The following is a 67441-nucleotide window of genomic DNA, read 5'->3' as shown; positions in this document are numbered from 1 at the left end:
CTGTCTTGAACTAGAACATCGGCTCTGCAAGGGCAAAGACTTTTCTTGTTCACTGTTGAATCTCCAGCATCTAGGTCAGAACCTGGAATATGGTTGGTGCTCAGTACCTATTTGACTAATGAATCAAGGGATGAACTGATAAGATAAATTATAGTACATACATAAAATGGAAAATTACCCAGCTAAAAAATGGTATACAAGGGCTTCCCTGGTGGTACAGTGGTTAAGAATCCTCCTGCCAATGCAGGGGACACAGGTTCGAGCCCTGGTCTGGGAAGATCCCACATGCTGTGGAGCAACTAAACCCGTGCACCACAGCTACTGAGCCTGTACTCTAGAGCCTGCGAGCCACAACTACTGAAGCCCTTGTGCCTAGAGCCCGTGCTCCGCAACAAGAGAAGCCACTGCAATGAGAAGCCTGCGCACCGCAATGAAGAGGAGCCCCTGCTCACTACAACTAGAGAGAAAGCCCGCGTGCAGCAGCGAAAACCCAACACAGCCAAAAATAAATAAATAAAATAAATAAATTTAGTTTAAAAATGGTATACAAGCCTATGTGAATCAAAACAGGAACATACATGTGATACAATGTCAAGGCAAAAAGCAGGTTTCCAAATGGTAGGTGACCAGGAATACCATCTTTGTAAAGAAAGTAAAGACATGCACATAACCACCAAAAAAACGGCTGGAGGGACATGACCCAAGGTGACAGTGGGTTAGGTTCTTTTTTATCTTTGTACCACTGTGTAAAAATTCTCAGTGTTGCTGTTCACTTAATACTTAGGTACTAAGTCCTGGTGGGAGCTTTGACATGCTTGCTGCCCCCAAACACACTCTCCCATCCCCTTGACTGTGACTCCCACACCTGAGCAATCTCTCAGCATCTTTCTCTCCTGGTACCACTGCCCTATGATTTTTCTGGCCAGAGGCTGAATGAACATCGATACTTTTTCCCCGACTCTTCAGACCTACAGAGACCCCTGCAAACTCCCGGGGAGGTGGGGTGGGTAGTCCAAGCTCCTCCGTGAACCCTCCAGCCTGTTCCTCCCCCTAACTTGCCCCAGCCTGGACTTGCATCCCTCTGCCCCATCACTACACTGACCTGCCCCCATCTCCCTGGACCTGCTGAATGCGGTGGGAGGGCGGGTGGTGTCACACAGCTCCCTCTTGTTGGAACACTCCCCTGACCAATCTGGTCTGCTCAGATAACCTTTGCATCTGTCTGTCCTCACTCGCCTTCTCCAGAAGCCCCGCCAGACCACCCCCACTGCCATGAACCCTAGCTCCCTTCCTTGTGCCCACTTCTGTTATTACACTGTCTTCACTCTACTGTCATTTATTCCTTTACAAGCCTGCCTGCCCAGTGCCTAGCAATGACATACCAATGACAGTGCATACCAACTGGGTCTTATTCTGTTCCTGCAGTGCCATGGGTTAGGAACTATCATCATTGCTGTTTTAAAGAGGAGGAAACAGGCACGGAGAGGCAAAGTGACTTGACTGAGACATCTAGGTAGTAAATGATATAACTGGGTTTTGAACCCAGGCAGTCTGACTCCAAAGCCCATGGCCTGGAATTTCAGGAAGAAGTTAGGAATTTAGAAAAGAAAGGAATGAAGTTAGTGGGAAGGAAGTTAGGATTAAATGGGTTAGTTAGGAAGGAAGAAAATTAGGCAGCTGAGAAGGCAGAGAATTAGTTGAGAGGGAAGGAAGGAAAGGAGCAAAGAAGGGATGGAGGGGGACTTCCCCGGTGGTCCAGTGGTTAAGACTCCACGCTTCCACTGCAGGGGGTTTGGGTTCGATCTCTGGTCGGGGAACTAAAGATCCCACAAAAAAAAAAAATAAGAAAAAAGAAAAAAGAAGAAGGAAGGGAGGAGGGAAATGATAGAAAAAATGAAGGAAGGGAGTTAGCAAGGAGGGTGTTAGGAAGGAAAGGAAGTCAATAGGGTAGTTAGAAAGGAAATTAGCTAGGTAACTAGTTCCCCAGTTTGGTAGACCAACAGGCCGGCCGGCAGGTGCCCTGCTCACGGCTGAGCCGCTCACCTGAGAACGCTGGATCCCAGCTCAGGTCCTGGGCAGCAGCCCCGTGCCCAGCTCTGCCTTCCGGCCTCTCTGCATGGTCCCTCTGATCTGAAACCCAACCCTGACTTGCCGAATAACCTTCCTGGTCAGGAGCGACCTGTCACCCACTCGCTCAGGCTCCCAAACCAGCTGAAGTTCAACCTCCCAGCCCTGCTGGCTGGGAACCTGCTGCAGGGCTTTCCGGTTACTAATTAACCGCTGGACCTGAATCACGACGCTGGCTGCTCCCACTGGCTCCTCCACGGGGCCCTGCCCTGGGGACCCTTTTGAAAAAGGTACAGCACAGCTTAAGTTGTGTGACCTTGGGAAAGCGACTCCAGCTCCCTGAGCCTCATGTGAATTGGTGATGACGGTGTGTGTTCTGCCTTACAGGGAGGAGCTCTGAAGTCCCTTTAACACTGTCACATTTCACTCTCTGAAATCTTCCCTCCGCCCCCCTCCACTGATCCCCGCCTCCAATTCCAGCTCAAATGCTGACTCTCCCACATAGCCTTCCCTGATTCCATCAGTGGAGTCACTTTCCCTTTCTCTTAGAGCCTGGAGAACTGACCATGGAAAGGGCTTGTCTTGCACAGCTCTCCCTGATGGGGACCACCCGCCTCTGGGATTAGCCCAATCGTGGATCCATCCAGGGAGGGGCAGCTCATTCCCTCCGGAGCCAGCCTCATCACCTGATACCTCTGGCACTCTCTTGTGTTGAGCCAAAGCCGGGGCACAGAGCTCACCTGGTCTTGCACTGCCTGGGCACCGTCCTGGGAGGAGAACCATGGCTGAGCTGAGACCCATGCCCCGCTCTGCCTTTTGGAGAACTGAGGCTCAGGTACCAGGGCTCAGCTCGCCCCAGGCTTTCTCCTGCTTGATCTGAAGCTGCCCAGACCAAGGGTTCTAACTCAGGGCAGGGGTAGGGCCTGGCCTGCTGGACAGGTGAGAAAACCTCCGTCCAGTGCCCCCTTCTTAGCAGGCAACTCAAGAGTCTGAATTCCATGCTGCCTCCTTCGCTGCCTTTTTATTAAAATGTCAATAACTTCCCAGTCATCCTAGTGCCTTAGAAACTGGTTGCTCTAATGTGCTCTGGAGGAACCCTGCACACCTCATTCCTGGCCTCCGCCAACACACAGTGGCAGGTGTCTGGTTCCTGCCCCGACAGAAGTGGCGGCTGGCCAAGGGCACCAAGCAAACCAGGGCAGAGCCCCGGGTCCTGCCCATTTCCGGACAGAGCTGCCCCTGCTCTGCCAAGCTCCTCCTCCCCTACATCCCTCCTTCCACACACTCGCAAAGCCAGTTTAAAAAAAAAAACAAAAAACCCACATAATGGTGTTGCATAAACTGTAGGGAAGAATTCCAACATACGGAAGACCTTGAAATAAACAGTGAAAGCTTCTCCTCCAACCCACCTTCAGTCTCATTGCCAGGGGTAACTGCTGTTAACGAAACGGTGATTCTCCTTCCAGACTTTTGTCTGCGCCCTCATCTACATATCACATCCATTTCCCCCCCAGAAAAATGGGCCGTACTATACATATTGTTCACCAACTCACTTTTTTTCCCTCACACACAGCTTTCCATGTCAACACATACAACATTTTAAAAAACATCTGTATCACATTGTATACTGTGGGATTAGTTTCCCATTCCTATTTCCTATTCACTGTTCCTTTGCTGATGGACATTCAAACTGTTACCAAAATCACAGTAATTCTAAGCGAGGCCGCAGAGAACATCTTCGTGTTAATATCCTGTGACTTTGGGCAAGTGTTTCTGTCTGATAAACTCCTGCAAGTGGGAGTGCTGGGTTAATTTTGACCTATCTACTAAATTACTGTAACGAGCTGTACCAACTGACATGGCTATCGGCAGTGCTTAAACTTGCCCTTTCCCCTCAAAATGCTGCAGAAAATAGCCAAGGCCACCCCTGCCCTGATGCCACTGCAGTAATGCAATCCCTCCCCATCTTCATCTTCCTTCTTCTTTCCCCTTCCAATCTCCCTGTCTCTTCTCTCTCAGCTGGCTGGATTCTGTAGTTTGGGTGTGAAGGTCAAAGATTTGTTCTCAGGGATGAGAAGGGGAAACGAGAGCCTGAACCAATAGGAACCCACCTCTGTGAATATTCCCTCCACCTTGACATTCCTCAGCCCACTTTTCTGTGCTTTATCTGGCCCCCTGTCCCTACTCCCACCAATACCCCCACTTGCACACACCCTCTCACACCTGCAGATTCATCCATAGGCAGAGGGAATAACAGGCATTGGACTGAAAAACCGGTTACCCACGTGGGCTGGGCGCAGGACGCTTGGGCCAACATTGTTCACACACAGGCCAGAGATGAGCCCCCCAGTTTTCTCTTAGGAAAAAAGATTTTTAGAAAGTGATAAATGTACAAAATTTAAAAAATCGAGCTGGACTATGAGGTGGATAATGAAAAACTTCAGTTCCTTGTCTCATTCCTCATCGACAAGGAACGCACTTTAGCTGCTTCCTTTGGTAATTACCTCCACGTGTCTAAATAGCATGATTATACTGCGATTCCTCCATCTGTCATTTTTAGAAATTCTCAAGTGGCTTCCTTCTTTTTCTTTTTCTTTTTTTAACACCTTTATTGGAGTATAATTGCTTTACAATGCTGTGTTAGTTTCTGCTGTATAACATAGTGAATCAGCTATACATTTACATATATCCCCAGATCTCCTCCCTCTTGCGTCTCCCTCCCACCCTCCCTATCCCACCCCTCTAGGTGGTCACAAAGCACTGAGCTGATTTCCCTGTGCTATGCAGCTGCTTCCCACTAGCTATCTATTTTACATTTGGTAGTGTATATATGTCCATGCCACTCTCTCACTTCCTTCTTACAATATTTAGATCTTGCTCATCCAAATACACACTTCTGCTTTTCCTAAAGTTAATTAGTAACTGCCTCATTCGATGGCTTGAAATACTGAACATATACCTCTGTATACATACACACACGTATATAATTCTCTCTCAAACTCTCTGATAGAGTTGAAAATAGCCTCCTAATACAATAATATATCGATTTCAGTTTGTTTGGTTGTTTTACTCTCATCCTTCCTGGAGACTTTCATCCTTCTGTTCTCATCTGGGCAGCTGCTCAGTTGTCAACTTGGCCCTTCCTTTCCCATCACTCTAGAAATTCCCTTCGTCCCTCTCCTTTTTTTTTTAAATTAAATTAAATTAAAATTTTTTGGCCATGCCACGTGGCATGCAGGATCTTAGTTCCCCGACCAGGGATCGAACCTGCGCCCCCTGCAGTGGAAGCACAGTCTTAACCACTGGACCGCCAGGGAAGTCCCCTTTTTGTCCCTCTCCTTGTTGGAGGTCCTATTTCCTGGATCCTATGTTGTCCTCTTTTTTTTTTTAACATCTTTATTGGAGTATAATTGCTTTACAATGGTGTGTTAGTTTCTGCTTTATAACAAAGTGAATCAGCTATACGTATACATATATCCCCATATCTCCTCCCTCTTGTATCTCCCTCCCACCCGCCCTATCCCGCCCCTCCAGGTGGTCACAAAGCACCGAGCTGATCTCCTTGTGCTATGCGGCTGCTTCCCACTAGCTAGCTATTTTACATTTGGTAGTATATATAAGTCCATGCCAGTCTGTCACTTCGTCCCAGCTTACCCTTCCCCCTCCCCGTGTCCTCAAGTCCACTCTCTACATCTGCGTCTTTATTCCTGTCCTGTCCCTAGGTTCTTCAGAACCTTTTTTTTTTTTTTAGATCCCATATATATGTGTTAGCATATGGTATTTATTTTTCTCTCTCTGTGTCCTCTTTTTTTTTTTAATCTTTAAAATTGTGGTCAAATCTATATAAATAAAATTTACCATTTTAACCATTATGAAGTGGACAATTCAGTACCATTAAGTCCTTTCACAGTGTTGTACAACCACCATCATTATCTATTTCCAAAACTTTTTCATCACCCCAAAGAGAAACTCTGTAGCTACTAAGCAGTAACTCCCAATTCCCCCTTCACCACAGCCCCTGGTAACCTCTAATCTACTTTCTGTCTCTATTGCCTATTCTAGATACTTCATATAAGTGGAATCATACAATATTTGTCCTTTTGTACCTGGCTTATATCACTTAGCAAAATGTTCATCCATGTTGCTTAGTCCATTTTATGGTTGAATAATATTCCATTGTATGGATGGATATACCACTTTTTGTCTACCTATTCATCTATATTTTGTCTACCTATTCATCTATCAGTGGACACTTGGGTTGTTTCTACCTTTTGGCCATTGTGAATAATGCTTCAATGAACACTGGCATACAAATAATCTGTTTTCAAATCTTTTAGGTGTATACTTAGGAGTGAAATTGCTGGGTAATATGGTAATTCTATACTTAGCTTTTTGAGGAACCAAACTTCTCCTTGAAGAGCCAAAGTTTTCATGGTGGCTGCACCATTTTACATTCCAACCAGAAGTTTCTCCGCATCCTTGCCAACAATTATTATTTTCCTTTTTTTTTTTCCATTAAGGCATCCTAGTGAATGTGACATGGTATCTCATTGTGGTTTTGATTTGCATTTTTCCAATGACTAATGATGTTGAACATCTTCTCATGTGTTTATTAGCCATTTGTGTCAATGTATCTTCTTTGGAGAAATGTCTAGTCAAGTCCTCTGCCACTTTTTATTTGGGTTGCTTGTCTTTTTGTTGTTTAGTTTTAGGAATTCTTTATATATTCTGGATATTAAACTCTTGTCAGATATAAAATTTGCACCTATTCTCTCCCTACAGGTTTTCTTCTCACTTTTTTGATAATGTCCTTTGATAGACAAAAGTTTTTAATTTTTAAAAATAAATTTATTTATTTATATATTTTTGGCTGTGTTGGGTCTTCGTTGCTGTGCACGGGCTTCCTCTAGTTGCGGCGAGCGGGAGCTACTCTTTGTTGTGCTGTGCGGGCTTATTGCGGTGGCTTCTTTTGTTGTGGAGCATGGGCTCTAGGCACGCGGGCTTCAGTAGTTGTGGCTCGTGGGCTCTGGAGCACAGGCTCAGTAGTTGTGGTACACAGGCTTAGTTGCTCTGCGGCATGTGGAATCTTCCCGGATCGGGGCTCGAACCTGCCTCCTGCATTGGCAGGCAGATTCTTAACCACTGCGCCACCAGGGAAGTCCCAAAAGTTTTTAATTTTGATGAAGTTCAACTTATCTATTTTTTTTCTTTTGTTGCTTGTGCTTTTGGTGTCACATCTAGAATCCATTGTCAATTCCAAGGTCATAAAGATTTACCTTTATGTTTTCTTCTAAGGGTTTTATGGTTTTAGCTCTTACATTTGGGTCATCGATCCATTTTGAGTTCATTTTTTATATAGTGTAAGGTAGGCATCCAACTTCACTTTTTTCACATGTGGAAATCCTATTGTCCTGTTCTTATCCCTACTGAATGGACCTGACACTCTTATCAAAAATCAATTGGCTGGGGGACTTCCCTGGTGGCGCAGTGGTTAAGAATCCGCCTGCCAATGCAGGGGATATGGGTTCGAGCCTTGGTCCGGGAAGATGTCACATGCCGCGAAGCAACTAAGCCTGTGCACCACAAATACAGAGCCTGAACTCTAGAACCCGCGAGCCACAACTACTGAGCCCACGTGCCACAACTACTGAAGCCCACGCGCCTAGAGCCCGTGCTCCACAACAAGAGAAGCCACCACAATGAGAAGCCCACACACCGCAGTGAAGAGTATCCCCCACTCACTGCAACTAGAGAAAGCCTGCACCCAGCAACAAAGACCCAATGCAGCCAAAAAAAAAAAAAAAAAATTGGCTGGGGCTTCCGTGGTGGCGCAGTGGTTAAGAATCCGCCTGCCAATGCAGGGGACATGGGTTTGAGCCCTGGTCTGGGAAGATCCCACATACTGCAGAGGAACTAAGCCCGTGTGCCACAACTACTGAGCCTGTGTGCCTAGAGCCCATGCTCCGCAATGAGAAGCCACTGCAATGAGAAGCCCGTGCACTGCAACGAAGAGTAGCTCCCGCGTGCCGCAAGTAGAGAAAGCCTGCACGCTGCAACTAGAGAAAGCCCGCATGCAGCAACGAAGACCCAACACAGCCCAAAATAAAAATAAATAAATTAATTAAAAAAATCAATTGGCCATAAATGTATGGGTTTATTTCGGGACTCACAGTTCTATTCAATTGGTCTTTAGTTCTGCCCTATGTCAGTATCATACATTTTGATTACATTATCTTTGCAGTCAGTTTTGAAATCACGAAATCTGAGTCTTCCAACTTTGTTCATTTTCAAGATTGTTTTGGCTTTTGGGAGCCCCTTGCAATTCCATACAAACATGAGAATCAGATTTTACATTCCTGCAAAAAAGGCCATTGGAATTTTGATAGGGTTTGCACCGACCCTATAGATCACTTTGGGTAGTATTGACGTCTTAATATTGTCTTCCTACCCATGAATATTAATTCTTTCCATTTGTCATGTTGAGGAAGTTCCCTTCTATTCCTAGTTTTCTGACAGTTTTTATTGTGAAAAGGTGCTGGATTTTTGTCAGATGCCTTTTCTGCATCAATTGAGATGATCATGTTTTCTCCCTTCATTCTAGTAACGTGGCATATCATATAGATTGGTTTTCTTATGTTGAAAAGACATATCCTTGCATTCCTGGGATCTTCCTCCTTTTTTATATACTCTCTCATTTTGATGGAACACACCCTCCAGTGGCTTCCTGAGGAAAGGTGCATAGGAGGTAAAAGTTTGAAACCTTGTATGTTTGAAAATGTTCTGCTTTCATATTTGACCGATAGCTTGGCTGGGTACAGAATTCTAGGGTAGAAATAATTCTCCTTTGGAATTGTGAAGACATTACTCCTTTCTCTTGCTTCCAGCATAGCTATTGAGATGTTCAGTGCTACTGTAATTCATTTTCCTTTGGATGTGACCTGTCTTATTCCCTCTGGAAGCTTTTAGATCTTCTCTTTGTTCTCATTATTCTGACATCTCACCGTAATGAGGCTTGGTGTCATTCCTTTTACATCCATTGTGCTGGGCATTCAGTGTGATTTTTTAATTTGTCTCTCTGTGAAATTTCCTTTTTTTTTTTTTTAAGTTTGTTTTTGTTTTATATAATTTGTTTTCTCTGTTCTCTCTTAACGGCATTCCTGTTAGTTGTATATTGGACTTCTAGTTAGTCCTCTAATTTTCTTATTCTTTCCCATTTTCATCTTTTTTTATTCCACTTTTGTGGCAATATCAACTTTATCTTTCAACCCGTGTATTGAATTATCTCTGCAATCATATTTGAAATTTCCAAAAGTCCTTACTTGTCACTCAATGTTTCTTTTCCTTTTATAGCAGCCATGGTTGGTAGACGATTAACTTTGGACAAATGGAAGGATCAGTTATTCCACTATGATAGTAGGAAAGAAGGAAGGATGGATGTAGGTAGGAGGAGACTGGAAGATGAGGTGGCTGGAAGGTGGGGTACTCCTTCTGGTGACCCCCATTTTCTCTATGACATAGATGGTGAGGACATCTATTGAGACAACTAGGAAGGTGATGGGGTAGGAGGTTTGAGGAGCATGAAAATGGAAGTCAAACCTAAGCCACCACCCGCCCCCCAAATTCCAGCTGCTTCCTGGGCAGCCTTAAGGGTTTACATTGAAGCCAGAGATCATCAGTCAACCATGGCAACAATCTACTCGGTAAGATAAGTTCCTGGTTAAGGTGTGGAGCAGATGGGCTCTTGGACAGCTCCATGGTTGGTATTCTAGCCAAGTAGTCTGGCTACAGCAGTGGGGCAAAGGAATTAAGGATGTTGACAGAAAGGGGTTGATGTGATTGAATATTTCTGCCACTTTCCCATCAGCTCATACTATCTCTGGGAACCTTAACAAATTCTAACTGTTCAGCTTGACATTTCCCCACCCCAAAATTTGAGGTTATTTTAAAAACCAGAGGCTTTATTGAATTTTCTGCCCTTGACCATTTATAAACTGTCAAGGCTCAGGCCATTTTCATGCTGTTTTCAGGGGGTTCCCATTGTTTACATTTCTCAGTGTTGACAAGTATCCCCATTTATCTTTATCCTTTGTTTTTTATCTTTAAAATAGAATAAAAATCAGGTTCTTTAGGACCCCTAACAGCAAACAGAATGCTTTATTCTCTTCAGTAATGGCACAATATTCATTTTGTGTTCTCTGGATGTTGGATCATGAAAAGAGAAACAGACTCTGATAGCAAATCATCCCGTTCTTCAGGTTTATTTATGTTGTTTCAATACACTGACAAAATACACCACATTTTGTTTGCTACTTTTTCTCTCTCAAGAGTCAAGAGTGACTTTATCTTTAACCAGCGGATTCTCTTAAAGAACACGCACATGTGCGTGCACCCACAAACACGCGCAGACACACACACACTCTCAGGAGGCAAGTACAAAAAACATTAACTCCACCAAAGTGCATGTGAATGAAAGTGCAAACAGGCTTCATTTTTGAACTCTGGGATCATTCTCCTGCTTCATATATTAAACAGAAAGCGTCTCACTGCCCTAGGCCAGGGCTGGGCAAGGGCTGGGAGAGGCTGCTGGGGGCCAAAGGGTATGTGGTTCCTGCTGCTGGAGAGCAGGGCGGAGGGCACAGGGCAGCGGTGCCAACTCCCTCCCCTCACCCCTCACCGCACGCGCCCAGGTCAAGGTGCAATGATCTCATTTGGGGAAGGGATAGGGGTGAAGGGGCAGCGGGGTGGACAGAAGGCAGATTTCTTTCCCCCTTTTTTATGATTTGGTTTCTTTCCAGAGTTTGATGTTGGCGCAGACAGTGCTGAGGTCTCCAAGTTCGGAGGCCTGGGGGCCCTTTTCTCCAAGGCCCTTGGTCCACCCTGTCTCTCCTGTAGACAAGCGTTAGGATGGTGGTGGACAGACCCACATGGCACAGCTGTCCCAGCTACGCTCCTTAGAAGCGGAGAGGCCCCACAGCACAGCTGTGTGTACTTGCTGTCTTCTCCTCACACCAGAGTCAACGGGCATCTCTCCCCAGTTTCACAAGGAGCAGACGAGGCCACGGAGCTGGTGGGTTTTACTGCCACCCAAGCAACCAAGAGAGAGAGGCTCAGCTCGCTCCTCCTTACTCCTGGCCAAGGGGGCCCCAGTGCAGCCTCTGTAAACCCAACCCCCAGCCCGAGGCAGGGCCTGGCCGAGCCCTTCCAGGAAGGTAGGGCCTCTGAGGACCATCTGCAGCCCTGCGGCAGCTCAGCTGGGGGAGCTGAATGGCTGCCCTGGCCAAGCTGCCTCTGTGAGAGAAGGTCCCCTCCTGGACTGGGGCAGGAACTCAACAGAGCTTTGGGTTTCCCAAAGATAAAGCTTCATATTTTAACAATAATAGCCCTTGACATTTTCCCAGCACCGGGCCTCACACCTGCACCCCGTCGAACACTTCCAAGAGTGCCCTACACGCGCCCGCACATACACATCACGTGATGGACAGCAGGGGTCTGGGGAAGGCCCCTGGCTCCACAGGAGCTTGGCGGTGGCGCCTCACCTCCACGTGTGGGGCTGGCTCTTGCCGTGGCCTCTGCCCCCGCCCCTGTAGGCTGGGAGGCGGGCTTGGCAGTGGCTCAGTGGAGGCTAGGCCCCCTCTTGGACAGAAAGGTCAAAGTCCCAGAGCCCTGGCAGGCACCCGGCTGGCAGTGCAAGACAGATGGAGAGTGGTAAGAGAGGCTTAAGGGACATGGAGACTTTGAAGATAGAATTCACCTTCTTCCCAACTCCCAACTTCAAGGGGTGTTTGTAAGACTCCCCAAGAGCAAGACATTTAAGGGACAGGTTGAATGTGATGCCATGGGGTGTATGTGCCAGGCAGAGTGCTACATCCCCACGGCGGGAGGCCTGGCAGGCATAGGGCCCTTAAACCCCGGGCAACACGTTGGCTGAGACCCATGGCTGCGGAGAAGGATGCTATACCCAGCTTTGAAAGCCACCATGCCTGCCGGACTGCCCTGCTGGCCCAAGGCCCGAGGTTATCTCATGTACCCTGGGGCTGGCGTCAGCCACCTAGCCAGCCAGGGTGCCTCCTCTTTATACTTGATACAGAAGGGGTGTAGGGGGGACATCGTGGAACCTTAACCTCTGCTACAGAAGTTAAACAGGTTCTAACCACCCACTCTACTGGAAACAGGACGGGGCATGGGACACTAAAATACCAAGTGGTCCAGAACTGGGCGTGTTGAAGAAGGCATCCTGGCTCAGAATCCCCCACTTCCAGGCAAAAAAGAGAAAGGCAGCCAAAGCCTCCCAATGGATCCTATGAAGACATATCTCTGGGGCTCACCCATCTAAGGGGGAAGAGCCAGCGGGGTCTGGCTGGGCCGTGCCCAGGAAACCAGGCAGCAGAATGTGGGCAGCAAAACCAGCAGACAGAAAGAGGGGAGGTGTCTTTTTGAATAAATACATTTTTGGCAGGGTCGCTTCCTGATAGGAGGAAAGGGAACAAGGAAGCAAGAGCGCAGAGAGATCCAAAGAGAAAAGGGCCTCAGACTGGAGGACTCCTGTTCTACCAGACTGTTCTTAACGGCTGAGAGAAAGACCCTTTGGTGATGAAACAAGTCGCTGGAGATGCGGGGCCGCCATGGGTGGGGCACCTTCAAACTTCTCCATCAGTGGTGCTCCCCCTGCCCAGTCTCACCCTGACCGGTGTGCCCGCTGGCAGATGAGCTCTAGGACTCGGGGGCCAGGACTCCATCCTCCCCAGGGCTCCTCTGCTTCCCTGTACCTTGTACAAGGCAGGCCTGGAGAGAAGGACCACCCCTGATAAGGGATAGAGGGTGGCAGGGGCACGGATCGGGTGTGAGGAACTCAAGCAGGGAAGGAAGCAGCAGCTGCAGAGGGAGATATTTAAGAGACCAGCCCTGAGCCAGTCACTTTAAGGTGTCGTCGGCGTTTTTGAACATGAGAATGGCGTTATAGATCTTCAAGGCTGGGCCCAGCTTGACACTCATGATCTTCACAATGTCCGCCTGTGTCAGCAAAAGGAAGGCCTCGCCGTCAATCATCTGAGGAGTTGCGGGAGGGAGGTGGAAAGCGGAGAAGGTGGAGAGGGTCACGGGGAAGGAGGGTGTGTGCGTGGGGAGTGGAGAGGGAGAAAGAAAATAGGAGTAAAGGACAGATGGGGGAAAGGGAAACAGGAGGGAGGGGGAGAGGGAGGAGAAAGGACAAGGGAGGGAGGAAGGAAAAAAGGAAGACAGCAATGGGGAGAGAGAAGGAAAGAAAGATATCCACTGGTTTCCCCACGTCCACACACACACACATGCACACGCACGCACACACGCGCTCTCTCTCTCTCTTTCTGCTGGCTGGTCTGGATTTCAGTATGTGTTTACATAATGTCCTCTGAGTCCTCACTGACAGCCGCTTCAAAATACCTGCTGTTGCTGTCCCCACATAAGGATCAATCTTGGCACTGCGAATAGTAAATAAGCAGACACCGAGGGCATTCCCACGTGCTGCAGGCTGAGCGCTACCATGTTACCTATGAGCTATTCTTGAGAAGGAAGTGGGGGGTGGGGAAGGAAGAGAGGAAGAGAGAAAAAAAGAGATTAAATCTGAATCTAACCAACCTCTGCACCTGACGTCCAGTTTATAAGAAACACAGGGGAGAGTGGACCTAGTTAAACAACACCACGAAGAAGCAGTGAGACAGATCCAGAAGTTCACATTCACCAAGACTGTTTCCAATGTCGCAAAAAAATTAAAAAAATAAAGAAATAAAAAAAAGAGAGGAAACTATTCTAGAATAGAAGATATTTAAGAGACATACAACCCAAGCCAACTGTGTGGACCTTGCTTGGGTCCTGGCTCAAAAACACCAAATGCAAAAGATACTCTGGGCACAAGCAGGGAAATTTGAATACAGGCTGGGTATTAGGTGATATAAAGGAGCTACTGTCCGCTTGTTCAGTGGGGTAACAAGGCTGTGGTGATGCGGAGAAAGACTTTAGTTTTTAGAGATGCGTGCTGAAGTACTCAGGGGTGAAATGTCATGATGGCCATTACCTACTTAAAACTACTTCATCTGGGACTTCCCTGGTGGCGCAGTGGTTAAGAATCCACCTGCCAATGCAGGGGACATGGCTTCGAGCCCTGGTCCGGGAGGATCCCACGTGCTGCGGAGCAACTAAGCCCACGAGCCACAACTACTGAAGCCCGTGAGCCTAGAGCCCGTGCTCCACAACAAGAGAAGCCACCGCGATGAGAAGCCCACGCACCGCAACGAAGAGCAGCCCCCGCTCGCCCCAACTAGAGAAAGCCTGCGCACAGCAACAAAGACCCAATGCAGCCATAAATAAATAAATTAAATAAATTACCTTTCTTAAAAAAAAAAGCACAAAAACTGCTTCATCTAAAAATAGGTGAAGCAAATAATTGTTAATTCTCTGGGATAGGGAGATGGGTAGGGAAAGGGAGGGGAGAAGCGCGTTGTGGAGGAGGGAAAGAGATGCAGAGAGCCAGGGAGGGAGATGGGGCTAGGGGTGGGGTATGGTGAGCACAAGGGCCTTTTCTCTCAGCAGGTGGGCCTGGCTGGGCTGTGGAGCCTCTGGGCAGGAGGGCCATGTGGCTCCTGGTCCCACCATTTGGCTTGAAGAATCCCCTCCTCTGGGTACTGGGACCCCTTTTTTGAAAAGGTATCATCCCTCCTATGCTCCCTCCTTAAGAATCATGGCAAACAAAACACTTCTTGGTGTTTCTTATGTGGCCAACACTGTTCTTAAACACTTTTCGTATATTAACTGATTTAATAATTCTCACAACACCCCTCTGAAGCAGTACCAGTATTAATTACCCCCATTTTACAGGTGAGGAAACTGAGGCAGAAAGACTAAGGAATTTGCCCTCATCACATGATGCTGGGCCAGGCACACAGCAGACTTCAGTAATTATTTGCCGAGTAAATTAAACAAATACATGAGAGCTACAATAAAGGTGACAAAGGGAGGAATGGGCAGACTTTTCTTAGGTGCACCAGTGCCAACCACCAGACTGAACAGACTATCCCTAAGACCATCTATCCGATATGCTCTAATTTCTCACTCATGAAGCATCCCTCTAATGAATGGTCTGTGTCCTGGCTGGAAAGAATCCTGACTCATGTCCCTGAAAGCATCAGTTCAGCCAGAGAAAGCCCATTCCTTGGAGCATGGTCCTCCCTGGGGAAATGGATGACATGGACCAGATCCCGGAGAAGGTAATCCTCAGACCCTGTAAAGGTCCTCCTCTACCCTGAGACTCTATTTGATGCCGGTGGGCCACCAGCACACCTTCCCCACTTTTGCCATTGTTTTTTTGTTTCACAGATCATGCTGAACTGAGTTACACAGCAAATGTTCCTGGGAGAGATGGATCTTTTCCTAAAAGGGGGAGAATGCCCAAGGATCAAACTCTGGGGTGATTCCACAGCTGGCTAAACCACTGCACTCAAAGAGTGTTGATTTGTGACCTGTTGTCACCTACAGGAAGATCTCTAATGGGTGTCACATGCTTCTGCTCTGTCTCATTAAACACGTGCGGTGAAGACTTGGTGGAAGACACAGAAAGCTTCGTTTTCAAATGTACAAGTTGTATGAGGCTGGAAAGCCCTATGAATATCAGAGATGACAGAATCAAGATTTAAAACAATGAGACTATGAAACCAACGAGAGAACATTTAATAGGGATAAATGTAAAGTTTTACATTAGGCTAAAAAAAAAAAACCAAAAAAAACCCCAGTGGTACAAGTAACACACTGGAAAATTTGGTTAGACTATAATAGATAATTGACAGAAAAGGCACTTGGGGGACTTTTTGATGAACTCCAAACTGGTGTGGTGTGGCTGTAATAAAGCTAATGCAAACTTAAGTTTTGCCAACAAAAACAGAGGGTTCAAATCTGGAGAAGGAGAAAACAATGCAAATGCCCACTAACAGAACTGTGGGATTTTCTTAAAACAGAGCACTGCTCAGAAATAAAAAGGAGCTAATGACTGGTGTACACTCTAACATGGATGAACCTCCAAAACATTACACTGAAAAGAGACAGACGCAAAAGAGTACGTGCTGTATGATTCCACCTATATGAAGTTCAAGAACAGGTAAAACTAATTTATGGTGCTAGAAATTAGAACAGTGGTTGCCTATGAGAGCTGACGAAAGGGGCCAGGAAAGAACTTTCTGGTATGATGGAAATGTTTTATATCTTGATTGACATATTGGGTTCAGGGTGCATACATTTCATAAAACTTGTAGAATTGTACTTTTAAGATGTGTGCATTTCACTCCATGCATATTTTACCTCCATTAAGAAAACAAAACGTCTAGGTGTCAGCTCATAGGTTGTAACAAAGGTCCCACTCTGGTGGGGGTGCTGATAATGGGGGAGGCTGTGCATGTGTAGGGGGCAGGGGGTACGTGGGAACTCTCTGTACCTTCCTCTCAATTTTCCTTGAACCTAAAACTGCTCTAAAAAAAATTAAGTCTTTTTAAAAACAAAAGCATCAGACATACAGGGGAGCAGCAGCCCAGTGTGTTCTGTGTTGGTCAGACGGCATCTGAAACTCGGGGCATAGACACGTTCCGATAAGAAGATCATCAACCCAGAAGGCAAGCACCCAGAGTGGGGAGGAGTTTGGGAGCGCCACCACCCAAGGGTCAATGAAGAAACTGGCTGTGTTGGGCCTGGATAAAGAGATTCTTCCAGGGAAAGAGGAATATACTTCTTTCTCCTGGGCACCTGACCTGGAGGTGGCATCTATGGGGAGCTGAAACTACGCTCTCTTGGGTTAAGGGGGGTATGTGTATTCTTTGGAAGGAAGACCTAAACAAACTGAAAGGTCCTTTCCAATTTCAAACTCTATGAATTAGGAGAGTCATGATAAAGCTCTTTATTTAAGGACAACTACACATTGAAAGCCAGAAACACCATGGATTGAGCTCTCCCTGTAACAGGCATGTGGCTATAGTGATGTGATTTGTATATTACCCTACAGCATTGGTATATAATAATATAGATGCTGATGATATAGTTACACTAGACATTCTGGTACAGTGATCCACTCATCATTTCCAGTGCTCACATGGCCCTGCAAGATAGGCATCATTATACCCATTTTATCTCTATTTTTTTGGCCATGCTGCATGGCTTATGGGATCTCAGTTCTCCAACCAGGGATTGATCCTGGGCCATGACAGAAAAAGCGCCGAATCCTAACCACTAGACCACCAGGGAACTCCCCATCTCTATCTCATGGATGAGAAGATGCAGGCTCAAAAGAGCTCCAACCAGCAGAACTAGGATTCAAATCCACCTGTCCACAAAACTAGTGGTCTTTCACCTACAGCTCACTGCTTCTCAACTTTGGTAAGCTTTTGGGTCTTAATTTTAAGTGTGCGTTAGGATCCTTGCAGTAAATGGCAATAGCTGTGCCCGTCAAAATACACTTTAATTGACTGCCATTGAGGAAGCTAAGTTTGGAAAACAAAAGTTCGAGCAGAGAGCACAACTTTTGTTGTGAATGGAATCCTGTTTCCAGGATGGTTTCCCTTCCTGAGGACGGTCTGAACAGAGGGTTTGGTTCCCAAGCTGGGCCATGGTGCGTACCAGATTTTTCCCAAAGACTTGGGTCACTATGACTGGTCCCCCCAGGTGGGACGACAGAGGGCCCTCTCTAGCTGTGGGCAGTGCTGGGGAGGGTTCCTGCATCCTGCCATCTCAACGATGGTGACCCTCTCTGTCCCCACCCTGCGCTTTGCACCTTACCTCATCTTTGAAGAGCCGTGCTTGGTCCTCACAACCTGTCAGGGTCTGAACAAAGCCGAAGACCTTGGAAACCAAAGAAGACATGTTGCCAAGGGGACGGAGCTCAGGAGAGGAGGGAGGAGGCGGGCCTACCCGGCCTTGGTGCCTCCTGGGCTCTAACAGTGTTGCTTTTTCTTGTCAGCCTAAGAGGATCTTGCATCTCCGTGCTGCTGGGTGAGCGAGGTGAGGCACCTTGCTCCCGAGGTCCAGGCCTGAGCCTGTCTCTCCTGCTGGACCAGCAGCATGCCCTCCTCCCCATCCACCAGGATGGGCCTATCAAACAGTCCCTCAGTGCCCCCCACCTCACCCCGAGCCGCCCCACCTGCCCCCACTGAGCAGCTGGGAGGGACTGTGGACCGCAGGAGGTTGAGTCAGGAGCGGTGTGGGGCTCTGCCTGACAGGGGCCTTTCCTGAGCCCTCCTGCCAGGGTGCGGTGAGGGCAAAGTAGAGGAGGCGGAAGACGGAGGGGCCCTCACCTCATTGATGGTCCACTTGGCGACTGTCGAGGCCGAGATGCCCGCCACTCCCGGCAGGAGCCTGCAGTGCTGCTCCCAGCACGCTGACAGCGACCGGTCGGGGTGGGCCGACAGGGCCGACATGAAGAGGGACTGGTGCATGACGTCAGTGGTCAGTGCTGGAAGGCAGAGGCAGAGGCTGGCGGCCAAGGCCGAAGGCTAACCTGGTCCCCGAAGCCCGCTCATCCCCAGGCCACCTGAGAGACTGGCTGGCAGAGTGGGCAGGACCACGGCCCCTTTCGGGCAGCCCTGCAGAGCCAAGAGGGTGATCCAGATCTCCTGACTCCTCATCCAGTGCTCGCCCCTTGGGGTAAAGTGGGTTCCTCACGTTACAGACTGTGTAGAATGAGCCCACCCCCATCCTTCTGAGGCTGCATCACCCTGGGTCCTTCGAGGATGCTCTTCCCTCCTGGATCCGCTGCAGCATCCCAGAAACACCACTCTCTAGACACCTTGCATCAAAACGGCCCCCAACATCCAAGCAACCTCAGCCCGGACATCAAAAGTCCATCCTGCTTGCCCTCCTTTTCCTAAGTCCTTTTGGGCCCCCATTCTTGCAACCTCAGGGGGATCCTGTTTGAGAATCAGGATCAGCCTGCCCAGTCTGACACGCACCCCCTAACGGCTGCCTCTGTCTCAAGCTCCACTCCTCCCCACTACGTCCCCAGCCGGGTCTAGTTCATTCTCTGCATACCAGACTCCGGTCTACTCAGGCACATCTGGGGTGACCCCTGACCCACTTGCCATGCTGCCTGTCCCTCTGCTTCCTGATCTGTTCCTGGAACCCCTGGCTCCCGACTCCAGCCTCCAAGCGGCTCTTCGATTTGGTGAGTGACCCTGTTCTACCTGGCTTCCTCTTTGGCCAGGCTTGGTGGCTGTCTGCTTGGACTTCATCTACTTCTGGCCACTCTGGCAAACCTGGCCCCTACCCACCTTACCTGCCTTGGATGGACCACATGGCCACTGTCCCATGGGGCTTGCCCTGCCTCTGCCCAGAATCCAAGACAGCCGGCTCTATCCTGTTCAGGTGCTAATTCTAGACTCTCATGAACGCGGTCCCCCACTGCCCTCCCCTTGCAGGCCCTCCCTGCTCATCACATTGTCCTTGCATCCCTCCTCTTCGCTTCAGCCTTTCACCCTGACTCCTTGCGCCTCACAATCATCCTCAGAGCCTCTGGGATCCCGTTTCCAGCCCCACTGACTGTTCTTCTGTAACTCGGCCCGCCTGCTGCCTCTCTGCTCATCAGCCCAAGCCCAGGCACCTGCCCACACCCTGAAGCGCACCACCCTTCAGCACCACCAGGGAGCCTGCAACTGCTGCACAGCCCAGCCAGCTCTCTCAGGACCCGTTTGGGGTGCACCCCGGATCTCCCGTGACAGCTACTGCCACCAGCGCTTCATCTACCTGCCCTCGGGTCTGGCCTCCCGTCCACCCAGGTGCCCCTCTTTGAAGCCCTGTGTCTGGTGCTCCATGTACGCTGGCAAGGAATCTGGGAGCTGTGCTGCTCCCTATCTTTCTTCCCCAGAGCACAGGACAGGAGCTTTTGCAGGCACCCGTGATATCTTATCTAACTGCAAAACATCCAGCCTCAGGTCAGAAACAGCTCCTCTTGTTCTTTTTTTGGCTTAAAAGCAACAGAAATGTATTCCTCACAGTACTACAGGCTGGAAGTCCCAGATCAAGGCACCAGCAGATTCGATATCTGGTGAAGGTCTGCTTCCTGACCCACAGGCTGCCATCTTCTCACTGTGTCTTCACAGGGCAGAAGGGGCAAGGGGTCTCTTATAAGGGCACTAATCCCATTCTCAAGGGCTCCATCCTCATGACGTAATCACCTCCCAAAGGCCCCACCCCAAATACCATGACACTGGGGATTAGGTTTCAACATATGAATTTGGGGGGGATACAAACGTTCAGTCTATAGCACTATTATTATTGGAGGTTAATAACGGTGTGCTGAATAGGCACTGCGGAAAGGCAGGGGAACCATGGTGGGGGGGGAGCAGTGGGGGTAATGCAGTATAATAGAAAACACAAACTGGACTCAGAATCAGGAAATGGGGTTAGTTCCTTACTAACTTGCTCTTTAGTCCTGGGCAGGTCATTTAACATGGGCCTCAGTTTCCCCATCTGTAAATAAAGTTGTTGGGTAAGGAAATCACTGCGGTTTCCTCATTCTTTCCAACAGCTGACACTCATGGGGCGTGAATGGCCCTGCGAACAGAGTGAGCACAGCTGAGGCCTGTCCTCTCCAGGCAGCCTCCCCCAGGGAGCTGTTTCCCAGCAAACCCGCAGGGAGGAGGTCTACCCACGGATGCGTGAGAAGTCTCCTCCGGAACGAAATCCAGAGTGACAAGTGTCCCCTCTGGGAGAGCCAGATGGTGGAATGGGGAGCCCTGCCCAGAGGTCAGAGGCCTGGGCTCTGTCCCCTACCCTGTCCCTGAAGTGCCTCAGGCCTTGGGTGAGTCCTTCCCGGTCCAATCTGGGCCACAGCCTCAGTCTGTGGAAAGAGTTCTCAGGATAATTCTGGAATGAACACAGTAGGCAAGAGCCCTCTGGCAGTCAGAACATGCAAGCCGACAAGGTGTACCAGGACGGGATAGAAGAGGTGCCCACGGCAGTCCCATCTCTGAAAGTCCCCACTCTGAGGGCCGGGAGGCAGGCCAAGACCCGCCTCACTCAGGCCTGGGCTGCGGGAATTGCCTTCTGCTTCTACCAAGAGGAAACAGTATGGAACAGCAGCAAGAGGGAGTCAGGCAAGACATCAGGACTAATAATTCCTGCAGGTTATCAAGCACTTCCCATGGACCACCTCATTTAAGCCTCTCACCACCTTTTAAGATTGGCACTATTATTATTAGCGTTTTACAGATGAGGAAGCTGAGGCTCAGAGAGGTGGCTTCACCTGCTCAAGATCTCACAGCATGTAAAAGGCAGTCTGCCTTGAGGTTGTGCTTTAAATCTCTGGGCTAATACTGACCGGGTTACAGAGACTGTTCCTGAAGAACTTGAATAGCCTGGGTCCTGCCCAGAAATTGTGCATTGATCCAGGTGATTTCTCAAGGTCTCTCCTTGCCTTAAAGTGATGTGCATTCAGGGAATTCCTGGGCTGTCCAGTGGTTAGGACTCTGTGCTTCCACTGCAAGGGGCCCAGGTTCGATCCCTGGTCGGGGAACTAAGATCCCGCGTGCCCCCAGGCGTGGCCAAAAAAATTATCTATCTGACAAAAAAAATGATGTGCATTCAACTCAACTGAAACAAGATCCCCAGCATCCCTGCTGTGTATCAGGACCTGTGCCAGCGGCTGAAGATACAGATGAATTCATCATGCAGTGGAGGGCTCGGGTCACCTTGTCCCTCCCCTTGGAGCCATGGGCTGAGCTGTGTCCCATGCCCCTTAAAATTGATATGTTAAAGCTCTAATCTCCAGTATCTCAGAATGTGACTGTATTTGGAAAAAGGGCCTTTAAAGAGGTGATTAAGTTAAAATGAGGCTGATAAGGTGGACCTTAATCCAATCTGTCTGGTATCCTTATAAGAAAAGGAATTTTGGAGACATGGAGAGACCCTGGGGGCACACAGGCATAGAGCAAAGACCATGTGGGACACAAGCAGGAAGGTGGCTGTCTGTACGCCAAGGAGAGAGGCCTCAGAAGAAACCAAACCTGTTGATCCTTTGAGCTTGGACCTCCAGCCTCCAGAAGTGTGAGAAAGTACACTTCTGTTGAAGCCACCCCGTCTGTGGTACTTGGCTGTTGCAGCCAATCTAAGACAAAGGAGGTGGAAAAGTGAACTGACGTGTGGGTCAGATAGTTTACATCTGTTGTACCAGCAGCGATAGCAGGAGTCAGACCCGAGTTTGAAGCCCAGCTCAGCCCCTTAAGAGGCGAGTGACCTTGGGCAAATGACCTCACTCTACCAACCTCCCACTCCTCTTCTCTCAGGAGAGAACGACATCTACGTTACAGACCACTTGTGAGAGTCAGCAACGGTATAGGTAAAGCATCTGAAACGGTGCTGGGCCCATAGTAGGTGCTCAATAAACAGCAAAGTAGCCACTATTATTTCAGGTAATTGACACCGGAAATGCAGCTATTATTCATGTTTTCAAATGAGGAAACTGAAGCTCAGAGATGTTAATTAAGTTGCTCAAGGCCACACAGCTAGAAAGTGACAGCCATGGCCTCCCTCCCTGGAAGCCTAGATTGAGAAAAGCAGAGCTGGAGGCATCATCCCACCTCACAGTGAACCAGAAGTCCAGAGAGGCTCTGCACCTTTCCCGCCAACTCAAAGCAAAACCAGGGATGAAAAGGGGCTGGAATCTGAGGTCGCTCAAGGCCCCACCCTGTGGTCTTGCCACTGCTCTGTATCCCCAAGTATCTCGAATGCAGAGGTGGCCTGCCTGCCAGCTTCTCCGGCTCTGGGCACCCCTGGTGACTCCTCCCACCAATTACTAAGTACTCATTGTGAATGTGGTGGAGGACACAGGAATAAATGACCCAGGACTCACTCGGGAAATCTTCCTGTGGGATCTTCTGATACTTTGGAGGGCGTCCGATCCTGGAGAGAGAGGGACCAGGTCCGTGGCAGGGAATGAGGGCCTGGCCTGGCCCAGGAGGACTCGAGGCCCTGCACCCTTGCCCTCCGCACCGGCTGTGATGGCGAGGCTTCTTCCTTAGGCAGAAGCCCGAGAGGTTCCTCTTACGGGCCAAGGCCTCCGTGTCGGACAGCTCTGCCTTCAGCCGGCTCTGGTTCCTCTCGGCCAGTGGGCAGCCCGAGAGGCAGTGGTGGGCTGTGAACTTGCCTGTGACGTGGCCAGAGCCATCACAACCAGGAGTGGGGCACTTTCTGGAGAAGAAGAAGGCTTAAGATGGGCTGAATCTGATTGTTCCCACTTAGCTCTTCCCAACCCTGGCCCCATTAGGAGAGCGGCTGGGTGGACCCTGGTCGGCCACCCCTAGTGGGTATAAAACAGACCCTCTCAGGCTTCCCTGGTGGCGCAGTGGTTAAGAATCTGCCTGCCAATGCAGAGGACACGGGTTCGAGCCCTGGTCTGGGAAGATCTCACATGCCGCGGAGCAACTAAGCCCGTGAGCCACAACTACTGAGCCTGTGCGTGTAGAGCCTGTGCTCCACAACAAGAGAGGCCACGACAATGAGAAGCCCGTGCACCACGATGAAGAGTAGCCCCCGCTCGCCGCAACTAGAGAAAGCCCGCGCACAGAAACGAAGACCCAACACAGCCAAAAATAAATAAATAAAATAAATGAATTAAACAAACAAACAAACAAACAAAAAACAGACCCTCTCTGAGCAACAGTGCCCGAGGGTCTCTTAGCAGGAGCCCTTCACTCACCGGTGGTGAAAGCTGTACTTGGAGGTCCTGGTCTGTGGCAGGCTTCGACAGCTGAGAGGGGGACAGCCCCCAGGGGAGGCAGAGCTGGGCTCTCTGGGTCCTGGAGGGGCAGGAAGAAAAGGGTCAGCACAGGGCCCTGGGGGTGGGCGAGGGGCTGGGAGAGGAGTCATGCAGGGCAGGGAGGTCAGCACTAGGAACCAGTTCCCCAGGTACAAGGGGCCCTGAACCAGGCTGGGACACCGCTTCCTGGATGGATATGGATGTCAGCCCCTCTTGGGGGAATGAGGGCTTGGCTCTCATATACTTTGTGGAAACCTGCAGGCCATACTCTCTGAAAGGAGGAGAACCCTTGGGGAGATCAACTCAGAGCCGGTGTGGGCACAGCTGCCCCCGGAAGCCACATCAGGCAGATTTGCATGTTATTCTTGTTTCTCAGTTTTACCCCCAAGACTTTGGTGACGTTTTTTAGGCTCTGCCCGTGTGCAGAGAACAATCAAGAAGAATCAACACCACACGTGAAACAGATGTGGGTGACCTCTAACCCCTGCCTGCTTAGGGGAACAGGATTTGACTTAGGGAGCCACAGTGCCTTAGCAAACACAGCGCATGCTCTGTGTGGCTCTGCTACTCGCTGAGAGAACTCCCCAGGGGTACAACTACCTCCTAAGCATATGCTCCCAAGTGAGCTTGGCCCTTCACACCTCTGGCCCCAAACCCAGCGAAACTGGGGAGGCCAGAAGCACTGCTATGTGTAGCAGAGACCCCCGGGGTGGGGAGGATGAGGGACCCCAGAGCTCACTGTGGGCATGCTATGGAAGGCGGAGGGGTGCCAGAGCTCGGGGGCAGGGCCGGACATCAGGAGGAGAGGGTCAGAGTGCCCTGGGGGTACACACGGAGGGGAGGCTGCAGGGGATGCCCTGTCTTGGAGCACCAGCCCGCGGGGTGGAGGTCAGGGTGGTCGGCATCAATCCAGAAGTCATAGGCGTGACTCCAGCCGTCAAAGTGGAGCTGGGGAGGAAAGGCCCTTGGAGGTCAGGTGTTCCTCGTGGAGCCCAGCTCAGCCGGGAGGTCCTCCAGGCTCCAGGAGGCTCTCCCCATCCCTGGGGCCTGTCAGAAGCAAGATCCTGGATTGGAAGAACCAAGGGGCCAACCCCACAGTAATCTGTCTTGGCCACCACACTTCCCAAGGGTTTCACCCTTTAAGTTACCGGCATCTCCCATCAATCCTTGGATAGGACAAGGATTATTAGGCCCATTTTATAGGCTCAGAGAGGGGACGTGACTTACCCAGACTCACAAAAGTAAGTCCCAGATGAGGCCAGACTGAGACCCAAGATCTTCGGCCTCAAGTTTAGAGCTCTCTTCCCTGCAATGCACAGCCTCCCTCAAGTCTGGCTCATGCCATGCCCTTGACCTCAACTCAGCCTACAGAAGTCCTGCCCAATTGGCCTGTCCACTCTCCCAGCCCGAGGGGCCCAGAGCCACCTTTATCCGATGGTCCTCCACATCCTCCACGCTGGCCACACGAATTAGGGCTGGGTTCCTGCGGTCCACGGCCTCCAGTTTCATGTTGACCAGGAAGCTGTGCGGGGGTCGCTGCAGGGGGACAGCAGCCTTCAGGCCAAGGCCCAGCTCAGCAGAGCTGAATCCCCAAGAGGGGAGCCCAGGTGCTGTGCCTGGGGAAACCACAGCCAAAGGGGGAGGCCAGGGCCCCATCCTGGCTGGCCGAGGGCTCCTCGCCTTCCCGAGCTCAGCTCGGGGTGGGGAGAGATGACTCACCACCTTGAAGGCCCAGGCGGGCACGGCAGAGGCCCCAGTTTCTTCCAGATATTTCTCCCAACAGAAGCTGTCAGGGTCTGGGTAGTCTGGAGGAGAGGATGAGTGCAATGTCTAGGCACCCAGGTGTACTGGGGGAGCTCTCCCCTCCAAGCAGGACCAGGGGCATGGAAAGGACAAAGGCCCGTGGAGAGAAGTCCCCTGGCATCACCACAGCCTGCTCCTTGCAGGGGGCTCCTGAGGCAGAGGGGTGCCAAGCAGAAGCAAGCACACCACCTCACAGTTCACAGGGCTTTCTGGGAACCCTGGCCCCTAGCCCCCTCCTCAGCTATGTTGCTCCAGCCCCGGTCCCATCTGAACCCCTACGGCATGTGGGCCAGCGTAACACCCCGACAGGGAAGGATACACTTTCTTTGCTCTGGACTCCTGCTCCCTTGCTGAGGTGGGGGGTCATCTAACTTTCTTCCCTTCAACCTTAACAGAGTCAGGGTTTGACAGGCCTCTCCTAAGATCAGAGGGTTCTCAACTCCCAGGCAAAGAATCTAAGGCTCCAGGCCACATTTGTCCCCTCACCCTGCCCCCTAAAGACCCAGCTAATGAGATACTGGTAAGGGACCAGGGAGAGGGGGGTTGGCTCAGGCTGCAGGGTCACCTTGTGGAGGGGTGAGGGGCTTTCCTTGCTTCTGGCACCAGCCCACCGGGTGGATGTAGGGGCTGCTGGGATCACACCTGAAACGCAAGAATTATTCACCGTCCCAAGAATCAATCTTGTGAAAATGACTCTACTACCCAAAGCAATCTACAGATTCAATGCAATCCCTATCAAATTACCAATGGCATTTTTTACAGAACTAGAACAAAAAATCTTAAAATTTGTATGGAGACACAAAAGACCCCAAATAGCCAAAGTGGTCTTGAGGGAAAAAAATGGAGCTGGAGGAATCAGACTCCCTGACTTCGGACTATGCTACAAAGCTACAGTAATCAAGAAAATATGGTACTGGCACAAAAACAGAAACATAGATCAATGGAAGAAGATAGAAAGCCTAGAGATAAACCCACACACCTATGGTCAACTAATCTATGACAAAGGAGGCAAGGATATACAATGGAGAAAAGACAGTCTCTTCAATAAGTGGTGCTGGGAAAACTCGACAGCTACATGTAAAAGAATGAAATTAGAACACTCCCTAACACCATACACAAAAATAAACTCAAAATGGATTCGAGACCTAAATGTAAGACTGGACACTATAAAACTCTTAGAGGAAAACATAGGAAGAACACTCTTTGACATAAATCACAGCAAGATCTTTTGATCCACCTCCTAGAGTAATGGAAATAAAAACAAAAATAAACAAATGGGACCAATGAAACTTAAAAACTTTTGCAAAGCAAAGGAAACTACAAACAAGACAAAAAGACAACCCTCAGAATGGGAGAAAATATTTGCAAACGAATCAATGGAGAAAGGATTAATCTCCAAAAGATATAAACAGCTCATGCAGCTCAATATTAAAAAAACAAACAACCCAATCCAAAAATGGGCAGAAGACCTATATAGACATTTCTCCAAAGAAGACACACAGATGGTCAAGAAGCACGTGAAAAGTTGCTCAGCATCACTAATTATTAGAGAAATGAAAATCAAAACTACAATGAGGTATCACCTCACACCAGTTAGAATGGGCATCATCAGAAAATCTACAAACAACAAATGCTGGAGAGGGTGTGGAGAAAAGGGAACCCTCTTGCACTCTTGGTGGGAATGTAAATTGATACAGCCACTATGGAGAACAGTAAGGAGGTTCCTTAAAAAACTAAAAATAGAATTACCATATGACCCAGCAATCCCACTGCTGGGCATATACCCAGAGAAAACCATAATTCAAAAAGACACATGCACCCCAATGTTCATTGCAGCACTACAATAGCCAGGTCGTGGAAGCAACCTAAATGCCCATCGATAGACGAATGGATAAAGAAGATGTGGTACATATATACAATGGAATATTACTCAGCCATAAAAAGGAATGAAATTGGATCATTTGTAGAGACGTGGATGGATCTAGAGACTGTCAAACAGAGTGAAGTAAGTCAGAAAGAGAAAAACAAATATCATATATTAACACATATATGTGGAACCTAGAAAAACGGTACAGAGGAACCGGTTTGCAGGGCAGAAATAGAGACACAGATGTAGAGAACAAACGTACGGACACCAAGGGGGGAAAGCGTCGGGGTGGGGGTGGTGGTGGGATGAATTGGGAGATTGGGATTGACATGCATACACTAATATGTATAAAATGGAAAACTAATAAGAACCTGCTGTATTAAAAAATAAATAAAATAAAATTGAAAAAAAAAAGAATTATTCACTGTCCCAGATGAAACTTCGAGGTCCTAAATCTGCTGTCCTATGAGATCATGGCGACAGGGCACACCCTCATGTTACTTCTGGGTGAGAGTGAGACAGATGAGGTGAGAGAGTCAGAAAATTCCAACAGTAACTAAAAACTCTAACAGCACCTTAATATCTCAGTGACAATCATGGGTCACAGGGGTTTGCTCGTCTTAACCTTGGTACTTTTAGATGAAATATTTAATTGCCATCATAATTAATAAATGATGTAGATCAAATCCACAGGGCAGTCAATTGTCCCCCGAGCAATACGTCAGGGCTGGGCTGGGTCTACGTGAAGCCTCCCGCCCCCGCCATCCCCTCCCCACCCCCGTCCCCACCCCCCAGGGCCAAGTCTGGGTCCTCCCACTACCAGTAGTCGTAAGTGTCATCCCAGTTGTCAAAGTGCACCAGGAAGCGGCTGTCCACCACGTCGGTCACACTGGCCACACAGATGAGGGATGGGTTCATGCGGTCCACGGCCTCCAGCTTCATGCCCACCTGGAAGCCCAGGGGTGGGGGACTCTGGGGGCAAGAAGAGGGGCTGTCACGGCCAGGCCCAGGCTGGCTTGTGCTGGCCCAGGACCCGCCGGCAAAGGAAGAGGAGTAGGTTCCCTGGGGGTCGTGCCTGGCGGGTGGGCAGGGAGGAGGGCGGGAGAAAGAGGCTGAGAAAGAGGGTCCCTCCAGGGAAGAATCATAAACCCCAGCCCTGAGCCACTCAGGAATTTCTGGCCTCCAAGGGACTCTCAGAGGAAGCCTCACTGTGGCAGAAGATGAGTGACTAACACGAGGCTACACCCTCACCCAAAGAGTCTGCCAGGCTGAGCACAAGCCTCCCCTCCCCAGACAAGCCTGGCCCAGCCTGAGCTGAGGCAGGTGGGTCCACAGCGGGGTGGCGGAGAAAGAGGAGCTCACAGGTGAGGCAGGGAGCAGGGAGGGAGGGCAGGGAGGCACCTGCCACGTGTCGGGCATAAACTTCAAAAGCCATCACCTCCCTCAATCTTTACCACAGCCCTAGGGAGATGGGTATTATCACCCCCATTTTATAAATTAAGTGACTTGCCCAGGACCACAAAGCTGGTCAATGGTGGGGACAGGACCTAAACAGTTTGATTTAAAAATCTGCATCCCCCGTCACAATAGCTGGTAGAAGCCCACCGGTCACATGGGAACCTGTAAGTATGATCTCTGGGGCTGGACTGGGCCTGGGGGTACCTGCCCGTTCCTGGACAGCATGGTACAGCCCCTGGCCCATGGGGACCCTGGACTTTCCATATGGTAACAGTTGTACTGGGAGTTCCCTATATATCTCTCAAACCTTTTGCTTGGGATTAGGAGATATTTTAGCTGCAGGATAAAGTTGCCGGCTGCCTTGAACAGAGAGAAAGACAAGGGGTGAGTGTTGGAACCAAATGGGAAAGCCTCAATGTTGGTCAAAAGGTAGGAAAAAGCCACTACCAGAATAGAGGCTTGGACCTGACACCAAGAACTGCAGAGAAACCCAAGCCAAAAAGAAGAATGACACCTCAGTGCCCAGGCTCGGAGGGGGATGTGCGGAGGAGAGGATTTCAGCAGTAGGGAGGAGGGAGGGAACTGGGGGAACCCCGTAATCGGCTTCCTCCTCTGGCCCTGGGCCTGCCCAGTGGGCCCCTCCCATCTGGTGAGGACCAGAGCCCAGCTGGGGGCACCAGTAGATGAGTGCTTGTCTGCTGAGTCAGAGAGCCTGGCCGGCTGCAGTGACTCTATCCTGGGAGGCACATGTCTGCTCGCTCAGGGGCACTCACGTGGCTCTGGCTCACAAACAGGTGCTTGGGGGCAGCCTGGGTTCTTGTGCTGCGCAGGTAATGGCTCCAGCTGAACTCCTCCTCCTTGTAACCTAGGCCCCTCGGGGGGGAAGAACAGAGCACCGTGCAGACAGAGGCTGGGCCATGGCGTGCGCACCCCACACTGAAGCAGCAGAATCAGGCAGGCCTGAGGACTCCACAGGCCTCGAGAACCTGCCCAGGGAACCCCTGACGAAGCAGGACACAACCTAGGTGGGCGTCCGCTCAAAGGGCAAGGGCAAAGCAGAAGCCCTGGGGCCGAGGCATAGCAGGATGAGATGCAGAGAGGCTGACTGTGCAATGGGAACAGGGAAGGAGGTACCACCAGCAAGGGGTGGGGGCAGGTCTGGGAGGCTCACTGCCTCACTGGCACCAACCCAGCTAGGCCTTACCTTTGGGGGGCTGCAGCTTGTGCCCTGTCTTCTCAAACCAGCCAGCGGGATGAATGTCAGGGGAACTGGCATTGATCCAGAAGTCGTGGCACTCGGAATACCCATCGAAGTGCAGACGTAGGCGGTAGCCACACACCTGGCCCCATGAGGGGGAAGCACAGGGACGCCGATGCCAGCAGTTGTTGCACTCCCCTTCCCTCACCTCTCCTGGCCCGGCCTGGCGTCTCAGGGGCTCTGGTGCTAGCAGGTTCCCCACTCCACCCCTCCTCACCCCCAGGTTTCCCTGCATTCTGCACTTTGCCCCACACCCTCCCATCCTGCAATGAGGATGGTTCACATACTCATGAGCCCTGAGCTCTGGGCACAAGACAGGTAGATTCTAAGGTACTCTCTGGCCCCTTTGAACACTGGATAGACTCCCAAGGGCAGTGACCAAGGCTCAGGCCTGCTCAGGGCCCCCGGGGACCTTTCCTTCTGCTACTTTCTCTCACTGCTCAGACCTCAGCAAGCTGATGGCGGCTCCTTGAGCATGGCGCCCTTGAACGTGGCATTCCACGCCCCAGAGCTTCCGCTCGCTTTGCCTCTTGTGCCCGGAACATCCTATTCATTCACAGCTCATCTCTCGAGACTCAGCAACGGAGGCCCTTCCCCTCTGAAGCCGCTCCTGTTCCCTCAGTGCCCCCCTGGTCACATCTGTCATCACCCCTGCGGCTGTTGCTCTTTATCTGGCTGATTCCCACACAACTGTGAGCTCCTAAGAGGACAAGGACCTTGCTGGACTCGTGCCACCATCCCCGCCCTCAGGAGCGCTCCTCCTCAGTAACACCACCACCCCGACCCTTCGCCTGCTTTTTGTCTGTTTTTTAGCTTTCTGCGCGTTCCCCTCCCCTTTCCGAGGGCAGTGCAGTGCCCCCATCATCTGAGTCCAGGCCCTCCGTGCCCCCGGCTGGCTCCTTCAAGCCATCCTGAGAGGCGTCACCAGGATGGGGGTACCAGCCTCAGCTCACCTCAGCCACGGTGAGGATGAAGTACATGCTTGGGTGCTGAGGGTCAATGCCTTCCAACTTCATGCCCGGTTTGAAGCCATTCTTGTTATGGGTGACCGCCTGGTACTGTCAACGCACAGATGGAAAAAGGCCCAGCTTCCCTCCAGCCTTACCCTTGCTGAGTGGGCTTGGGGCAAAGGAACTGCCTTTGGGCTCCACCTGCCCAGTACTACCAAAGGGGTAACTTATTTGGGGATCTTTAGTGCAGGGATCCAAAGCAGGACAGACTAGCTCCTAGGTCCCTCGAAAAATGGATGTCAGGGCTCTCTCTTACCCAAGTCATGGAAAGATCAGAATTGATTAGAAAGCACCAGAATTCAAAAGTCTGCAGGCCCAGTGATGGGTGAGCCTGGGTCCCACTCCCCTATTTCTTCCCACCGAGGAAGCCCCTTTCGGTGAGCCCTTTTCTACTCTGGGCCCCTAACGAGTCTTTCCACCTTCCGTTCTGCAAGTCCTTTGATGGATGTCAGATGCAGAAAACACCAGAAGGCCTGAGTTTGGTGGTGAGTCCCTGGGCTGGGAAGACAAGCTCTTCCTAGGAGGAAAGTATGTGACTCACGTCCTGGAAGAGGCTGACGGGGGCAGTGATGGCCTCCTGCTCCTCAAGGTAGGATTCCCACGACCAGCCTTCCTTCTTCTCCCCTGAGGCTGTGGGCAGGAGACAGACAGGCTGACCCCTGGGCTGCTCCTCAAATACTATCTTCCAACCCCACTCTACCTGAACCTCCAAAACAAACTTGTGTCTGTGATTGCGTGCTGCCCTCTGGTCCCACTCAGCCATGAGGTGCCGCACACAGCGGGCTGTACCGAATTCTGTCCGTCCCGCCCCACCCCCCGGCCCACTGTCAGCAAAAGCACTTCGGATTAGGGAGTGACTAACAGAGGTTACAGAGTCTCAACCACAGAGGGACAAAGCTGCATGACAAATCCTGAGCCAGAGGACTTAATCACAGCACCACCTAAGCTCACCGGGAGAGAAGAGGAAAAAGAGAGATGGGAGGAAAACATGCAATGAGGAAGAAACAGAAGAGACTACACAGAAAGAAGAAACCCCCTTTTCCCGCTTCTTCTTCCTCTGAGCACTGACAGAGTCACGTAGAGACAAAATGTATGTACATGTGCTTGGCGTGCCCACAGAGTAGAGACTGATTCCGCACACACACCCCAGACATACACACAGAGTGCACACAAACACGCGCTCACACACACATACTTTGGTCAGAGCCTACAGCCCTCGGAGTCTCCAGGTCCTGGGGAGGGGGGAGCTGAATCCCCCTGTGGGACCTTCAATTTAGCCTGAGACGGAGTCCTGGCCTCCAACACAGAGGCGAAACATCCTTTAAAGACGGGAAAAGCTGGCAACATGTAAGGTAAGCTCCCAACGTCAGCCTGAAAAAATCTGCCACAATCAATTCATATCGCTCGGGTGAATAGCTCCAGCTTCTTCTAGAAACTTCCGTGCCTCAATTTTGTCATCTGTCAAATGCAGATCACTTTGTCTATCAGAGAGGGTCATCAGGAAGAGTAAGTGAGATGCTGTGAGTAAAAGAGCCTTTTGAAATACTGGATCCTTCCTAGGTCTCCACTAAGTCTGTCTGATCTGGATTCTCGCTCTGCCTAGCTCTGGCTCGCTTGGCTATTGCTCTGGGTCATTCTGCTGTGGAGTGGTTTGTCACTCAGGAAGAAGCTTTTTCCTTAATTGGAAACTACATGGCTCCTAGGAGCTGCCTAAGTTCACCAGTCACTCCACTGAAGCTTGAGATCCCAACCATCTAACCCAGATGGGCCAAAGCAGGTATTTTCTTCACCAACAGATCAACTAAGCCAGGAAACTCCGAGACTTCCACCGACACAGCAGCCTAGAGCACTGCTCTGCCAACTCCCCTTTGTCCTGAGTGAAACCTGGGTCACCCCTTAGAATAGCGGTCCCCACCTTTTAGGCACCAGGGACCGGGTTTCGTGGAAGACAATTTTTCCATGGAGGGGGGCGGGGGCGATGGTTCAGGTGGTAATGCGAGCGATGGCGGGGGGTAAGGGGAGTGGCAGATGAAGCTTCACTCGCTTGCCTGCCATTCACCTCCTGCTCTGCAGCCCAGTTCCTAGCAGGCCGAAGACCAGACCAGTACCGATCCACGGCCCGGGGGTTGGGGACCCCTGCCTTAGAACACATCACCCACTATGGTCCCTCAAGAAACTCTCACTGTTCCCACTCGGTCCTCATCTGGACTTACGGTGTAGGGGGAGGGGCAGGGAGGAGGCTTCAGGATGCCAGGCTTAGCATCACCTTGCTGTTTCTGGCCACTGGCATTCCACATCATCCTGCATAATACCTGTTTTTTCAAATCACCAGTACTATTTACCAATCCCTTTACAGCACCCAGTTCTCTGTGGATGACATCTTTCTTTTTGTCTCACTCTTCCCAAACTATAACACAAGCCAAGGAGCTGATGAGCTGTCAGATTTCTCATCTCAGGCACCTCGGCTCCGCCTTGGCTCTTTAATTCCAAGTTCATTTCTCTTTAGCCATACTCCAACATAGCCAAGCTCTAAGCCCCCCATGCCATAGTGGAGACCTCTGACGTCTTCACCTGCCATCCCTCACCCTCCCTTCCTTACCCTCCCATCCTCCCCGCCACTTCCCTCCCTGGGCCTTTATTACCTGGATTCTCTCATAGTCATAACACATAGCAAACACACAGTCTTTACAGCTTACCATCGCCCACCACTTCCTTCTACCTTAACCATTCCTTTTACCATGTAGGGGTACCTCCCATGCACCATGTCTGGTGCCAGAAACTGGGGGTACAGGGATGGTTCAGAGACTTCATATACATGGTCCCCTTTAATCCTAACATTGTCTGGACATGATAGGCAGGGCTGGTGGTAATCCTTCTCATAGATGAGAAAAGAGATTAAATGTAATCCACTAGAGAGAGGCCTGACCACTAAACCTTTTAGTAATGACTAGACTCCCTCCCTGACCAAGCCCCCAGCCTCCTCCAGTTTCCTGCATCCTTTTTCCATGGTGAACAACTGGCTGAAACTTTAGGTACATCCCCAAGCTCAAATGAGTCCCAAAGCTCCTGTGCATGTTTGTATAGTTTGTGTACCATACATAGGTGTCCAGCCAAGAGGGTGAATGGGGGCTGAAATCTAGCCTGGCTCCTTGCCAGGCCACGTGGCTTAGTCTGCTATGAAGACAGGTTGCCTTTTTCTAATTGGTCTGTTCCGGAGGGACACCTTTTTATAATGTGCACAAAGGCACCATATAGGCTGGCTGTAGCACCGATCCTCTCTTGATTTCCAGAAATGCTCTTTTGCTTATTTCTGCTCCCTTAGACTAGACGCCCCTGGCTAGCACTTTCTTAGCAGGGTCAGGCTGTCCAAAACCAAACTCGCAACTTCTCTGCCAAAGCTTCTGCCCCTCTCAGTATTCTCTATCCTAGTCAACAGCACCACACCATTCATCCAGTCATGCAAGCTGGAAGCTTGGAAGGGATCCTTTACGTTTCTTTTTTTACTCCCCAGGATTCTTTAGTGCCTGAGTCCTACTGATTCCAACTCCTAGCTATCTCTTGACTATATCTCCACGTCTCCATGTTCTCTGTCCTTCTTGTTTTGAACCTAGTCCTAGAGCCTCTTAATTTACTGTGCCTAAAACTCAATCTATTGCCAGGATATCTCTAAAATAAAAACTGGTTTGTTATGTTTTTGCTTTGAGGTCTTCAATGGCTTTGGATTTCCAATCAAAACCCAAAAATCCAAATACCTTTCCACACATACAAACCCCCTAGTGAACTAGCCTCATCCTGCATTTCCATGCCTCTGTGCCTTTGCACATACTGATCCCTCTGCCTCAGAGATTCTGTCCCCACCCTGTCCCATCCTCCTATCTTTTTCTCATCCTTCAAGACCCAGCCATATCTCTGGCACCTAGCACAGGGTTTTTACACAGAATAGATGCTCACCAAATGTTTGCTAAATGAATGACTAGAAGGATGGATGGATGCATGGATAAGTGGATTGAATTCACCAACCTACCCCGTAGAGCCTTCCTCGATTACATGAGGAGGTGTTTCTTCTTTGAAGGTCCTTTGTATCTACATACCTCTATTACAAAATAGCTCTCTCTGCAGCTAGACTGTGAGCTCTTTAAGGGCTGGTATTGTGTTTTGCTTACTCTGAACTCTTAGCATCTAGCCCAGTGCCTGATACATGGTAGGCACTTAGTGTTTGTTAAACAAAAGCACAATAATGGAAATACTACATATCAAAAACTGTGTGGGGATGTAATGTACAGCACAGTGACTATAGTTAATAACACTGTATTGTAGGGACTTCCCTGGTGGTCCAGTGGTAAAGAACTTGCCTTCCAATGCAGGGGGCCTGGGTTTGATCCCTGGTCGGGGAATTAAGATCCCACATGCCACGGGGCAACTAAGCCTGCCCGCCTCAACAAGAGACCCCACGTGCCACAAACTACACAGCCCACACGCCCTGGAGCCCGCGCGCCACAACTAGAAAGAGAAAACCCGCAAGCCACAACTAGAGAGAAGCCCCATGCCTCAACGAAGAGCCTGCGCCACCGTGAAACATCCCACATGCCTCAACTAAGACCCGACGCAGCCAAAAAAAATAAAGAAAAAAATCAAAACACTGTACTGTATATTTGAAAGTTGCTAAGAGAGTAGATCTCAAAAGCTCTCATTACAAGAAAAAGAATTCTAACTATGTGTGGTGATGGGTGTTAACTAGACTTATTGTGGTCATCATTTCACAATATATACAAATATCGAATCATTAGGTTGTACATCTGAAACTAATATCTCAATTAAAAAAAAAAAAAAACCTCTGTGAAATGCAGCCAAAGGAGTATTTAGAGGGAAATGACAGCCATAAATGAACATATTAAAAAGAAAGAAGGCTGAAATTAATTAAATCTGAAAATTAAAATTAATCTGTCTCATGAAGTTAGAAAAAGAAAAGTAAAATAAGCCCAAAGAAAATCAAAGAAAGGAAATAAAAAAGAAAAGACAAATAAAATTAATAAGGCTCTGGCCAGACTGATTAAGAATCTTTGGGAAAAAAAAAAAAGAATCTTTGGAAGGGGGTAAGGGGAAAGGGGAGATGTTGGTCAAAGGATACAAACTTTCAGTTATAAGATTAATAAATTCTGGGGACCTAATGTATAGCATAGTGATTAGAGTTAATAATGCTGTATTATATACTTGAAAGTGGCTAAGAGAGTAGATCTCAAATGTTCTCACCATAAAAAAGAAATGGTAATTATGTAATGTGAACAGGTAATGCTATGGTGGTGATCATTTTGCAATATATGAATATATCAAATCAACATGTTGTACACCTTAAACTTACACAATGTTGCAAGACAATTATATCTCAATAAAGCTGGGGAAAAAAAGAAACAAAGAGAGAAGGCACACATAATAATAGGAGAAATTTTAAAAGGGATAACACTACATATCCTGCAGACTTCAAAAAGATAAAAGGGATATTATGAAGAACTTTAACATTCTTTTGACGAATTCCCTTCTTAATCACCCAGTCTTAAGCCTACTTCTACACATTAATGAAATTGCTCTCTTGAGTCACCAGGGCCACAATCCAATGATCTTGTCTTATTACTCAACTCTCTTGATCTCCATGTGCTACCAGCCACCTGTTCCATCTCAGCCTTTCCTTCTTGCTCTACTTTCTTGGCTGTATCTTCCACCTCTTCTACTTCCATTACCGGTTTTTCTTTCTCCCACCCTAACCCTGCTCATTAATGGTGGATCCCTAGGAATCAATATAGTACTTCCCTCCCATCTTCTCTCTGGAAGCTTCTTCAGCATGGCTTCAGTTTTTTCAGTAGAGATAATTCCCAAATTAATGGTTCTAGCCAGACCTTCCACTGGAAGGTCAACAGGAAAGACAAAAAAATGTAAAGAGAAGAACAGAACACCATGGTTCAAGAACAACCGATGACAAGCAGTCATCAGGATGCCACCACTGGCTGGGTCTTTTCATTTCAAATTGCTACAGATACATCTCTGTATTTATCTACTTCTTATAGAGCATGGTTTGCCAATTCTTAATCAGTTCATTTTAAGACAGAATGCTTAATGAAGAGCCCGTTACTTGTGTTCCAAAAGTATAAGGGATCTGTGCCTGGACCAAACTCAAGAGGCTGGGCTCCATAACGCTGTGCTCTACTGTTTATCCAGCCCTCAGTTTCTACGGAGTATAAATGGACTCTTTTCAAAATCTAATGAAAGCCATGGACCACCTCCCCAGGAAAATGAGCAATTCACAGAATTTTGCATGTAAATTTAAGAGGGCACTGCTGCAAGAGGCATACTGATCAATGTCTTGTACTGAATCACACACTTAATATTCACAACTTGTTCCCCAACTCTGCATGGCACTCCTTGTATTTTGATAGGAAATGTGTTTCTTATAGCCAATTTGAAAACGGCAAGGATCTGAATAAATATTTCTCCAAAGAGAATATATAAATGGCCAACAAGCATAAGAAAAGATGTTCAACATCATTAGCCATCAGGGAAATGCAAATCAAAACCACAAGGAGAGGAACTTCCCTGGTGGTGCAGTGGTTAAGAATCTGCCTGCCAAAGCAGGGGACATGGGTTCAAGCCCTGGTCTGGGAAGATCCCACATACCGTGGAGCAACTAAGCCCGTGCACCGCAACTATTGAGCCTGTGCTCTAGAGCCTGTGAGCCACAACTACTGAGACCACGTGCCACAACTACTGAAGCCCACGCACCTAGAGCCCGTGCTTCGCAACAAGAGAAGCCACCACAATGAGAAGCCCACGCACCACAACAAAGAGTAGCCCCTGCTCGCCGCAACTAGAGAAAGCCTGCAGGCAGCAACAAAGACCCAACGCAGCCAAAAAATAAATAAATAAATAAATAAATAAATTTAAAAAAAGAAAATGATGCTTCACACAAAACAATTGAAAAGGTGAAGGAAATATATGGGAGAGAAGGCTGAGTGTGTGTACATGAGTTACATGGTTCTAACTCTTAAACTATTGGAACATTACATCAGGACTAGATACGTCAGGTCTTTAGAACATGAATCCAATAGGGTAGCCATCAAACTGCCAAACAGAATGTAGATAAAATACAGATTATCCACACACACAGGACATGCAAGCAGCCCTGCCACCTCCACCCCTACCCCCAGATTCTTCTCCCAAAAGATCCCATAAATGAGTGGAAAAAGATTTTAGCCATAAATGCAAACTTCTGTCTACTGATAAAGTTTCTTCCCTTGAAAAAAGGCAGAAGGGAGAAAATATCCAGAAACCAATGCCACACTAATGTTCACAGTTGAGATGGTGAAATGTATGAATCAAAAGATAACTTTAGACTGGCCAACAGGACCCAGCTAAAAAAATGCTGGTTTAAGAATGTATTTCTGGGGAGGGAATTCCCTGGAGACCCAGTGGTTAGGACTCCGTGCTCTCACTGCCGATGGCCCAGCTTCGATCCCTGGTCGGGCAACTAAGATCCCACAAGCCAAGCGGTGCGGCCCCAAGAAACAAAAAAAGAATGTATTTCCTTAAGAAAGATAGAGCAGTTGAGCCAACAGTAGTTAGACACTAACTCCTTCCTCTATTTAAGACTTGAGATGCCATAAACCAATGACAGCTAAGACTTTGGCTTCTGATGTGACAGCCTCGGGTGAGAGAGAGAGCGGTGGAAATCTGGTTTGGCTATGATGGGCAAAATACGGAATAGGCCCTATAGAGTTCAGAGCCCTGAACACAGATTGCGCTCCTCTGTACGGCACTGGATCCATCAAGGCAGAATGATGCCCTAGAACTGACCTCGCTCTCTGGTTCTCTCTGGGACAGGAAAGACACTGACTCATGCAACCGAGCCATGGTCCAAGAGGAAGCACCAACATACAACTCCTCCATTCATCCACTGAACAAACATTTATTGAGAGTGTACTCCACACCAGCCTCTGGACTAAGGACCAGGGATACAAATGCTTAGTAGAAGAGATTCGGTTTTGAGGGAGGAAGACAGACATTGCTACCCAGTATCTAGGTGATTATAAGTGTGACAAATGTTACTTGGCTCCAGTTGGCTGTTGTCACATGGCAATGTGGAGATGGTAATGGAGAAGACCTGAGGGCCAGAGCTAACTATGAATGACCTTTGTTCCATTTTTCTTAGAACTGAAGGGTCAGAATGGGGGCCCAGATAGCAAGGTCAGACCAATGACCAGTACGGACTTGCTCACACCACCAAAGGGAAGCAATACCACACGGTGCCATTAAAGGCTGCTCAAGTCTTTGGATTTTTGCTCAAGTCTTTGGATATTGTGAGGCCTACTCACAACTGGATAAAAGAGGATAAACAAACACACGATATAACCCCCAAGAACACACATATACTGATGCACAAACCAAAAACACTGTCTCTCTCTCTCTCTCTCTCATTCTCTCTGTCACACACATGCTAACTTATGGTCATCTGTATATGTACAACACACCATCACAATGGTAACCCACACTCCCAGCCTCACACTTCCAAAGGTGTATACACACATGAATAGAATATATACACAGGCCATCATACCAGGCTGGCTGCTGTTCCACTCCTCACTTTCTGGGGTGCTAGTGGTGGGTTGTCCCTCTGGATCCTTTCCTTCTTCTTGCTTCTCCTGTGGAAGGCAAGCCAGATCCCAGCTTCCTGTCCTCATGGATGGGCGTGAAGCCTCAGCCTCTATTCCTGGCCCCTGCCTAGCTCTCTGGTCACATGGTGTTCTTCCCCAAACAGATGGATATTCTTCTAGGCTACCAGCAGGAACACAGCTCTGGCAGACAGTCCCTTACCACATGGGCACAGACTCACATTAGCACACCCCCCCCTAGTTACACAGACTGACTGCAATTCTCCTCATTCCCAGGTGGGGAAACTGAGGACACAAATACTTGCCCTGTGCCAATTTTGCCTGCCCAGTGGAACTTTCATGCTCTGTCTCTTCCAGCTTCTCTGCAACTAGAGCCCTGTGCTCCCTGGCCTCTGGCTCAGAGATGGGGCTCCAGTGATGAAGCTTTCCATCTGCCTGCACATCTACTTGGTTACTGATTCATGTCAATGTGACTTAGCCCTGCCACTAGACTGAGATGGGAGCTCTAGAAAAACAGAAGAGTGGTTTATTTCCCTCCAACCAAGTACAGGATCTGACTCAGGATGGGACCCCAAAATATGATGAGTGAGTCATTATGTGTCTTCTCTAGCCCAGCCCCATGATCTGGATTAATGGAGGGGATAGTGGAATTGAGGTATAGCCTCTAGCCTCCCCCTACCCTCCCCATGCCCTCTTCCTACCATGGCCTCCGGGTCCGACTCCTCCTCAGATAGGCTCTGATATTCCCTGTGCTTCCTTTTCTTCATGGGTTTGAGGAGCTCAGAAGCGCTGGTGCAGGAGTTGTTCTGGCCTGAAGAGTTCTCCACTATGACTGACCTGAGGGAGGGGCAGCCTGAGGGAAAGAACTACCCACCCTGCACCATCCACACCCTCTCCTAAGCCCTGAACAGGCGTGGGGCTTTGAGGCCCGAAGGCAGAGAAGAAGAGGTGAATTCCCTCCCCCTTACCGCTCCTGGAACAGCTGGGGGCAGCCATCATTGGCGGCACCAGGATCTGGACCAGCGCCTTGCTGAGGCCCACACGCCTGGCACTGGCAGGTGCCATCATCCTCCTCTGGCGGGTCCTGAGGGTTATCTTCTGGAGGGTCCTGGGGGAGGTCTTCTGCAGGGGGCCAAAAGGGTCTCAGGCCTCCCACCCATCACTTCCACACTCAGGCTCCGCCCACCTCGGAGCCCACGCTTGGCCTCCCCTTTGGTCCCCCCACCTTGGGCTCCCCTACCGGACAGCTCCGCCTACTTTCCCTTCCACCCCGCCCCACCGGCCCACAGCCTTCTCCGCCCCAAGACCGACCCGTGGGCGCGGGCACACCTGCAGGCACCCGGGCCACGCCCCCTCGGGCCACGCCCCTGGCCTTGGCTCCTCAGGGAGTTCAGGGCTCCCCCTACTCCCGCAGGGGCCCAGCTTCGGGCCTGGGGCTCCTACCCGGCTGTTGGGGGCCCGCATCGCCACCTCCCGCCAGGGCCTCGCCATCTTCGTACTCGGCCACGCCTTCCCGCCGCAGCTCGGGGCTTGGGGGCTGCTCCGCTCCTACCATGTTCGGCGGTGCGTATTCGCTTATCTGGAACTGGAGCGCGGAGGGTCAGAGGACCACGACTCCTGTACTGGCCCTTGACCCACCCCTAGTCAGCATGGTCCCTCTCCAGCCGCCTCACTGCAAGCCACGCCCCCGGAACCCATTCACCATAAGCCACGCCCCTAGGGCCCCGCAAATGCCTCGTTTGGGGAGGTCTGCACTCCAAGCCACGCCCCCAGAGTCCCTCACTCCAAGCCCCACCCCCAGAATCCTCCCTCTCGGTCAGCTTCCCCACCTTCCGCCTCAGGCCCCGCCTCCAGGCCCGCAGGCCCCGCCCCGCAGCTGCGGCTCTCTGGACCCCCGCAATCCCCACAGATACTGACCCGCAGGCCACTCCTAGAAGGCGGGGCCGCGGCCTCGGTCCACTCCAGGAGCCGCACTGTGCTGGGGCTGGCCGCCGGCCCAGCGCTTAACTGTGGCAGAACGGTGGCGGTGACAGGTACGCTGCCAGCCACTCGCTCCGGGGTGCCCACATGGATCTGCTCCCGCGGAAAGCAGGACACATCCAGGGCACTGCTGGGCAGACCAAGGGTGGCCGAGCTGGCTGCGAACAGATACATGGACAGACATGACACAGATGAGCCTGGTGGCCCTGCCCCAATCCTGCCATGCATGTGTGCAGGCAAGTGAAAAGTATCATCTCCTCCCCAGGACCCACACCTGCTTGGGCAGGTATGTGGATGCTTCTGTTCCCCAGACCCCTGGCTATGCCCACCTGGAATGATAAAGGCAGCAGCGGGCAGGTGAGAGCCGGAACCTGGGCTGTCTCTGGCCACCAGGTGCACGCTGACCTCCCCTGTGGAGGGCCCCTTCAGTGTCCCCAGCATCTCTATTTCAGCATGCCCCTCCATCCTGGTAGGCCTACAAACGGAACACAGCCCCCAAGGCCATCAGGGAGGTAGGAGGCCTCCTTGAGGAGGGGCTGCCCACCCACAGAGAAAAGCCTCAGTGCTGAGGGGAGTAGGGTGTTTTAGGAGCCCAGCATCAAGTTTGGCTCCTGGGCTCTATCCAGGTCACTCAGGTGAGGGCTCTGGCCAGGCCCTGCACCTCCCCCAGTCTCTGTAAGATGGGCATGTATGAGGGTGCTTTGTAAACTGATGTGCGCACTCTAGGGAGTCTCAGGCAGTGTGTTTCAGGCCAAGTTTCTGTCTGGCCAGCTGTCTCCTGGCACAGCCCTGGCCAAGTCCAAACTCCCCTCTTTCTCAACCCCCACCTCCATCCCCAATAGAATCACTCCCTTCTCCCTCTGGGGATTCAGAGCCTTCAAGTACCAGATTCTCCTTCACTCATACACGTTCATTTTCCTGGGAGATGATCTTTCCTGATCGTGTTCTTTTATGCCCCCTGTCCACCACTCCCTCCAATCCCAAGCACAGAGTAGGCACTCAAACATCTGTTGAAGAAATGTATGCATCTGAAGAGCAAAGAGGTAGTGTATGAGAACGCAGGCAGTGCATGATTTTGCTTTAATAAAGCCAGGGCAGTAGAGACATTTAATAAAAAGTTAGTTGAACAGGTAAGTTTATAGGAAAGAAGACCTAGTGACATAACAAATGTGCTTAATACCTGTCATTTACTTAACTCCTAAAATGTGTTGGCCACTGTCCTAGATGCCCTCCCAGCACTGTCCAGTAGAATTTTCTGTGATGATGGAAATGTCCTATACCTATACTGTCCAACACAGTAGCCACTAGCCACGTGAGGCTACTCAGCACTTGATATGTGGCTAATGTGTCTGAGGAACTGAATTTTAAATTTCGTTTAACTGTACTTAAATTTAAGTAGCTACCGGGGCTGGCCATAGCTACTGTTTAGCACAGAACAACTTTATAAATTTTCTTTTTTTTTTTTGGCTGCGCAGCACGTGGGATCTTAGTTCCCCAACCAGGGATCGAACCCGCGCCCCCTGCAGTGGAAGCGAGAAGTCTTAACCGCTGGACCACCAGGGAAGTCCCTACATATTCTAATTAGCCTGTCACCTCCACCTCTAAAACACATCTCAGAGTCTGACCACTTCTCCCCATCTCCATCACCACCATGCTAGTCCCAACCACCATCAGCTCTCCTTAGACTTCTGAAATTGCCTCCTAATTCATCTCCCTGCTTCCTCTCCAGCCCCTGCTACAGTCTAGTCTCCACTAAGAGCAATCTTTAACAGTGTAAACCAAATCACATAATTTCCCTATCCAAAATTCCCCAAGGTCTCTTGGCTGCCCTTAGAATAAAATCGAAGTGCTTTACGGTATAGAATCCAACCTCTGCCTTCCTCTCTGACCTCATCCTCCACCACCCTTCACCTTGTTCTCTACCCTTGATAGATTCTGGTTTCCTTCTATTACTTGACAAACGTTCGCACCTCAGAGCCTTTGCCCTTGCTGTTCCTTCCACCTGGAATGCTCTTCCCCAAGCTCTATGTTTGGCCGCCTCCTTCCCCTTCAGCAGGCGTTGGCTCAACGGTCATGTCCCCAGGTCTTTCCTGATCACTCAGTTTAAAGCACCACGCCCATCACCCTATCTCACTACCACTTATCTCATAACTGTGTTGATGTCCTTTATGTCCATCACTATATATATATAATCAATAATGATCTTCATTTATTTATTTGTGTTTGATCAGTTGTCCCCATATAAATGTAAGTTCCACAAGGGCAGAGACTTTATCTGTCTTGTCCATTGCTATATCCCTAGCACTTAGAATAGTCCCTGGCACACAGTATGTACTGTGTTGGATTTCAGTAATTTGAACTTGTTAATAAAAAGCAGTATAGGGGGGCTTCCCTGGTGGCGCAGTGGTTAAGAACCCGCCTGCCAGTGCAGGGGACACGGGTTCAAGCCCTGGTCCAGGAAGATGCCACATGCCACGGAGCAACTAAGCCCATGCGCCACAACTACTGAGCCTGTGCTCTAGAGCCTTTGTGCCACAACTACTGAAGCCCGCATGCGTATAGCCCGTGCTCCGCGACAAGAGAAGCCACCGCAACGAAGAGTAGCCTCTGCTCACCACAACTAGAGAAAGCCCACGTGCAGCAACGAAGACCCAACGCAGCCAAAAATAAATAAATAAATATATATATTAAAGAAAAAAAAGCAGTATAGGGAATTCCCTGGCGGTCCAGTGTTTAGGACTCCACGCTTCCTCTGCTGGGGGCCGTGTTCACTCCCTGGTCGGGGAACAAAGATCCCACAAGTTGGCGGTGCAGCCAAAAAAAAAAAAAAAAAAGGAGTGTATGAGTAAGTGATACTTGGTTGCTTTAAGGTGTTAGCAGGGCTTGACAATGGCTTCTGGCATACAGCTTAAAGGAAAGAACATAGATGTAGGCTTAAGACAGACAAGTCAGTTTGAATCTCAGCTCCCCCTTAATACCTGTGATTCTGAGTAAGTAGCTTACCTTCCCTGAGCCTCAGTTTCCTCATGTGTAAAATGAAGGGGGTAATGGTATCTATCTTGAAGGGCTCTGATGAAGATTAAATGGAAAAAATATGTAAAGTCTTGATACCGGCAGGCCTTCAATAAATACCAATTCACTCCCTTTTAACAGAAATTTTGAGGAGCTTGGTAGCTCCAGTAACAAATAAGCTGCTTGCTGGCAAAATCAGCTTGCAATGGTTGCTATCTTTCCCACCCTTCATTCCTCCCTCCTGCTGTTCTTGAGCACTGATTTATCTTCCAGCTTTTCCTCCCTAAAATACAGAGTCATCCTATATAGTATATAGAGAGTGTATATTCAGGTAGGCAAAGGCTTAGACATATAACCTGATTAATTAAGGCAACAGTCAAACCAAGGTTTGCTCTCCCCGTTCCCCCCTTAAAAAAAATGTTAAAATACAATAGCATTCCCTGAATTTCAAATCCAATTATTTTGTTTTGCACAGCTGACATAGTTGTACCATTTTAAGTTCTTTTAAATAGAGTTAACCATTTTATGCAAAACATTGGCAGTCATTAGGAGTGAATATGGTTACTCCTGAAAGAATTCCATTCCGTCTGAAAGCCTATCATATATTTCAGGTCTATGAAGGGAGGGTGGTTGAGAGAGCTGCCCTTCTGTTCAGGTTTCTGCCCTTTTTTCAGCAGACATTGGAGGGCCAACTAGGTATCAGCATCCTTCTGTGCTCTGCGAATAGTCTCAAACGAGAGAAAGTGCTCTCATGAAGCCTACATTCTAGAAATAAGGGATAAAGTTAAGGCTGGAGTTATAATTTAAAAACCATCCTGTACAGACGGGAGGGAAAAATTATAGAACCGAGTATAAAGAAAAAGGTGGGAGCCTTGGAGCTCACCAAAATTTATAGGTTGGGAAGAGGAAGAAGATCTAGCCAAAGAGACTGAGAAGGAGCTTGCAATGAGATCAAAGGGCAACCAGAAGCATCTGGGCTCCTGGAGGGATTTCTGGAAGAAAGTTTTCTAGAAAGTGGGACTGCTCAGTGGTGTTCAATGCCACTGACAGATCAAGTCAGATGAGAGCTGAGCGTTGACCATTTTAGCAATAAAGAAATCACCAGAAATCTTGACAAGTGCCATTTCAGAGGAGCTGTGGACACAAAAACTTGATCAGAGTGGGTTCTAGAGAGAAATCATTGATTAGTTCAATATTTATTGAGCATCTACTATGTGCCAGGCACTGTTCTAGGCAATGCAGATTTGTAATGAACAAAACAGACAAAAACCTCTATTATGGAGTCTGCATTCTAGTGGGGAAACTGACAGTAAGAGTTGGTCCTTGTAGGGGGATGGGAGAAAAGGTAGTGGAAACAACAGGACTAACAACTCTTTCAAGGAGTTGTGTTGGGAAGGAGAACATGGATGTGGGGGATGGTATTTGGAGAGTGATGAGTTCTCAGGGAAGGGGGAGTTTGTTTTGTTTTTTTGTTTTTTAAATAGAAGATGCTACAGCATGTTTGTAGTTGATGAAAATGAGCCTATAAAGGAAGAAACTGACAGAGCAGGGGAAAAAGAATAATTCTAGAAGACAAGTCCTTGACAGTGCAGGAGGGGAAAGGATCCAGGGCACCTGTGATGTTTGGGACCCATCGCATGCGGCTGTGGGCTCCCGGCTAGCAGCACCAACTGTGTGTGTGTTTTTCCCCAGCTGGACCATTAACTTTTCTGAGACCTGGAACTACCTTCTCTGTGATTTGAATTCACTTCTCCTCTACCACTACCAGCCCCCAAATTCGCAGCTCACACAGAATTTTCATAAGCTTTGTCCCTCTAGGCCCACACAGCAACACAACCAGTCTGACATGGCTCCCAGGCCTGAGCCAGATGCCAGGAATCCATCCACTCCCCCGCTGCAGCTTGGTCACACCTTCAGAACCCCACTTCTGTGGCCTCTGCACGTGCTGATCCTTCTGCTTGGTACCTTACCAGATCCCATATGTCTGGAAAATTCCTGATCATCCTTCAAGATCCAGCTTGATACCTCTTCTGTGAAAGGCCCAGAATCCACCCCCCAAAACAAAGTTCATCGCTCCCTCTACTGTTCTCCACTACACCACAATCTAACTATGCATTAACATGTGTCTTCTCCTGGGACAGAGCAAAGCACCAAAGTGCCTGATCCAGAGCCTGCACCCACAAATAGTCAGTGAATGAATGAAAGAGAGATGGGAGTAAAGAGTGATCAATAACATAAGAAAAAACACATATTTCTGAAATCCATAAATGGCTTAGCCATTCTTGCCTTAGGGGCTAGAATACTATTTCCTCCTTCTGTGTCTCTCAGAGCCTGGAAGAGGAGGGGATAGAGTGGGAGGCCCGGGCTACTGCGAAGGTTGTCACTGGCAGCCCTCAGCTGTCAGCTCCTCTCTGAACTGCCCTCAGCCAGGGGAAGCAAGTGCCCTCTCCGGGAAGCAGCCATCTGCCCACTAGTTGATACGGGGTATGAAGGCCCCGCCCCCTTGCCTCAATTTGGGACATCTCTGCAGGGCCATCTTCCCTCCAGAACTTCCCTTGGGACAGGCGGAGGCTCTGTTAAGACTACATCAGCAGTTCAACTTCTTCCTCCGCCCAACCAACCTGCTGTCTTCACTCACCTACAGGTGATATTCCCAAGGGCACCCCGATAAACCTACACTCAAACCTCCCTCTCAGAGTCTGTTTCCAGGGAACCCGACCTAAAACAACCGTTGGATTCCCAACCCAGATTAGTGTCTAGCACATAGCAGATGCTCAATAAATATTTATTGAGTGAATGTGTCCGTGTTTATTTTCTCTTGGACTGTCTGCCAAGGCTTCCCCCACCCCTTGCCCGTCAAGGCCTCACATACAACGGATCCTCAATAAATGCCCTCGCTCTAGGTGTTGGGGGTGGCGAGCTACCGCCCCAGACAGATACCCCCAACACACACTCTGATCCCCAGCGAGACTGAGCGCCGCAAACTTGGGGCCTCGGCCCCGCCCCCCGCTGCAGCTGCGGCCGGAACGCGGGATGGATGGATGCGGGCTCCAGGGTACCCGCCTCCGGGGACTAGTGTAGACGGCGGCGGGCGGAGCAGTCACTGACCAGTCAGCCCCGAAGAACGGTTACTTTTTAAAACGCCAAAATGGCGGAATTCTTTTTATTCTTTCCCTTTATGGCAAAATAATAATAATAATTCAATTTTCCGTTATAAAAATTGGAAATGAACGGTAGGAAAGAGAAAGTTTGCCAAATGACCCATTTCAAGAAAACCAAAGCCCCGCCCTCTACACCCTCTCTTCTATTAATGAACAACTCTTAATTGACTGCATTTCTCTAAAAACCAAGCCGCCTCCCTCCCCACCCTCCCGATCGCCGCCAGCAGCAGCACGGCGGACGCGCTCGCCTTGCCCTCGAGCCCCGCACCCGCCCAGACCCCCTTGCACTCAGGCGCCCCGAACCTCCTCCTGGGTCCGTGCACCCCGCCGGAGGCGCTCTGGAGGAGCAACGCCCCGCGGCCGCAGACCCGAGCACTCGCTTTGCCGGGCGGGGCCGGGCGGCGCGGCGCCCCGCACCCGGGGTCCTTACCTGCAAGGCCCGCGTGCGGCCGCCCAGCGCCGAGCTGCTGTCCGAGCCCCGCGCGGCGCGCGCCTGCGCGCACAGGGGGGCGGGCCCGCCTCCCCGCAGGACGCGGATCGCAGACCGCGCGCGGAGCCCGTTTGGGGGACGCCGGCCGGGGGCCCTCCTGCCAGGCCCCGACTGCGTGGGCCTAATGTCCCCTAGCCCCGGGGTCGGATTGCTGCGCGGGCGGGGCGGGTCGAGATTCTCCCTGTCCCCCACTCCCTGCCTCACAGCTAGCAGAGCGCAGCGGGGCGCGGGGACCACGGCGCCGGAAGAGAGAGCCTGGTGGGCCCCTGAGCTGAGTGGTCAGTGACCAAAGACCAGGCTGCACGCACCCCGTACGCACCCCGGCCGGGTCGCTGCGCTATCCAACGCCTTCCCACGGCGCCTGCTCCTCACCTGAGGAAGGAGAGCCAAGGAACGTCAGAAAACCGTCTCAGGGCGGGCGAAGGGCCGTGCGACCAGAAGAAAGGAGCCCCCCGCGAGGTGCGGGTTCCGATCCTGGCCCTGATGGCCTAAAGGGCAGCATCAGCCGCGCCTGCGTTTGGATGACCACATTGCCATTGGCTGCTGCTGTGACCTGGAGCATATCACTTTATCCTCCTGGTCCTCCATTTCTCCGTTTGTAAAGACTATAACCTACTTCATGGCATAGGGTTTTTGTTTTTGGGTTTTTTGTTTGTGTGTTTTGTTTTGTTTTGAATAATGGGTTCCCGTGGTGGTGTTGCCTTGCGCAAATCATTGCCTGTCTGTGCTTCGATTTCCTTGGTTGATCTAACTAGTCAAATCTCCCTGTTACTGGTTCTTGTAGCACAAAATGCCTCTAAATGTTCGGCAGCTGTAACTTCACATAGATTTGTGTTATTGGAGAGGTTAAGAGACTGCAAGCTCTGAGAGGGAAGGAAACACACTAGTTTGTGTATCCCCAGCACCTAGCACAGAGCTGCACACTTGAGTGGGTGCTCAATAAACGTTTGTTGACTGACTAATGATGTACTGCATGCAGATGAAAACAGGGCAACTCTTGGTACAGTCGAGCTGTGCCCCACACCCACATTAGTGATTTAATCTAACCTCTTATTTTACAGAAAAGGATATTGAGGTCCATCTGGCCTAAGGTCATGGCCACAGGTCAGACCTCCAGGCTCCTGATTTCCAGTGCAGATGAGAAAAGAGTTCCTAATTAATTGTAGGCAAATTCCCCTAATTGTTGTGACCATCAGGTTTAAATTTATGCAGACTTTATTCTGGTTGCCACACCAACGCATTACATGTGTCCTTCCTCGCTGCAGTGTCAATTTTTAATCACAACTCGTATTATTGGGAACAGGATTACATCAGTTGAGGATGCTGGTTGCCATAACAATGGAAGTCTCTTTATACACACCAACATATACACCATCCACTCATTTTTCTCTCATTTCTACCCAGACTGTGCTTGTTCTAGATTCCAAAAGGTTTATTTTAGGTATTCAGAAGATTAAAAGAAAGTGACAGAACTACACAAACACATAACTTCTCAATAAGGAATGCGTCTTTTAGACTAGTGGAATCTGAGCTAGTGGGACGCAGGAATAAACAATGAATGTGGGTGTGAGTTGCTGATACATTATTTTTTTCTGCTCGTTAACAGTATTTTGGTGGTCTTGATACCTTTGGTGGGCTTGCTTGCCTCCACACCTTCAGGGATGGAGAGCTCCTCCCAAGTGGATGTGTTTGGGGAAGGTTCTGCCTCTGATATAGCCAGAGTTTGCTCCGCTGGTCCAATCTGCCCTCAGGAGAAAGTGATCAAGTCCAATTCTTCCCTCAAGAGACAGCCCCCTCTTCTACAAGTTAATAGCCCCCAGTGTCTTCTCCAAGTTAACCCCCTACCCAAGAGTGGACCCAAAACTTTTTGAAATGTTGATGAATAGAAGCACAGAGAAAACTGTTGTTTGTGAGCAGCCCACACCTTTCTGTTCCTACAGGAGATTATAAATTCACCATTGGGGCAGTCCATGTATTTTAGGAAAATCATCAGGATGTGCAAGTGGGAAAACACTTCTGGTTTCAGCGGTATGGCGCATTTTGCTAATAGGGAGCATTTTGTAGCACAGACACCCCAAAATCCTGGATAAAATATTACAAGGAAGGAAGCAGGCAAGCCAAGAAGGAAGGAGAGTAAATTCATGGCTGAACTTGAAAGAAGGGGATGTCAGCAGGAGTCAGAAACAAAGACGGAAACAGAGCAACCAGGGGGTGGCCTGATGTCTCTCTTGTCCTGGAGGTGGTTGTTGGATAGGGATTTGGATTTCATCACACACATTGTGATGGGAGATGGGATCTTGGGTCCATGTGGTACTGGGAGTTGAAACTGAATCCCCTGTATAAAGACTGGATACCCCTGACCTAGGGGTCCCATGGTGGAAAAGGCAGGGGAGGTGCAAGTTTCCAAATATGATTAGCTTCAGGTCCTGCTTTCCCCCTGGACATAGGTGTATGGGTGTATGTTTTCCAAAGCATCAGAAACTGACAAAATTTATATTTGGCTTTGGGAATTGAAGCTTATGTTTGCAACCACTAGGTAAATTTGTCTCAGTGAGGGCCAGAGCCTCGGCTATTTCCATTACCCCAACCGTGCTAAATATCTGAATCTTGTTCTCAACATACTGATAGAATTCATGTCTCATGATGCTACTGAAAAACCCAATGGGTGGGCTTCCCTGGTGGCACAGTGGTTAAGAATCTGCCTGCCAATGCAGGGGACATGGGTTCGAGTCCTGGTCCGGGAAGATCCCACATGCCATGGAGCAACTAAGCCCGTGCACCACAACTACTGAGCCTGCGCTCTAGAGCCCACGAGCCACAACTACTGAGCTTGCGCACCACAACTACTGAAGCCTGCGCACCTAGAGCCCATGCTCCGCAACAAGAGAAGCCACTGCAATGAGAAGCCCGCGCACTGCAACAAAGAGTAGTCCCTGCTCGCTGCAGCTAGAGAAAGCCCGTGTGCAGCAACAAAGACCCAACGCAGCCAAAAAAATAAAATATATTTCAAAAAACATTAAAAAAAAACCAATGGGAAAAAAATCACTGGATTAAGCTTATTTTTTTTTAACTTTTTGGTTGCGTTGGGTCTTCGTTGCTGCGTATGGGCTTTCTCTAGTTGCGGCGAGCAGGGGCTACTCTTTGTTGTGGTGAGCTGGCTTCTCATTGTGGTGGCTTCTCTTGTTGCGGAGCACGGGATCTAGGCGCGTGGGCTTCAGTAGTTGCAGCACACAGACTCAGCAGTTGTGGCACGTGGGCCTAGAGCACACAGGCTTCAGTAGTTGCGGCGCACTGGTTCAGCAGTTGTGGCTCACAGGCTCTAGAGCACAGGCTCAGTAGTTGTGGCACACGGGCTTAGTTGCTCCGCGGCATGTGGGATCTTCCCGGACCAGGGCTTGAACCCGTGTCCCCTGCATTGGCAGGTGGATTCTTAACCACTGCACCACCAGGGAAGTCCTTACTAGTTTTTAATTGGTGCTGAACAAATGACCACAAAGTTAGTGGCTTATAACAATACAAATTAATTATCTTGTAGTTCTGGAGGTCAGAAGTCCAAAATGGTGGTGCTGAACTCTTTTATCTTTTGCTTGTCCCTGGAACTCTTTATCTCTCCTTCAAATTTAAATGATAGACTTCCTGGGTAGAGTATTCTTAGTTGTAGGTTTTCTTTTCATCACTTTAAATATATCACACCACTCCCTCCTGACCTGCAGTTTCTGTTGAAAAGTCAGCTGATGGCCTTACGGATGTTCCATTCTACTTCCCTTGCTACTTTTAAGATTCTCTCTTTGCCATTTTAATGACAATGTGTTTTGGTGTGAACCTCTTGGATTGATCTTGTTTGGGATTATCTTTGCTTCCTAGATCTGGATGTCTGTGTCCTTTCCCAGGTTAGGGTAGTTTTCAACTATTATTTCTTCAAACACATTCTCTGCCCCTTTCTCTTCTTCTCAGACTTAGTACATCTGATGTTGATCCAGAGGTCTCTTGAACTATCGTCACTTTTAAAAGTTCTTTTTTTCTGTTCAGCTTGGGTGATTTCCACTACTCTGTCTTCCAATTCACCGATCTGTTCCTCCATATCATCTAATCTACTGTTGACTCTTTCTAGTGTATTTTTATTATTGCATTCCTCAGCTCCGTTTGGTTCTTCTTTATATTTTCTAACTCTTTGTTAAACTCCTCCCAGTGTTCATCCATTCTTCTGCTGAGCTGGTTGAGCATCTCTATGATCATTACCTTGAATTCTTTATTGGGTAGATTGCTTATCTCCACTTCGCTTAGCTCTTCTTTTGGAGTTTTGTCTTGTTCCTTTGTTTGGAACATATTCCTGTGTCTCCTTATTTTGCCTAAATCTCTATTTTTATTTCTTTGTATTAGGTAGATCAGTTACATTTCCCTTTCTTGGAGAAGTGGCCTTATTAGATGTCCTATGGGGCCCAGCAGCACACTCCCCCCTGGTTACCAGTGCTATATGCTCTAGGGGTGCCCCCATGTGGGCTCTGTGGCCCTTCTGTTGTGGCAGGACTGATTACTGTGGGCGCAGTGGTAGGTGAGGCTGACCCCTGGGCCACAGTTGGCTGTGGGGCTGGGGTGTTCTGGGACTGATGCTGGCCTGCTGGTTGGAGGGTTAGCACCTGGCACTAATAGGCCACAGGGAGGACTCCAAAATGGTGCTTGCCAGCACCAGTGACCTCATGGTAGAACGAGCTCCCCAAAATGGCTGCCACCCATTTCTGTATGCCCCAGGGGGAGTCCCACTTGCCTCCTGCCTCTCTGGGAAGCTCTCCAAGGTCAGCAAGTGGGTCTGACTCAGGCTCCTGAGAATAAAGCAACAACCAGGGCTACTGGGAGAAATGCCTGATTGCAGGTTTGGGACTAGATATATGAGCCTGGAAATCTTATACCAGAAAGCAAAAAAGCTGCTAAGATTATTAGGGTTGTTTCAAAAGAACTCAGGAAGCAACTTAAATTGACTCCCACTGATCAAAGATAGAATAAAGCAACATCAAAAAGAACTGCAGTGGGTTGAAAAAGTTTTAAAATCAAGGGTTCATGGATTAACGGATCTTGACAAAGATCTTGATAAAGATCAATGGCTGCCAATATGAACAACAAGAGATGAATCAGAATCTTATAAAAAGCCTCCAGAATAATGGGTCTCAAATTTGAGCATGCCCCAGACTCACCTGGAAGGCTTGTTAAAACACCTATGGCTGGGCTCCACCTACAGTTTGATTCAGTGAGTCTGGGGTGGGGCTTGAGAAATTGCATTTCTAACAAGTTCCCAGTGATGCTGATGTTGCTGTTTCAGGAACCACACTTCCAGAACCACTGCTCTAGGTTTATTAATTCACAGGGAATGCAGGGGACAGAACATGCTAAAGTATGCCATGAGAATGCAATCAGCAAAATCAAGACCAGGAAACTACTCAATTGTGACCTTCAAGAAATACATTGCAAAAACAAAAACCAAAAAAACTCCAAATACATTGCAAGGAAAAAAACCTGGAGGACCCTATAGATAAATGGGACTTAAGATGTCTTTTTAGAGGTATATATTGAACCATCTTCAGCTGAAATATCTAGGATTTCCTTCAAAAGTATCTACAGAGAAAGTGGATAGGCATATAGATATTGTTAAAGCTGGATGAGTGCACAGGAGGTCCATCACACTATTCTCTAGCTGGTGTTTGAACTTTTGCATAAAAGTAGCAGCAATACATTTAAATAGTACACGCAAGGCTGTCCGTGAATGACTGGAAAGAAGTAGTGACATTTCTAATACTTGGGCACCATATTCAGCAACTCTGCTTTACCTTTTTCTCACCTGGCTAGAACAACATTAAGGTTTGACTATTCTAATCATGGAAATTTTTTTTATCTGTGGCTGCACCGCTCGGTGTGCGGGATCTTAGTTCCCCGACCGGGGATCGAACCCGACCCCTTGGCAGTGAAAGCGTGGAGTCCTTAACCACTGGACCGCCAGGGAGTCCCCTGGAATGGTTTACAACACAGGCAGCTATTTCACAAGTGGCTGTGCCAGCTGCTCTGATGATCGCACTCACTGCCTACAATGTGGGAAGACACTGTTTCATAGCTGAGGACAGTTTTCTTTCTATTGCATATTCCTCTCATCTACGTAAAAGTTACCTCCAGCTCCCTTTCTCGGCCCTTGGCCAAGGGAACCACTGTCCTGGTTTCCACAATAATGGAGTACAAATTGATGCCATCAAAGCTCTCCCTTCAGCAACTTTGTCAAACTCCAAAAGGATTCCTTCCCCTCCTAAAACCCAAACACCCCTTCTTTAGATCTGACATTTAAAACAGTCTAACCCCCACAGAAAGCACCCCGACAGAATGCCAATGAACAAAACTTAGAAAATCAACAAACGTTAATAGTGGGTGACAGTTTGATAGGAACTGGGTATTTAATAGGCTCTGGTTATCTCCCACAAATTATTGACTATAAAGGGAAAAAGCGACTTCATAAGTGATTCAGGTTATTATCACAATGTGCCACTAGATATGATGCACTGAGGACAGTCTCATTCTTGTGATATTTCTGCCAAAAATGCAATCGTGAGGAGACATCAGACAAACCCAAATTGAGAAAACTTCTACAAAATAACCATTCTTTACTCTTCAAAAATGGCAAGGTCAAGAAAGGCCAAGGACCTGTTCCAGTTTAAAAGAGACTAAATAGGGCTTCCCTGGTGGCGCAGCGGGTGAGTCTGCCTGCCAATGCAGGGGACACGGGTTCGAGCCCTGGTCTGGGAAGATCCCACATGCCACAGAGCAACTAGGCCCGTGAGCCACAACTACTGAGCCTGTGTGCCTGGAGCCTGTGCTCCGCAACAAGAGAGGCCGCGATAGTGAGAGGCGCATGCACCGCGATGAAGAGTGGCCCCCGCTTGCCGCAACTAGAGAAAGCCCTCGCACAGAAACGAAGACCCAACACAGCCATAAATTTAAAAAAAAAAAAAAAAATTAAACTTTAAAAAAAAAAAAAAGAGACTAAATAAAATCATGACAACTAAATGCAGCAAATGATCCTGGGCCAATGGAAAAAAAAGTATAAGGAATGTTATTAGACAACTGACAAAATATAAATACTGTGGATGAGACAAGATTATATCAAAGCTATTTTCCTGGTTTTGATAGGCAGACACTATAGTTATATGAGAATGTCCCTGGAAATACACAAAATTTTAGGGATAAAACAGAAAGATGTAACTTACCTTTCAGAGGGTTTAGGAAAAAACAGCGTAAATGAAACAAAATATTATTGGTGAATGGCAAAGGGTATGCAATTTTTTGTACTATATTGCAAGTTTTTCCTAATTTTGAAATTTTATCAAAATAACTATAAAAGAAGCCTGCTCATTCATGCCTCTTCAGTGCTTTTCACTAAGAGGAATTGAATATCTGAAATAGATATTGACACTTTAGGGCTGTTAAGAACTGAACCAGGATTTAAATCCTGCCTCTGTTAACAACTTCCCAAACAAATACCATACCTTTCTCAGTGATGATCTCAAAAATGGGTGCAAGTTTCTGGATGTTAACAATAACATAAATTACACGTGAGAGTTTCTTAGTAGAAGGTATAATACTTAAATATCACTTGACTTTGTCAAATTCAGATGAGCTATGATCAAACTACCTGGGAAACATTAATTTTACCAGGTTTGCATCTCCAGAAAGATGCATAAGAAACTAGTAATCCTGGCTTCCTCCAAGGGGTCAAGGATGGAATTTACTGTTTATTAACTTTTTGTATTTACCTTCTGATTTTTGAACCATGATTCCTTTCTATTCACTTTATCACTTTATTAAGTACTATGCTGGGGGCCCATCTGTGAAGTTGTTATAAGACAGCCAGGCAAATCTAAACAAGCTATTTAGGATCTAAAAGACCAATTACACAACTACAAATACACATCCTTTTAGTGAATGGAAGCATACATTGTGTTAGGGACACAAAGATGTATCTTGTTCAAGATGTGGTTGCTGCCTCAGAAAGCTCAATATTTTGGGACTTCCCTGGCAGTCCAGTGGTTAGGACACCTCGCTTTCACTGCCGAGGCTGCGGGTTCGATCCCTGGCTGGGAAACTGAGATCCCGCAAGCCGCACAGCTTGGCCAAAACAAAAAAGCAAGTCGCAGAACACACTCATGGTATGAATAGCTTACTGAAGCGCATAGGAATTACGACTGGAGAAGTCTGGGCAAATACAGTGTTAGAGCTCCCTAGTTTATCTGAGTAATTGTCACAGAAAATGTTCAAACTGCTACAAGGTAACAATGGGTAAATTCTATGTGAAAACTTAAGCAGGGCAATACGAGAGACTTACCATGTTTAGTCCTTCGTAACAGCATAGTTACTCATTATGGTATTGTTCTAAGTACTTCTCACATATTAACCTTTCATCTTCACCACCCATGAGGGGTTATCCCTACCACTTTGCGGATGACACCGAAGCACGAATGTTAAGTACCTGCCCCAGTTAAACCATCTACTATGTAGATCCTAACCTCATGTTTCTGAGGAGCTGAAAACAAGACCTTTTCTCATACTCAAATCAGGAATGAAACTTGCCAATGGCAACTCCAATTCAAAAAACCGTCTGCCAAATACTTGGCGCTAAGTGGGAATACACAATAAACTCAAAACAAGCCTTTCCCTCAGTGAACATTTTATTGAAGCAATAAAGCACAAAGCAGGTTAACAAAGTGGGAGAAAGAAGATACCAAGAGAAAAGATGGTAACAACACAGGAGTGGAACGTTAAGTCATAGGAGCAGGAAGGACTCGAACTGGCCATAAAGGCACTACGGCATGTCAACACACTACCATGTAAAAGAAAGGGGGATCCAGTTATCATTCACTTCTATTTTGCTCTCCACCAGGTTAATACTCCATTTAGCCACAGAGGAACATGTGGCAAGTTGTAGAGACTCAAATTCTACTTAAAAGTTAGCAAGGAACTAAACATTTCACTGGTCAAGTGGGCCAGTGTTATAAATACAGTGGTTTAGCACGTCCAATGATGTAGGTCCACAGGTGTGGGACAGGAACCAGAATTTTAATAAGTTGGCCTTTGCTGCTAAATTCTTATGGGTGCAGACATTTACCTATACAGTTACCCACGGGGTGGGGGGCAGCTAACAATGCAAACAAACCTATTACCATGCGATGGAATTATCGACACAAGAAAGCCCAGTTGAAGGATGCTGCATACTTTTAGAAAGCCTAATTTCACATTTTAGTACTCCCCTCTTTCATTTTAAAAGCCTTCGTTCTTTCGCTGAAAACAAGAGAACTTGGTCAAAGCCAATTCTTAAAAGTAACTTGTCCTTAAACATAATTTGAAAGGCAGTGGAGGCTTGCTTCCTCATGTAAGAGTCCTAACTTTTGTTCTTTCAAACAGGCAAAACAATGAACTATAATTACAGATACCAGTTTCTTCTCTCAAAATCTGAAGTTTATATTGAAAAAAAAAAACCCCCAAACAAACCATATTTCTTATAAACATCTAAAAAAAAAATATCAAAAGCATTAAAGAAAATAAGGTCTTGGAAGAAGCATCAACCTTCTGGGGCACTATGTTCCTAAGATTAGGCTCTAAGATTTCGTAACAGGAAGCCCAGAAATTATTAGAACAAGTCTTTCTACATGAGCAAACACTAGCAGTTACAGTGTCATTTTGGCATCTAGGTCTTTGACTCAACCTTTTCCACGCCGTCTCAGTTTTATTAGGCTTGGCTTCTGGATTATCTAAACCTACAAACCAACTCTAGATTATGATGCTTTCTAGTCCCCCCTGCAGCACAATGAGTGGTACCCACCACACCCTAACACTATCCAGCCCTTAACACCTTATATAGTGACAGCTCCCAGGAAGATGTTAAAGCTGAGCCGTATAACCTACATCTTGATTTCAGACTAAGATTAATGAGTGCTTTTAATGAAATTACCTTATTTAAAGAATCTGGAGAAAGAGAGATATATATATAAGGTAATTCATTTCTCAAACTGCAATCTCAACTAACTAGGCTTAACGGATGTATGGACTAATTGGTAACCCAGTAACTCCTACAAATTTGCAGTATTATAAAATTTGGTTTCCACAGTATTCATTAACCTTCATGATGAAGTACAAAAGTTTAGGGTTAACCCGTTTAAATTTTTTCCAAGCCAACCACATAAAAGTTTTACAAGGATGATCTAACCAATTATCACAGAACCCCACTAACTAAAGGGGACTGACTGTTAGGTGGAATTTTACTTTAATCAGTAAAACTGATTTATCAAGCGATCTGTTTTAAGTGCCTGTTAAGGATCCTTCAGTAGAAAATGAAATATTTGCTTTTCCATTTTGAATAACACACCAAATTTCTGATCAAAGAAAGGTTACTTCCATTTTTACACAACAAACATTAAAGACCACGGAACCTTATTCTAACAAAACACTAATTACAACGACCACTTCCAGAAAGTGGGATTACCAGGCTAGATAAGATCCCAAGTAACAGGAACTATTTTTTGAAGAGTTCAATCAATTTAAGTTTGAAAAAGGTTTCATTATTTAAAAAATCTATTAATTTAGGCAAAATTGTGTAACAGATCAACTATAAAATCTTTTATTTTTAACTTAACCTGTTTAAGGGGCCAATATGACGTTGGCAAATTTGAATAACAGGACAAAATAATGTTATCCAAATTGAATAATTTATTGCTGGTCTGAGACTTGCCTTGTTTTACACTTAAGTAGAATTTACATTATTTCCACAGACAGCAGATAATCAATATTTAAAGGAATTTAAGAGTGACCTATTCAATAAGGCAATCATCTTGGTAGCAAACTTTTATTGAAATCTTACATAACTCAAGCTTTATAAAAAGCCAACATAATTGGAAATTGGGTTCTCCCTCTAAAGCCTTAAGTGTTCAAAGCTTGAAACGGTTAATTTAAAATTAAGCAAACAAATATAACAATGACAGAAACCCTTGCAGCAGATCCTGCTGAAATACTTAAAAAAAAAATCTAAATGAGCTTAATCTTTACAAAAGTTATTTTAGCTCAAAAGCTATAAAATCAAAGTTATCTTAATTCTACAAAGGGAGAGGATCTTTGACTTCATGCCATTTCTTTAGAACCTCATCTTTTTCATCAAATTTGGCTACAAATCCAATTTTTGTATGCCCCTGTTTTCGGGAGATTCTTCTTGCAGAAGAGGCCAAGTACAAATGTGGAAGAGTAACTGCCTAAGCAAGTAGGAAAGTGTTCCGTAATAGTGTGCAAAGAATGTAGAGTTCTGGGTTAATCTCTGGAACTCGATCTGGATCGTGACCTTGACTTTGAATGAGATCTAGAATGGGATCTTGAAGCTCTTTTTGGTGGAGGGGACACAGAACGGGCCTTTGAGGGTGGAGCAGGTAGGGGTGAATTGGAACGAGACTGGCTCCTTGATCTGGATTTTGACTTTATATCACCTTTCCCATTTTCTTTGGGGGAACGAGATCGAGAACGAGACCTGCTTCGAGACTTCTCATATTCATCCTTCGATCTGCTCCGAGAGCGTGAACGGGAGCCTCGATCAGACTTAGGTTTAGATTTGCTTTTTGATCTAGATTTCCTGCCTTTTGAACGAGAACGTGATCGACCTTTGCTCCGAGACCTGGATCTAGACAATAAAAGCCAGATTTTTTTTTCAGTACCTTGCCAAACATATAAGCACTCTATAAAGTATGTAATTCAGAAAAACACTCAAGGACACATTTACCGGGAGCGACTTTTTGAGATACTTCGAGATCTACTGCGGCTGCTCCTACGACTCCTACTTCGTGACCTTCTCCTAGACCGTGACCTGTAACAAGAAACGTTGACAATAAATCAATAAATCTTTATCTCAAGACGTCTTGACGTGAATGTTTGAACAATTTATGAAAAACAGACAAACCAACAAAAAAACCTTAATTGCTCCAATGATGCAACAAAAGAAACTAAGAACTGACCTAATTTCAATTAAGCAGCAATTGAAATACTGCTGTTTGAATTTTCCTTTATTTGTGGCAAATACTGTTTCCTCCCTTCTCCACATCCTTCAATAAATTACCTTGATCTGCTTCCAGAATAAGACCGCCTGTGGCTTGTTCGTGGTTTATCTTCAATTAGTCTAATATTTCTCCCATTGATTTCCGTACCATCCAGCTTATCCAAAGCACGCTTCATGTCAGAGTAGGAGCGAAACTCAATGACGCCTTCATTTGTGCGTTCTTTGTGAGCATCCGCATAGGTTACTTCACCTGCTTGTCTCATGAAATCCTAAAAGAGCAACAAGACTGGTCAGACCCAGAAATCTAAAGAAAAAACTATGCGTTAAATCCGATTCTCAGAAATAAAAGAGCAATACAAAACCCTACCTTTTAACCATTAGTCATATCTTTTTTCTCTCACATTATAGCACTTACCTTTAAATCTTGCCAACTGCAACGACTAGAAAGATTTTCTACAATAAGCCTGAATTCTGTGCGTACAGGTGGTCCATATTTGTCTCTGCCAGAGGTTCTCCGACTGCTGTATCCACCTCCACCACCTTTATCACATGAAGAGAACAATTAGATGCTTTGTAATGATAGGGATACATGTTTTTGAAAGTTAGTACAAACATATCAACTTTTATTTACTGGAGTAGGACTTTGCTACTATATTGCTAAACCTTTGATACAGTTGTGATTTGCCATAAATTAAATTAAGGGCAAGTCAAATAGACTAAATCCAACTAAACTCTCCTACATTCTGTTAGAAAGTGACTGCTCCTTTATTCAATTTACCTCGCTAAGTTTTATTTTACAGAACATTGTAAAATATAAAACTTAACTGATTACATGCATTTCTACATTTTACAAAAATGTTTACTAGTTACACTAAGTACTTACATCACAGTGTGAGGTTTTTGGTGGTGGTTTGGCCACAAAACACGCAAGGTAACAGTCACCTAGTTCAGATTAACCAGTTTTGTCTAACCCTTGGAATCCTCACCATCACCCTGCGTCTAATGGCAAAAGGCTGCTGTCGTCATGGCTTCCGGTAAGGTCAGCCAAAGGGTCATAGGGCAAGGGTCACACAATGTATGGAAAAGCCAAGGCCAATCAGGAAAGGCAGTCATCTTAGCCTCAGTGGACACAGCCTCAGCCCCATTGGTCACTTTCAAATTGAAACATCAAGGACTTGTTAAAAAGTTTGAATTCAACATGCAACAATTTCAACATCAAACATTTAACATAACCAAAAATCCCCCCACCTCCTCCCAATAACATGCCCCAACTAGTTCAAATACAGCATAAAGCTCATTTAAATCTACTTTGTGGTAGAGTACCACATTACTTCTAAAGAATATTTCCTTTGGCCCCCGCCAATTTGAATAACACTAAAACCTACTCTTAAAACCCCACCCCCTTTCCCGCCCCGACCCCACCTCCACCCCAGCCTGTCTCCAAACTTCTAGGCTAAATCATTCACATTCCCAGCTAATGCACTGACAGGTAAGTAAGGGGCATGCAACAAATACAGCCATCCCTCACTTCCTCCGTAGGCAGAGCCCACGACAGTGCTGACAGGGGCCCAGCACGTCAGTCCCTCCCAACTTAGCAACCCCGCCCCCAAACACCCAAACCCTGGCTAAGCAAAACCCACCACCCAATCCCCGCGCTCCGGCGTCCCGTGTCTTCCCCGGGCAGACGCGAAGGCAGCGGGCCCCGGGGACACCCGAGTCAAACGACCCCGGCCACCACGCCTGCCCGGCTGGGAGGCCCCACCCCGCCCCCCCTAAGCCTGCGCCCGCCCCCCGGGGTCCCAAGGACGCGGAGCGCGCGGGGGTGGGACTCACTGCGGCTTCCGTAGCTGTAGCCGTCACGATCGCGGCGCGGGCCCCGGGCGTGCTCCACGATCACGCGCTCGCCGCAGAGCTCCTTGCCGTTCAGCTCGTAAACGGCGTCGTCGGCGTCGCGGGAGTCCTCGAACTCCACGAAGCCGTACCTGGGGGGCGGTGCGAGGGCGGGAGACCAGCGGGAGTCGTTAGGCCGGGGGCGCGCGCGTGCGCGCCTCCGCTCCCCCCGCGCGCTCCCGCAGCCCCGCGCCGCCGCCATCTTGGCGGCCCTGCCACGCGGCGCCGCGGCCTTGGTCGTCTCCTCCTTCCGACGGGCCCTGCCGCCGCAGGCCCGGGGCGCTGCGGGCGGACGTGGGCACCCAGTCCCGACTCACCCATTTTTAAGATCTATTTCGAGAAGGCGGCCATAGCCACTGAAAAAGCGCTGGATGTCCTTCTCCCGGACGTTGTAGCTCAGGCGTCCTATGTAGACGCGCGGCATGTCCGCGGCGGGCGAGGGGCCCGAGGGCTGGCTGTCGAACGGCGGACCGCAAGACAGAAGCCGCGGTGCGGGTGCGGGGACAGCGAGGGCCCGGACACACACCACCCACCGCAGCGGCGGCCGAGTCCAGCCACACAATGGTGCGCGCGCGCCTGGGCTACGCTATAAGGGCGGGCGGCTGGGGGTGGGGCCCAGCGTGTGGCGTCAGCGCGCTGCACCTACCCTCCCGCGCTTTCATCCGGAGCGCTGGGCGCGAGGGTGACTTGCGAGTTCTTCGCCCGCCAAGTTTCGGGGAAGTGAGGTTCTACCAGCTCATCGAATTTTCTCCACACATCCTTGTAAACGTCGTATTCTGTCTCCAGCCGCGGACTTGTTTTCTAATTTGTACTTAAAATAAAAAAACGAACCGTTCCTCTGTGTGATCTCTCCGGGACTGGCGCTAGGAGAATCCCTTTTTTCATTGGTTCTCGAGGTTGTCATAATAGGCCTCCGCGGTCTCCGATTGGTCCCGGGAAACGAGGCTCGAAATTTCTCCGCGGGTCGTTCGGCTCACGCTCGGCTGGTGGGGAAGGTGCCTTCGGACACAGTCGATTAGGTGCCTTTTTCCACAGCGTCCGAGGTTTGCGCTCCGAGGTCGTGGGGGCCCGGCCGAGCGCGCACAGCCCTGCTGGCTTCTATCCCTCTTGGTCTCACAGCCGTCATCGTGGTCTCACAGCCGTCATCGTGATCTCACTTCACTGCCTCCCTGTACGTCCACCTCTCCTTCCATGGGTCTTTCTTGGAGCACTGGCACCTGGAGTCACCTATAGATTGAGGTGTATATGGCAGTCCCACGCTCGCTGTAATTGCCGACGAAAGGAGCAGGGCCAAGGCCTCTGGCCCAAGAAAGTTGAGCAAGACCTGGCAGTCCTGCCACAGAGGTACGCTCATTTTCTCCCCACTGTGGAGAGTCTGTTGTCCCAACGCGATCCCTTCCCCCATTGGTTTGGAAGGCATCTTATCTATGTGGCAGAAACGCACATTTTGGAGTCTATCATTAGAGATGCCATTTAAAGCAGGAGAACTAGATGAAAACCACAGAGGAATAAGTTTAAGTGGAGAGCAGAAGACCCTGGAGTCCTCTGAAACTTCAGTTCAGGAAAAGGTGCTGGGAAGAAGTGACCAGAGAGGTGGGAAAAAGAGCTGGAGGGCATGGTGTCACACAAGCTGAGAGGAAATGGCATCACGGAGATAATACTGGCTGTTTAGGTATCTCCGTATATTCCAGCTCTTCGTGAGCGGGGCAGCCTTGATATTCTACAGCTTCTGGTTGAAAGGGGGCGATTTTGCCCCCACCAGGGGACATTTGGCAAAGTCTGGGGGTCTGTTGGCTGTCACGACTAGGGGAGGGGGAGTGTTAATAACTGGCATCTGATGGTAGAGGCTACACTGTGCTTAAAGTTAGATAAGTAAAATATATAGGTGGATCTTAAAAAAATTGTGTGTGTGGCATATAGTAATTAGGGAAAGAAGAATTAATGGGATAACATTTTTTTTCACTCATTGAATTGTCAATATTTTAAAGTTTGTTAAAATTCATTGTTGGAGGGGAATTCCCTGGCTGTCCAGTGGTTAGGACTCCATGCTTTCACTGCCTTAGGGCCCAGGTTCGATCTCTGGTTGGGGAACTAAGATCCCCCAAAAGCCACGCAAAAATTCATTGTTGGCAAGAGGTGAACCAGGAAATGCCACTCTGAACATTCCTTTTGGGAAGGTAATGGGGTGGTACTTAGTAAGAAGCATATGGGGAGTGGGGTGTTGCCTCCTCTCTCCTTTCAGTTCATTTGCCCAAAGAGAAAGATGCAGCTGACGTTGTCCTCCACACTCTCTCACCTCTCTTTCTCCAGAGCCCAGTGACTACTCCTTTTTTTTTTTTTTTTTTTTTTGGTTGCACCGCGCAGCAGCATGCAGGATCTTAGTTCCCCGACCAGGGATTGAAACCATGTCCCCTGCAGTGGAAGCACGGAGTCCTAACCACTAGACCGCCAGGGAAGTACCGCCCACTGGCTACTCTTAACAAAAAATTTGAATTGCCTAAGAGGAAACAGTGTCAAAATAGCTTCATTGAAGGGAGTGTTGGGCCATCAGCTTTCTGTGGAGTCTTGCTGATAATCTAACTCACCTCTGTTGATATTTTGGAAGAACAACTTAAAGGAGAAATGATGGATGTACAGCATGTGGTGGTGTCTGAAGTGTCTATAAACATGGTGGCAGATAAAGATCACTGCTCATTTGAAAGTTGTGGAGCGCTGACAGGAGTCTGTCAGAAAGAGAGGGAGAGGAGCCTCAATCTGATACAGAAGAGAGTTAATAACTTCAAATCCATAATTACCCAGATTATAAAGTACAGTCTGGAGCAGGGCATAGTTGTGATTTTCAATCCAGTGGGTATTCTTACTTTTGGAAACCAAAAGTATTTCCCAAGCTTTGAAGTGATGTAAGCTGGATTCTGATAGGCTGTCTTATGTTTGAAAAATTTATCATTCCAGAGGCTGTCAATTTGAATGGATTTTGGGAAAACATGGCAACTCAAGAGGGTGGAGTGCAATGACTGTGGCAAACTATGGCCCCAGGCCAAATCAGGCCTGCTTTCGGGTTTTGTAAATAAAGTTCTATTAGAGCACCGCCACACCCTCTTACTTACCTAGTGTCTGCTTTTAAGCCACAACAGCGGTATTGAGTAGCAGAGACTGCCCGCAAAGCCTAAGATATAAACTAGTTGGTTCTTCACAGAAAAAGTTTGCCTACCCCTGGTCCATGTTAGGGACTTGTAAAGATGCCTGTGGTATGTTGTTAAATGAGAAAGGCTAGTTTTAATATATGCATGATCCTATTCTTATAAACAACAACAATCACCCCAAGCCTCAACCCTATATATGAACATATATGTGTATAAGGGTTGGGTTTGTGGTTGTCTTTGAGCATCCGTGGGGGTGAGTCCTACCCAATCATGTCCCTGCTAATCCTCTCCTAGCATTCCTTACTCCTCCTCCCACTTGCTTCTTACTGTGCCTTGAATGTGCCAAGCTCCCACCCACCACAGGGCCTTTGCCCTGACTATCTCCCCGTATCTGGAGCTCTCTTTTCCAATGGTTTGTTCCCTCATTTCTGGTTTCTGCTCAAAATCACCTTATCACTCCTCTAACCACTCACTTTATTTTATTTTTCCCCAGTTTTATTGAGATAGTATTGACATATAATACATGTAAGTTTAAGATGTAAAATGTGATGATTTGATACATGTATATGTTGCAAAATGATTACCACAATAAGGTTAGTTAACACCTCCATCCCCTCACTTAGTAACCATTTTTGGGGGGTGTGTGTGGTGATAATTTTTAAAGTCTACTCTCTTAACAACTTTCAAGTTGTTAATACAGTATTGTTAATTATTAATTATAGTCACCATGCTGTATATGAGATTCTCCAGAACTTATTCATCTTAGAGCTGGGAGTTTGTAACGTTTGACCTACATCTCCCAATTTCTCCCACTCCCCAGCCCCTGTCAACCAGTATTCTACTCTGTTTCTATAAGTTCGACTTTTTTGGATTCTGTGTATAAGTGCGAGCACGCAGTATTTGTCTTTCTCTGTCTGACTTACTTGGCTTAGTATAATGCCCTCAAGGTCCACCTATGTTGTAGCCAAAGGCAGGGTTTCCTTCTTTTTTATGGCTGAATAACGTTCCATTGTGTGTGTGTATATATCACATTCCTCACATTTATTTATTTATTTGTTTGTTTTTGGCCACGCAGTGAGGCACATAGGATCTTAATTCCCTGACCAGGGATCGAACCTGCGCCCCCTGCAGTGGAAGTGCAGAGTCTTAACCACTGGACTGCCAGGGAAGTCCCTCCCCACGTTTTCGTTTTTTTTTTTTTAATTAATTAATTAATTATATTTATTGTTGGCTGTGTTGGGTCTTCGTTTCTGTGCAAGGGCTTTCTCTAGTTGCGGCAAGCGGGGACCACTCTTCATCGCGGTGCGTGGGCCTTTCACTATCGCGGCCTCTCTTGTTGCGGGGCACAGGCTCCAGACACGCAGGCTCAGTAGTTGTGGCTCACGGGCCTAGTTGCTCCGCAGCATGTGGGATCTTCCCAGACCAGGGCTCGAACCCGTGTCCCCTGCATTGGCAGGCAGATTCTCAACCACTGCGCCACCAGGGAAGCCCCCCCACGTTTTCTTTATCCATTCTTTCGTTGATGAACACTTAAGTTGTTTCTATGTGTTGGCTACTGTGAATAATGCTGCAGTGAACATGAGAGTACAGTTATCTCTTTGAGACAGCACTTTCATTTCTTTTGGATATACTGTATACCCAGAAGTGGAATTGCTGGATCATATAATAAGTCTATTTTTAATTTTTTAAAGAACCTCCACATTGTTTCCATAGTGGCTGCACCAATTTACACTCCCACCTTCTCCCCGCATCCTCACTTTTTGATCATAGCCATTCCGACAGGTGTGAGGTGATATGGTGATCATCCACTTTATTATTTTTTTTAAACAT

General features: G+C 48.3%; 2 protein-coding genes across 9 annotated transcripts; both read right to left on the bottom strand.

Moving 5' to 3' along the window:
- Positions 1–10316: 10316 nt before the first annotated feature.
- L3MBTL1 (L3MBTL histone methyl-lysine binding protein 1) lies at positions 10317–48508 on the bottom strand. Of its 8 annotated transcripts, XM_057529934.1 has the most exons (22): positions 48458–48508; positions 42184–42329; positions 41792–42012; positions 41318–41459; positions 40843–40996; positions 40576–40711; positions 39820–39904; positions 31759–31847; positions 31161–31265; positions 30154–30289; positions 29723–29814; positions 28312–28463; positions 26190–26266; positions 25541–25626; positions 25247–25357; positions 24655–24769; positions 23762–23861; positions 23056–23253; positions 22916–22965; positions 18366–18523; positions 17851–17913; positions 10317–13113 (listed from the first exon to the last, which is right to left on the bottom strand). In XM_057529934.1, exons 2-22 carry the CDS (start codon positions 42317–42319, stop codon positions 12979–12981), a joined length of 2541 nt encoding a protein of 846 aa, XP_057385917.1. In that variant the 5' UTR covers positions 42320–42329; positions 48458–48508; the 3' UTR covers positions 10317–12978. The 8 variants fall into 8 exon arrangements, with proteins under 8 accessions (XP_057385917.1, XP_057385915.1, XP_057385916.1 ...); XM_057529932.1 differs by having other exon boundaries at positions 22916–23253; XM_057529933.1 differs by having other exon boundaries at positions 10317–13077; positions 22916–23253.
- Positions 48509–59231: 10723 nt separating this feature from the next.
- SRSF6 (serine and arginine rich splicing factor 6) lies at positions 59232–63040 on the bottom strand. The gene is made up of 6 exons (XM_057529590.1): positions 62786–63040; positions 62412–62560; positions 60994–61118; positions 60639–60847; positions 60306–60389; positions 59232–60206 (listed from the first exon to the last, which is right to left on the bottom strand). The coding sequence occupies exons 1-6, from the start codon at positions 62890–62892 to the stop codon at positions 59843–59845; spliced, it is 1038 nt and encodes a 345-aa protein (XP_057385573.1). The 5' UTR covers positions 62893–63040; the 3' UTR covers positions 59232–59842.
- Positions 63041–67441: the final 4401 nt, after the last annotated feature.

This window comes from Balaenoptera acutorostrata, chromosome 15 (assembly GCF_949987535.1).
Source record: "Balaenoptera acutorostrata chromosome 15, mBalAcu1.1, whole genome shotgun sequence".
Taxonomy (NCBI): domain Eukaryota; kingdom Metazoa; phylum Chordata; class Mammalia; order Artiodactyla; family Balaenopteridae; genus Balaenoptera; species Balaenoptera acutorostrata.
Note: the sequence above shows the minus strand (reverse complement) of the source record. Positions and strands in the feature narration are given on the sequence as shown.

What these genes read in the sequence shown, in the direction of transcription:
- L3MBTL1 (XM_057529932.1), bottom strand. Translation starts at nt 42,319, where the DNA reads ATGGAGGGGCATGCTGAAATAGAGATGCTGGGGACACTGAAGGGGCCC. An exon ending in TGCTGCCTTTATCATTCCAG is followed by an intron (nt 42,013 to 42,183) that starts GTGGGCATAGCC and finishes ATCTGTTCGCAG; the next exon opens with CCAGCTCGGCCACCCTTGGT. An exon ending in TGTTTGTGAGCCAGAGCCAC is followed by an intron (nt 28,464 to 29,722) that starts GTGAGTGCCCCT and finishes TCTTGCCCCCAG; the next exon opens with AGTCCCCCACCCCTGGGCTT.
- SRSF6 (XM_057529590.1), bottom strand. Translation starts at nt 62,892, where the DNA reads ATGCCGCGCGTCTACATAGGACGCCTGAGCTACAACGTCCGGGAGAAG. An exon ending in GCAGTTGGCAAGATTTAAAG is followed by an intron (nt 60,848 to 60,993) that starts GTAAGTGCTATA and finishes TTGCTCTTTTAG; the next exon opens with GATTTCATGAGACAAGCAGG. An exon ending in TATTCTGGAAGCAGATCAAG is followed by an intron (nt 60,390 to 60,638) that starts GTAATTTATTGA and finishes TTCTTGTTACAG; the next exon opens with GTCACGGTCTAGGAGAAGGT.